The 72089-nt window shown below is 41.1% G+C and overlaps 1 protein-coding gene and 2 non-coding genes across 4 annotated transcripts; all 3 read left to right on the top strand.

The window, feature by feature from the left end:
- Nucleotides 1–9900: 9900 nt before the first annotated feature.
- On the top strand, nt 9901–10035 carry LOC136124029 (small nucleolar RNA SNORA70). The gene has a single exon (XR_010655970.1). It is a non-coding gene; the product is annotated as a small nucleolar RNA SNORA70 (small nucleolar RNA).
- Nucleotides 10036–35741: 25706 nt separating this feature from the next.
- Nucleotides 35742–35847, top strand: LOC136124005 (U6 spliceosomal RNA). The gene has a single exon (XR_010655954.1). It is a non-coding gene; the product is annotated as a U6 spliceosomal RNA (small nuclear RNA).
- A 6508-nt stretch (nt 35848–42355) lies between these two features.
- Nucleotides 42356–60511, top strand: ETNPPL (ethanolamine-phosphate phospho-lyase). 2 transcript variants are annotated; one of them, XM_065877571.1, is made up of 13 exons: nt 42356–42527; nt 45207–45325; nt 45592–45751; nt 46962–47036; nt 51056–51146; nt 52293–52409; nt 54007–54089; nt 54914–55139; nt 56045–56199; nt 56891–56980; nt 57190–57320; nt 58579–58646; nt 59957–60511. In XM_065877571.1, exons 1-13 carry the CDS (start codon nt 42472–42474, stop codon nt 60083–60085), a joined length of 1500 nt encoding a protein of 499 aa, XP_065733643.1. In that variant the 5' UTR covers nt 42356–42471; the 3' UTR covers nt 60086–60511. The 2 variants fall into 2 exon arrangements, with proteins under 2 accessions (XP_065733643.1, XP_065733644.1); XM_065877572.1 differs by having other exon boundaries at nt 42472–42527; nt 45610–45751; nt 59957–60085.
- The last annotated feature ends 11578 nt before the right edge of the window (nt 60512–72089 follow it).

The following is a 72089-nucleotide window of genomic DNA, read 5'->3' as shown; positions in this document are numbered from 1 at the left end:
ACATGGAGAGAGATGTGAAAGGCTTGCCTTATCCACCCTCTGACACTACTCAGCACTTGGGTTCACATCATTTTTGGTCACTTCTAAATCACTTCCTTTTTTGTGAAGGCATAAAAATAAGGGCAGCGAGCAAAGGATTCATCATCTTTTTGGTTCATAAAATGGCCAAACCTAGTAATATGAGCTAATATGAGTAGCTCAATCAGAAATTTCCCTTTTAAGTACTTATTTTTCCGCAGAATATACACTATGCTCTACATAAGATTAAGGCTGTCTTAAATCCAGCCTCTTTTTATATAAAGACTAATGCACAACGTTGTAAATCAACTATACTTCAATAAAATTTTTTTAAATGGTAAAGAAAAAGAATCATAACTCAATGATAAAGCTTCAGCATCGCTCACCACACTCCCCAACACAATCAAATGCAAACAGTAGTGATTATCCTCCCCCAACACCCCCTCCCCCCAAAAAAGAAGAAAGAAACAATTAGAAAAATGAAATGTTCTATTGAATATAATCTCTTACGTGGTCAACTCAGCTATCTCAAATACATTGTTGGTCAAATCAAATTAATTTTTAAAAGAAAGCCAGTAGATTACTCAGTCCTGTTTTAGTGGACCACTTTTTTAAACATTACGTTTAGTAGTGTCTAGAGCCCAGTGGTAAATGTTTAACTGAAAATTCAGATTATAGCCACAGTAGAAATCACTGTGAACAAGTCCTGTTAGTCATACTACTCTCAATAATAGTTTCTTCATGTAAAACTATTTGATCTTTGTTCAAATTACTTTTCTTTCTAGATATAGTTCAGTTTTCTAAATTTCGAAGAATAAAGATATACTAATTCACATCGTAATTTGTACAGTGAGTAAATGGCAGAATTTATGGTTAAGAAAATACTTACAAGCTATTAAAGTTATCATCTGTCCTGATCCAGAGATTAAAGACTATTTAATAGGAAAAATACATATGGCCTTCATATTTTTTAATGTTTCATGAAATTTCATTTTTCCAGATAGGGCTGACAGGTTTGCAACAGAATCTTCCTAAAGTACGGTGACAGGTTTTTTAAATTAAGTTTTAAAGTCTGGGGAAAAAAAGAATCTTTAAAATTCTGGAGATTATTTACAAAAATTGGTTTGTCAAAAAAATGCATCTGTTTGAAATTTGAGATAAGTGGGAATTTGGAGAAAGGAATATTTCCTGTAGACAACATTCTCTGGCCTTGGCATGACGTGTGTAACATTGAGTGAACTTCATTTCTAAAGATCAGAAAGTACCCAGCCTCTTAAGCACACTTAATATAGCATCTATTTCTACTGGAGAGAGAAAAGCAAATCTTTTTAGTTATTGAACTGAAATATGACTCTGAGGACGAGTCACCATTGTGGTGGGGAGATGAAGAGATCTTTATCATTCTCCTTCTCTGGACATTCTACTTTTCTCACTGATTTTTCTTTGAGTCAAAGTAAAGATTGTCACCAACATCTGCTCTATAAGTTATACCTCAAAGACCATTGTTCCTCTGTTCTCTCAGACTTAACTTCAGTTCTAGGAAGACCTTAGTAATTATGGCTGCTGAAAACAAGGAACCAGACATTTCCAGATCCTTAGATCACAACAGAACCTGTAACACAGCTTGAAGACCTGACAGCAGAGAGGTCTGCCCTGCACGCCCTTCACAGCAGGGCAGGACCAGATAAAGGAAAGGGGAAACCAGAACCCAAAGAGAGTAGAGTGTTATGGTTGGGCATTGATGAAGTGAACAATGCCACTGAGGTCAGAACCCTCAACATTTTCCACAGTTGTGTTTTAATGCTTGGAGACGATTATATAAGCCATATATGGGACATGTTTTTAATTAGGGCACATCTGTGATAAAATCTTAATTTTCTGCTTTCCCAGAATACTTACTGAGACAAACACTTCCCACAGACTTCTCAGTGGCAAAACAAAATGTGGGTTGAGCCTAGGATAAAAATTTTGATGACTTTTAGAAAAGTAATGTATAGGACATATCAATTGGCTCATTGATTAAAAAAAAAAAAAACGACCCTCTATTCAGGGTTCTACCAGTTTTCTTAAAATAAATGTTAATTTGGAATTTTTATCCTAAACTACTAATTCTATACATTTGTCTTTTTTGTTGTTTGTTTTTCTGCAGTGATGAATCTAACCATCCGAGCATGAAGTTGTGTATATAATGGTCCACTTTTTATATTTATAGTTGAAAATTGGATTGCAGATTTTACAAGTCTGAGATATGTTTACATATAGCTGCTTCTTCCTGTTTGCAGTAGTACACATATCCATTTTTTTCTTCCCTTACATCTGAAATTGGGCAATATGTGAAACCAGTGAGAAGCCTGCAAAAAATATAGATCAGTATCTCTTTATCTCATGTGAAGATATGTATTTATATGGACATAGTGATAGAGATTGATTGTTCTTGCTATTTTCTTACTCTGGGCTTGTTAACTGCATGGACAAAAAGTGCCACGAGATAGTTTACATGAAATTGTGACCAAATATGAACTCGAAGCTATGAAAATGTACTATACTGACTGATTTTAGAGTTTATCGTCACATCCCTACTCACCTTTGCTATTCATGGCCACACCACCCATTGAAACTGACTAAAAAAGCATGATGGTGTGCCAAGCCTGCTTGCTGTGCAAACTCAGATGCTAGCATGCTGCATTATGGGTCCTTTGAGCACATCTGAACTTTTATTTCTTTTGTCATCTCAAGGGGGTTACACCGTGGCTCATTGCCAAAAAGTGACAAGGTGGCGGAGAGCATACACACACAAATGGTCTTGTATTTTGAAAGGAGTTGCGGTCCCAACTGCAGATCTTCAGCTTCCACTATTGTGGGCTCACGTGGCCTCTTTGGTTGAAATGTCCAGGGGCTGAGCTGGTTGCTGACACTAGTTTTCCTTGGGCTGCCCTTGGCAGTGAAGACGAAGAGAAAGGATTGGTTCAGCCTCCTGTGCTGTGTCTCTCATGTGACCAAGTAAGAAAGAGGTTTACAAAGGCAGGCACCCAGAATAGAGGACTTTTTTTAAAAAAATAAACTGAATTCCAGCAAGTGTTAACATGGGTGCTTATGGAAAATGACAGAAGCATACTGCACTTCTTTTGGGCAGGAGATTCTTGGAATGACAGCCCCTGTTCCTGAGGGCAAAAGGTGTGTGCATCTCACCAAAACTCGGGTTGCTGAAGATACAACACGTCCCAAGAAGGGGTTGGCCGAAATAACCTTTCCTGAGGATGTAGGAGAGCTCATCCTACAATCTCTACTGAAGCTGATGAGAGCTTCCCTTCCTTCCAAGATCCAACCCATGTTAAACGTTTTCTACAAACTTCTAGAAACAGAAAGATATTTTCCATTCTTTTTAATATTTTTTCTTTTCTCTTTTAGTCCCAGGAATATTCAGGAAAGATTGTTTTCCAGCTTTTGTCACATTTATTTTGAACAATTTTATAAAGGAAAGTCTTCAAATCCTAGTAAGTTGGTACCAACAGTCAAGTTGACCATTTGCTAACTTCTCTCCTGTTCTGAATAATTGCAGAGAATATAACAGAAGCTCCATTTTCAGTTCAGTCATTGTAAAGCATCAAAGTTAAACAATTTTTCAGTACTTTTTGACTTTTTTTTGTATGATGAATATAACATATATAGTGATTATCAGTTAAGATAAAGTCAAGATTTGGTCACATTTGATCGTATTAACTCATTTCTATTTCTTGTAGTTCTATTTAGTTCTAAGTTGTGTCTATATTTAGATTTCTTTATCTTTTTTACATTTCTCAATGTTTGTCTTATGCACAGACCAAATCTGAGATCTCAGAAAGCTGTGAAATATAGTTGCCATAGAGTATTTTTCAACTACTTGCTCAAAAGTTACCTAACTGTATTAGACTGAGCATTTCTTTGCACAGTAAAGAGTTGATAGCATGTTTTGAAATGACTTGTTCTAAGTGGAAGGGTTACATTAGGAGAAACGTCATCAATGAGGAGTAGTCACTCTTTCAGCCCATTGGACAATATAATTTCTCATTTCATGCCATTTTGTGGGAAATTTTCTGGTTTCATATATAGGTTTTCACCAGCAGAGGGGAAATTATCTCATCATTGGCTTATGGTGACAACAGTTAACGTACGATTATAAGACAAGGATCCCAAGATCCTTATGATCTCTTTCATAATATATAACCAAATGCTCAGTTATACAAAATGCCTTCTTTTTGTTTCCATTACATTTTCAAGAATGGAAAGATGTTTGAACTAATCTATCAATCAAATTGGTAACATCTCTAGTAACATTCCACACTCTGAAACCAGTTTAGCATTTTTAAAACAACAGAGGGCATTTTCTACCCATCTCTTGTATGATCTGGTTAGGATAAGGTATTTTATTCAGTGTCTGAAACAATTTGTCTTAAATGCTTTGGAAAAACGAACTAAAGCGAGTAAAACCACAGTCTCTTCAGGAAAACAAACAGTAGTGTCTTGAGAAAAATCTGGTGGCTATATTTCTTCCTATCTATCTTTCTTTCTACTCCTCTAGTAGAAAGAGGAATTAAGATGGATCACTATTTAAAAGTTGCACAGCTTCAAAAGAGAATACCTTAACATCAAAAGAGAAACATTTCACGTACAAAAAATATATGTATTTTTTAAACACAACCCTTTAAGAATACTGTTCTGTCCTATGTGTATATTGAGGTTTTACTCTATAACTGATTTGACAATATTGCCTTTTATTCCATGATTAAAGGAAGCTGTAAACTTTCAATACATTTCCTTGGGGAAAACAAAAGGACCATGGTCCTCCTCTTTGTTCCATGGAACTGCTAGGTCTTAGCCAACATGCATAATCTTCAACTTTTGTTACTAAAATATTTTAAATCATCCATTTTTTTTACCAATATAGAGAATCCTCAAATAATTGCCTAATGAACTAATGAATGTGTCTGCCGATATATGTGTTGGCAGCTACATATTTTTCTTTAAGTTTGCTTTCTTTTAATTTCTATTATTGGATAGAAGATTAAGAAAAAATACATGAAAGACATTTGAAATAAGTCAAGATCAGGTTCCATTTCTGATAAGCATCTTTTAAGGATGCCAAACTGGTATGTGTTTTAGCTTTAAAATTGTTTTCCGTTTATGTTGGTGCTAATGTATTTCTTTTCTTTTTCTTTATGGACAATGCAACTCTACTATGGATAATTTCATTTCTCTGTTTAATAGCATTCCTAAACTGTTAGTGTGTGATTTTATTTTTCAAGTTTATGGATTTACTATAATCATGGTTCAATGACCAGTCTTTCTTAATGTAAAAGAAAACAAAGCAGTGTACCTATAGATGATATGTGTGTACTTGGATTGTGGATCCTTTTATTTCATGTTCATTTCATATACCATATGCCTTTATCAACTTTTACTCTCATCTTTTAGCTTATAGAATTTGATTAAGCATGACAAAACCGACATTAGACAAGTCTGCACACATTCACAGAGTACCTGACCCATAAATATGCCAAAATTTTTCTTCTAGTTTTCATTTTCATTATGAAAAGCAGTCTTGAAAGGTTTTTCTTTCTTATTTGATTTCATAGGAAACATGAGAATATCTTGAATTTCTACCAAAAACAAAAGTCTGTTCTTGAATCCTGTGCGTGGTGTTCTGATGGAATAGTAAGAACTCTTATGCATCCAGTAGTTCATTCTATATGTCCTTTGTCTAATATATATTATATAAATACACCTCTCTACTAGTTTAGAAATGGTCAAATCAGCATGTCAGTATCTGTGGAAAAATCAACTGGTATTATATTTTTATCACTTAGAAAACATGCTTAATTTTCCAAAGTTTTATTTTTAACGTTACTATTATAGCATAAAAAGTTAACACCACTTTTCATCTTTTTTTTTTTTTTTTTTTTGGCCACTATATATAATCTTGCCCAGAAATAAGCTATGCTTCTTAAGGTGGGTGATGTTTTCATATCTTCTAATAAATGATCTTAGGAACCTGCAGATATTGATATTTGAAATCTTGTTTTTCTCTATTTCTTGATAATCAAGTAATATTAATAATTAACATTACCAAAAATGAACTTTTCTAATTTCTGCCAAAACAAAAACCTTGCTATCTCTAGAAAGTCAAGTCCATAACAGCGTAATCTTATATTCTCAAAAATAATGATTTAGAACAGTCACATGTGATTCTGGCTGTTAAAACAATTCATTCCTAGTGGAATTAACATACTTGACCAATTATGATTCTGCTAAGTTATTTTAGAGTATAAAGACCTTCAGTCCCTACTTTTCCCCATTTTTGTTGAAATAGCTTCATATCAGCTGGATTTACTATATACCATAGCAGAGATACCCTTCCAAATTAAATTTTTAGTGGATTTTGTTTTTGCTAATTCAATACTGAAACATTTTAATGGCATTTCTGATTTTTTTAATGTATTTAAATGCATAAGTTTCCCTATGCTGCTTATTGACAGAACTGTCGCTCTGGGAATAAGACTTTTTCAACCTGACCTATTACGTTTGATTTATTGATAACAAAGTACCAACATTTCTCAAAATGCAGTGGATATTCTCACATATCTCAGAAATATTAATAAATTGGATTCACAAAAGAATGTCTTACATATTATTGACATTTATGTGAATATTCTTTATACTGTTGTAAATGTTTCATGCAATTTAATAACATTTTTAAAAGATGTATGTATCTGATTTTCCTTTAGAAAATATTATATTTTTATTTGTATTTTTTACATTTTAACGTTCATCTCTATGTGCAGCTATTTTTATATTGCCAAAAAATCACATGAATACAAAGTAAGAGAAAAATGCAAAAAAAAATATTTTGGCAAGCATTACACTGCATATTTTTCTTAATGTTTTGTGGGCCAGTCTCATGTAATTGATTATTCTAAGAATGTGTTGTGTCTTATTGCTGTAAATATGGCACAAACCTGTTTTTCTCAATAGTGTAAATAATTGAAAGATTGAATTCTCCCTGTTTGATTTCTTATTTCACTTCATTGTAATTTCTCCAGCTGAGATTACTGAATCAAAAGACGCATGTGGTTTTTTGATATGCAGCCTGGAGATAATTGTGTTCAGTTTCTAATTTGTTTTTATTTGCTTTTTTAACTTGTTTTCAGGGTTCCTAGTTTGTGAGAAGTTGATCTTCAGAATTATTTTTACACTATTTATGACTTATTTTCATAATGTAAAAATTGTGTAATTATTACAATATTAATCCAAACAATGGTAATGAATTGTATTGTTATAAAGCTTTATTGATGTTCATGAACACCTTGGTCTATTTTCTCTGATTTAAACACAGTCCGTAAAGAATTTTAGTCTACTTTTCCTCAATATTGCAACACTGCCGTTCAACTTAGTGCCTAGCTCTAGTGATTTTCTAAAAAAGACTAGTTCTTTCTGTTTATTAGATAGTAAGAACTATAGTGAACCTCTCCTCCAAATTCACTTTTCTTCCAGAATTCCCTATCTTGGTGAATTAAAATTCCTTGTGCTCAGTTGACTCTTATCTGCACCACATCAAATCAGTCATCATCATGTGATTAGAATGTACTACATAGTAATCATGTCAATGTATTGACTAATGAATGACAAAATGCCCCACTGAGGTCATCAATTATTTTTAGGTCCTAACCAAAAGAGCACACTTTTCAGCCCTCATCGTTTTTGCCTTTACCAATAACATTAGATGCGTGCAACCCTCTTAAACACTCCTTTAGCTCCCATGTCCCTTCACTCTTGTTTTCTCCTACTTTTCTTTTCTTTTTTTTTTTACTTTTATTGAAGTATAGTTGATTTACAACGTTGTGTTAACTTCTGCTGTACAGCAAGGTGATTCAGTTATACACGTATATATTTTTCATAGTCTTTTCCATTACGGTTTATCACAGGATATTGAGTATCCTGTGCTATACAGCAGGACCTTGTTGTTTATCTATTCTCTATATAATAGTTTGCATCTGCTCATCCCAAACTCCGAGTCCTTCCCCTCCCCACCCACCTCCCTCTTGGCAATCACAAGTCTGTTCTCTATGTCTGTGAGTCTGTTTCTGTTTCATAGATATATGTTCATTTGTGTCATATTTTAGATTCTACATATAAGTGATATCATATGGTATTTGTCTTTTTCTGACTTACTTCACTTAGTATGATCATCTCTAGGTCCGTCCATGTTGCTGCAAATGGCATCATTTCATTCTTTTTTATGGCTGAGTGGTATTCTATTGTATATATGTACCACATCTTCTTTATCCATTCATCTGTGGATAGACTTTTAGGTTGTTTTCATGTCTTGGCTATTGTGAATAGTGCTGCTATGAATATAGGGATGCATGTATCTTTTCGAATTATAGTTTTGTCTGGATATATGCCCAGGAGTGGGATTGCTGGATCATATGGCAACTCTATTTTTAGTTTTTTGAAGAACCTCCATATTGTTTTCCATGATGGTTGCACCAATTTACATTCCCACCAACAGTGTATCTTCTACTTTTCTTTCTCATTTTCCTTTGCCAGCTCTTTCTCCTCTACCTGACCATTAAATGGTAATCCTCAGGACTCTGACCTACATGTTTCTTTTGCTTTTGCTCTTCTCCATCACACTTTTTCTCCAGGAAAACTCATTCACTCCCACAAAGACCAAGTTGCTATCTGCATTGCAGATTTTCTTCTACCTTCCAGACCAACTGTTACAGGCACATCTATCTATATGTCCACAGGTAGCTCATCATCTTTACACCTGGTTCTCTTACAAACTTCCATATGACAGTGAACATACCATCCCCCACCTTGCATTCAAGCAAACATGATAGAAAAGTCAGAATCATTCAGGACACCACCTGCCTCTCATCACCCACCCATTCCTTCATACGTACGGCATCTAATTACCAAATCCCTTCAATTCTACCTCCTAAATATCTCGGAGATCCACCTCCCTTCTCCTCATCCATTGCCACTGCCTCAGCCTAGGCACCCCCCCGGCTCTCTCTCAGACTTTTAGAAGAGCCTCTGAGCTGGCCTCCCTGCCTCTAATAACCACCTCGCCTCCACCTTGTACCCGATACGACTCTGATGAGTCAGAGAAAGCAAATATGGCCGTGTCTTATTTATTTATGAATGTATCCTCCCATTTCATTTCATTTCATATAGCATTTGAGGCACATTAAACAAGCACTTATAAAGAAATTAAATACATTTAAAAATAACCAAGAAAGCCATATTTAAACAAATTTCAAGGTCACAAAGAAAGCTGTATTGAAAAGATGTAAGACTTAAAATTGTATGGCTCTCAGCTTTTCGGTGTCCATAACAAAAAAAGAAATAAGTTTACATGTTTATGTCATCCATAAAGTGAAACATACTACTTCCTCAAAAGAATCAAAGCTGATTGATAAGAAGTGTTATGTGAGATTTCTTAGAGTGGGCACTGCCCACTGCTAGTGCCCGTTTAGGGCACTCCTACAATGAACATTACAGCAGCTTTTCATAATGTTCCTCATTATAAGCCAAGTGCATGGGCCAAAACCAACTTGACTGAAAACAGTTCTTCAGGGACATTAACCACGCCATTCCCCTGCTTACAGTCCTCCGCAGTCCCCCATTATCATGCAGATACTTATTTGGGTATAAAGTACAAAGGCCTTTGTGATCCCACTCTGTCTAGCTTTGTAGCATCATTGCTTGCTGGTCAGCAACCCTCACCCAAAGGTTTTCCCATGTTAAACTATTTGAGGATCACTTTGGCTGTTTCCTAGGCCTGAAACAGTCTCTATCCCCATCCCCACCATTCATCTAAAGAATTCTTGCTCTCTTTTTTTGCAGCCAGTTAAGCGGAAGGTGCTCTTTTCCTCGTGGGGGCCTGGTGTGCAATGGCTGTGAACAGCAGCCTCCTCAGTACTGCGTGCAGCTTGTTGCCTGTGCGGGTTGCCCTGAGGGACCTTGGAGAGAGTCCTTTCCAGTGGGCCTTCACGATTGTCATGCTGTCCCCAGTCTAGGCTCCAGACAGGTATGTGCGGTGCCTTTGGAAAGCCCCAGGGCACAGTGGCCAGGGTCCACACAGGCCAAGTCATAACGTTCATCCGTACCAAACTTTGAATAAAGGAGCATGTGATTGAGGCCCTCGGCAGGGCCAAGTTCAAGTTCCCTGGCCGTCAGAAGATCGGCATCTCCAAGAAGTGGGGATTTACTAAGTTTAATGCGGATGAATTTGAAAACATGGTGGCAGAAAAGCGGTTCATCCCGGATGGCTGTGGGATCAAATACGTCCCTAGTCGTGGCCCCTGGACCAATGGCGGGCCCTGCACTCGCGAGAGCCTTGGCGCTGTCCCCTCCTTACTCACACCCACCCATAAATCCTACTTTTCTGTCCAAAAAAAAAAGCATTCTTGCTCTTTCAAGACCTAACCCATGTGTCAACTTCCTAAACACTATTTCCTGCCAAGTTTAGATTCTCTGTCTTCTATGCTCCAATAATTGCTTTTACGTGTCACTGCTAAACCACTTATCCAGTTGTTGATAATTGTATGTTTATCTACCTCCTCTACCAGATGGTGAACCAAGGATGAACTCAATTCACAGGTTCCCAGTAAATATTTTTAAATGAATAAATGAGTGACAAAAGTTACAACAACAGCAAAACCCACTTGGAGTACCAATTTTGTTAATCTACATAATGGATAAAGCAACCCACACAGCTAGTTCCTAACATTCTAGGTAATTCTTAAAGGAAAATGTGTTACGACCTCTTTCAAATCTAAATTAAGAATATGTTTTATATGAAATAGGGTGGCCAGAGAGGATTAAAAGTTTATAGAAAGTAGAGAGAATTTGAGCTACCCCTATGGAGAATAGGGTCAAACAGCAAAAAACACATCGTGATGGGAGGTTCAGGCCAAAGACAACTGAAAAGCATGATTTTGTTTGGGACTTTCTGCACCTTTGCTCACTCTGCATGGTGCTGTCATCCATTTAAACATCAAATATTTACCTACTGAAAATCTTTCTCTCAATGTATGTTTCCTAGCTTTTCATTGTCCCTTTATATTAGGAAGCTAGATAAAGTCCAGGAATTCTCAAACTCCTTCGTTCATCAGAATCAACTGGAGTTTCTGAAAAAAAACACATTGCCGGGCCCCATCCCCTGAGTTTCTGGTCCAGTAGGTCTGGGGTAGGACTTGAGAATTTATATTTCTAACAACCTCCTCATTGGTGATAATGCATTTGGTCCAGGGTCCACTCTTGGAGAACCACTGCTGATCTAGTCTATCTTAATGGAATGTTTGTGGCATTCATATACTGATGGCAACCTTCCTTTTTATTGTGAATCTCTCTGGGGAATTTTCTTTCATCATCACTGTTAATTAAAACTCTGAGCTCACCCTTGGACAACTCTCTCAAGTGGAAACTGCTAATTCTCCAACAGCCCTCACGTACCTTAAGGATGGGGAGAAAGTTGAGCATGCATATTGCCCCTCCATTGCTGGTTCCAGACGATTAATTCTCCACCCGTATTCTACAAAGCCCTACTTCTTTGAGGCTCATATTATTTGGTTATTACCACACTTTTCCCTTCCTCAGCAATCATCTCCTGGCCTCCCAGTCATTCTCCTTCATTCACTGAAGACTTTGGCCTTTGGCTTATGGCGATTTTCTTCACCCTAAGTGCTGCCATCACAGGTGACTTAAACATCAACATGGGCAATGCAAACAACACCTTAGTACGTTACCTTCTCAGACCTCGTTTCTAGTGACTTTTTGCGCCCTCCAATTCTACCACCCACTCCCCTCACACACTGATTTTGTCAACCCCTGGAACTGCTCCAACTCTGGAATAATACATTGAAACATCTCATTCTGAGCCCTCTCCTTATTTTGCCAGAACTTCACACCCAATAACTCCCACTATACTTGTTCTTGAACCTTATAATGGTTTCCATTCCCTTTGCTCTCTTAGCCTCTTTCCTATCAGGTCCCACACAACTCCACTTCCTCCCCTCTCCAACTTAGGTTACACGGTTCAAATTCTCATCTACACCAATGCCAATAAGTCTGTTATCCCATTGTTCTTCCATTTGTCCATTTGGAAAAAGCCAAATACTATAATAGTCCATCTGTCCACCTTCTCTGCATCTTTACCTCGTCTAGTCCACCCAGCATCACAGGAGAAACTCGCATAATGGTACAGATTGGTCCCGCCATAAATTCAGAGTCTTCAGATTCGCCTGTGCATTTATCAACTCCCAACAACCAAAAATCTTTCTGTGTTTCCTTAACTAAGATGTCAAACTTTTTCCACTCTCCTTTCCTCTTCACCTCTCTCACTCTCAGTAGCTGATCTTGCATTCAGAGAAGGAAAGAAATCCACAGAACAGATTCCCTCGAATCCCTCCAACCAAGACTGAAAATGGGCCCGCATCTACATCCTTGATTTCTTCTTTCCCTTCTAGTACAATAGAAAATGATGTCGCTCTTCCCCCTTAAGTCTAACCTCTGCCCAAATGCCCTACTTTCACCCCAGGCTTCTGGGGATCTTGTTCTGTTATGTCAACTTCTTTTCTTCAGACTATGCCCTAAAGGAATTTTAAAATATTTGCATACCTTTCGTTTTCATGCAAGATTTTCCTCAATGCTGGGTACCCCTTCAGCTACTGCCTCCTCTCTTTCCTACCTTGCCTTCAAAGACGAGCTTCCAGGAAACTAGTTATATACTGACCACACCCACTTCTTCACCTCCCATGCATTCCTCAGTCCGCCATTAAGCTCTGCCCCTACCACACAACCAAATTAGATGGTCTCCACAGTGACCGCCTAGAATCCTATGAATTAAGTTGCCACCAATATTTCCAGATCTCCAAACTTCAGTTTTTGTTGCAACTACATAATTTTGGGTGTACAGCAGGAACCTCCAGCTCAGCGTGTGCGGAACTAAACTTGCCCTCTGTCCCCCAACCCTGTTCTCCCTCCCGTGCCCTATATCTCAGAGAATCGTATCACCACTCACGCAGCTGGCAAAGACAAAACTTCCCCATGATACTCAACCCTCTACCTCGTCATCCTCAATCACTGTCTATGACCAGCTAATTCTACTGGCTCAATATAGATTAGACTTACCATCCTCATGGCATTTCCATGGTGACAATCTGAGGCCAGGTAACTTGTATCTCTTGACTGCATCACTATAGTAACAGCTCTCACAAAGTTGGTTTTGCCCTCCATTGTAGCCAGAATGATCTTTCCCTTCTTAAAACTTTTTACACTGAAGCTCTTCAGTTCTCTCAGGATAAATTTCAAATTTCTCATTTTGGTTTACAAGCTCCTTCTTACTCAGTCCATAGCTAGTTCTCTGGCCCAGCCTCTCATCAGTCTGTCCCCTGCACTTTATCTAGACAACCTGCCCTTGTTTTTCAGTTCTTTAACAGGGTCTTCTCTGTCATGGGCAGAGCCCCAGTCTGTCACTTTCTCACCCCTTCTTCACCTAAAACCCCACTTTACCTCCCTAACTCCTACCTATCCCTCATGTCTCAATTTAGACATTGCTACCTCTGTGCTCCCTTTACATCTCGGATATCATTTCCCACAGCACTTTTTCACGGGACTGCTCCACAGAGAGGGATGTCTGTGTTGTTTGCTCTTAAGTCCTGAATGTCCAGCACAATGCCTGGCAAAGGGTTGGCACTCATTAAATATTCGTTGAATAAATAAGTGAGTGAAAGCAATAACCCAAAGGGATACAGAACAAACCATCCAAGGATAATATGAGCAACCGTGCATGAAAATATGCAAGAGTGAGCTTATAATTCTTGTTAAAAATCGCATGACTGTTTCATTGACTCAGACATGGTAACATAATTTTATAGGCACGTTCTTTTCTGCCTCTTGCAACATCAATATCAAATCAATATCAACATCAAATAGCAAAAGGAAAAACGACTTGGGGGAGCTATTCCTCATTTCTTTTGGACCAAGTAGTGTTCTCTAGAAAACAATGTCCTATGAAATAATAATGGGTATTCCACAAATAAAATCACTAAATATAAGAACATGGGCTTCCCTGGTGGCACAGTGGTTAAGAATCCGTCTGCCACTGCAGGGGACACAGGTTCTATCCCTGGTCCGGGAAGATCCCACATGCGGAGCAACTAAGCCCGTGCGCCACAACTACTGAGCCCGTGCACCACAACTACTGAAGCCCGCGTGCCTAGAGCCCGTGCTCCACAAGAGAAGCCACCGCAACGAGAAGCCCGCACACGGCAACAAAGAGCAGCCCCTGCTCTCCGCAACTACAGAAAGCACACACACAGCAATGAAGACCCAATGCAGCCAAAAATAAATAAATAAAAATTTTAAAAAAAAGAATATGTACTGGAATGTCCATGAAAAAGATAAAGGATACAGTCTCCAGAGAACACAGCTTGGAAAATGCTGCACTAGAGCATTATTTGATCTAAATCAACACTGCCAGAGCCCAGGCATGCAGGCAGTCCGTGTGCCTTGTGTCTTATTGTTCAGTCAACATTCCTACCACAGGAGCTGCTCCAAGGAGTGACTGTATTCAAAGATGTCCTCGTCGGTAACACCTCACTCTTTGGCACGCCTTTCCATTCCTCTTTTTCATCTTCATTGCTGTCCTCAATCCCCTCTCACATCTCCGCTCTAAAATGTACTAGGATTCACTTCTTTGCTTGAATAGGAACTTGATTTGAGTGTCGACTCAAATCCATCATTCAAGGCAATGGCAAAATCCAAGAGTAATAACGTCCCATGTGGGAAATGTGTTTCAGCAGAGCACATAATAGGCAGTCAACCAGAAACAGTTTTTCTGGTTAAATTATGAGTTTGTACTTGCAAATGGAAGGGGAGGTTGGAATATGAGAATAAGAAAAGCAGGTGAGCTACGTTTATATTGAGCCTGTATATCAAGTCGCAGATTGAGCCAATAGGCACACTGACATAGACTGTGGAAGAAAGAGTTGTTTACTCCACCTGTGGCTGAAATGATGGGTATATGAACAAAATATCAAATATCCTAGCCATATGGTGTTGAATAACTGTGGAGTTTCCTAGACTATTCTATCTCCCTTTCTCTTTTACAAATAAAAAAGCTGAGACTCAGAGAACTTGGATCACTGGTTATCCAGAAATAAGTGACGACGCGAGGATCTTAATGCAGGACAGTTACCGCGTTACAGCTCCACCCCTCTGCCCTCTGGGAGGTACTTGGTGCCTCTACCATTTCTTCCCTCTCTGAGATGCCATGATTCCACATGTGACTAGTGACAGTAAACAGCAATAATATCACTTTATATTTACATAGAATTTAGTATATTTAAACCATTTTTTAATTAACTTATTTATTTGGTTGCTCTGGGTCTTAGTTGCGGCAGGCGGGCTCCTTAGTTATAGTATGTGAACTCTTAGTTGCGGCATGCATGTGGGATCTAGTTCCCTGACCAGGGATCGAACCTGGGCCCCCTGCATTGGGAGCAGGAAGTCTTTTTTATTCATTTAAATTTATTTATTTTTGGCTGTGTTGGGTCTTCATTGCTGCACACGGGCTTTTTCTAGTTGCAGTGAGCGGGGGCTACTCTTTGTTGCGGTGCGCGGGCTTCTCATTGTGGTGACTTCTCTTGTTGCACAGCATGGGCTCTAGGCACAAGGGCTTCAGTAGTTGCAGCGTGTGGACTCTAGGTTGTGTGGACTTCAGTAGTTGTGGCATGCAGGCTCAGTAGTTGTGGCTCGCGGGCTCTAGAGCACAGGCTCAGTAGTTGTGGAGCACGGGCTTAGATGCTCCACGGCATGTGGGATCTTCCCGGACTAGGGCTTGAACCCGTGTCCCCTGCACTGGCAGGTGGATTGTTAACCACTGTGCTGCCAGGGAAGCCCGGGAGCACGGAGTCTTAATCACTGCACCCTGAGGGAAGTCCCTAAATCATTTCCATATCAATTATATCTGACTCTCCAAATAACTATACAAGATGAGTAACAGTATTAACATTTCTTTTGAGAAAAGATTCAAAGAGGAAGGCTGGCCCAGACGACACAGCTTTTACTAGTGGAGCCGAGTACCAGAGTCTCCTAACTCTTAGGACATTGTCCTACACCAAGAAATAAAGCGTGAAAACCCCCAAAACACACAATGTTCCAAAGGCCTTTTTAGCATGTACTTCCATGAGATGTTTTGCACAGGAAATAATCTATTCTGAAGTCTCATCATTTTCTTCTGAGTTTCTTGGAAGAGAATAATAGTTTATTTACTGAGTACTTCACTTTGGGCAGGCTCTGGCATAAGCAAGTGTTTTCTTAACTCACTGAAATGATATGTATTTGAACTCACCACCTTGAGGGAGTGAAATCATTCCCATTTTACAAACTAGGACACTGAGGCCCACTGAGATTTATCTCATCTCAGTGGGCCTCAGTGTCCTAGTTTGTAAAATGGGAATGATTTCACTCCCTCAAGGTGGTGAGTTAATACATATATTTAGTGAGTTAATACATACACATGCTTAGGTCAGAGCCTGGCCCAGAGTTAGTACTCAGTAAATAAGAGCTATTATTCTCTTCAGAACAGAAGCCCTGCATATCTACTATCTTAGTGGAAAGACTGCAGTGATTAGAAGGTTCCATTCTATATGAATAAAGTGAGATATCGGTCCTTAAAAGCTAAATGCTTTCTCTTGCATTTCAGTGATGGCTTTACTGTCACAAAAGCATCTGTATACACCTAAGCACCAATTCTGATGGGAGAGCTAATGAGAATGATAAGTAGCTTTCTTCTCCCCCCAACCCAGCTTTATTGAGATATAACTGACAATAAAAATTGTATATATTTAAAGTATACCATATGATGTTTTGATATATGTATATATTGTGAAATAATTGCCACAATCAAGCTAATTATCATATTCGTCACCCTATAGGGTTACCATTTGTGTGCGTGGTGAGACTATAGTGTTATCAACTATAGTCATTAGACTATACGTTAGACTGTACACTAGACGTCCAGAACTTATGCACCTTACATAACTGAAACTTTGGACCCTTTACACCCATTTCCCCCACTCCCTAGGCCCCGGAAACCACCACTCTACTCTCTGTTTTTATAAGCTCAACCTTTTTAGAGTCCACGTATAAGTGAGATCACGCAGTATTTTGTCTTTCTTATATATATATCACATCTTCTTTATCAATTCATCTGTTGATGGACACTTAGGATGTTTCCATATCTTGACTATTGTAAATAACACTGCAGGTAGTTTTTCTCTAATAACTTGAGTTCAAAAATAATGAATATCACCATCTCTGAAGACACTTAGCAAGTTTCCTGTGTAAAGATAGTTAACTATCTTTGTTGACAGGAGAAAGATATGGAACTCTCAGGAATGAACAATTAGAGGAAAGGCCATCAAAGGCAGCTGCATTAAGAACCACTGAAGTAGAGGCATTTTGCTACGTTTTCACCCATGTTGCTTGTACAGTCTAGTCAAAGCACTGGACAAGCTAGAACTTCATGTATCTTTCTTGAGCAGTTCCACATGCCAGAACATTTATATAACCCTGAACTTTTGTGTTCCAACCCTGGCACTGCACAAAGAGATTATTAACACCTAGCTTAGGGTACTAGGTTTTCATGAACTAGTCTCTTCCTGGTTTTTTTTGTTTTTGTTTTTGTTTTTCAGTACACAGGCCTCTCACTGCTGTGGCCTCTCCCGTTCCAGAGCACAGGTTCTGGACGCGCAGGCCCAGCGGCCATGGCTCACGGGCCCAGCCGCTCCACGGCACGTGGGATCTTCCCGGACCGGGGCACGAACCCGTGTCCCCTGCATCTGCAGGCGGACTCTCAACCACTGCGCCACCAGGGAAGCCCTAGTCTCTTCCTGTTTAAGTTAATAGTACAGAATTTTATTGACACTCAGTAAACGTTAACGCATAAAACTCTTCTGTCATATAGAAATTCAGTGCATAGTTCTGTTCTCTTAAAGACATTTGCATTTTGACTAAAATCCAGCCAGCACTGAAGCTCAGCAAGAAGTCAGTAACTAATGATGCTTCCTCTGCAGAGGCGATGCCTCTCATTCACATGCACTTGACTGTTTTCTAATACCAGCAAGACGTTTGCAACAAACCAAGAAAATACTCTTGTTCAAGGTCCTTTGAGACCAGCAGCATGAATCTAAATGATCCACCAACCCGTCCAAACTTAACTGGGTCCATAGCTCTATATCACGTGGGCACTGTGACCAAACTCTTCTCCATCAGTTCAGCTCAACAAGTAGTCACAGAGGGCTGCTGCCAAGGCCTGTGAAAATAAGACAAAAAGGAATTCTATGGGTAAAGCATAAATAGTAATAGATGTCATTTAATGAGTGTGTACCTCATCCCATCATGCTAAGGCATCACATACATTATCCCATTTATTCCTTATAATCACCCTGTGAGTTACTTCTCAGTTGCACATTACAAAACGGAAACCCTGGGCTTCCCTGGGGGCGCAGTGGTTAAGAATCCGCCTGCTAGTGCAGGGGACACGGGTTCGAGCCCTGCTCTGGGAAGATCCCCCGTGTCAGGGGGATCTAAGCCTGTGCACCACAACTACTGAGCCTGCGCTCTACAGCCCACAAGCCACAACTACTGAGCTCGCAAGCCGCAACTACTGAAGCCCGTGTGCCTAGTGCCGGTGTTCCGCAGCAAGAGAAGCCACCATAATGAGAAGCCCCTGCATCGCAACGAAGAGTAGACCCTGCTCGCCGCAACTAGAGAAAGCCCACGCACAGCAAAGAAGACCAATGCAGCCAAAAATAAATAAATTAAAAAAAAATTTTTTTAAGTTAAAGAAAAAAAAAAAAACAGGGATTGGTTCAAGATGGCGGAGTAGAAGGACGTGCGCTTACTCCCTCATGCGAGAGCACTGGAATCACAACTAACTGCTGAGCAATCATCGACAGGAAGACACTGGAACTCAGCAAAAAATATACCCCAAATACAAAGACAAAGGAGAATCTGCAATGAGACGGTGGGAGGGGTGCAGTCACAATCAAATCAAATCCCATAACTGCTGGGTGGGTGACTCACAGACTGGAGAACGTGTATACCACAGAAGTCCACCCACTGGAGTGAAGATTCTGAGCCCCACGTCAGGCTTCCCAACCTGGGGGTCTGGCAACTGGAGGAGGAATTCCTAGAGAATCAGACTTTGAAGGCTAGCGGGATTTGATTGTGGGACTTCGACAGGACTGGGGGAACAGAGACTCCACCCTTGGAGGGCACACATAACGTAGTGTGCACATCGGGACCCAGGGGAAGGAGCAGTGACCCCATAGGAGACTGAACCAGACCTACCTGCTAGTGGGTATGGTTCAGCCTCCTATGGGGTATCTGAACCATAGATATTGCAACAAACCAAGAAAATACTCTTGTTCAAGGTCCTTTGAGACCAGCAGCATGAATCTAAGTGATCCACCAACCCGTCCAAACCTAACTGGGTCCTTAGCTCTATATCACGTGGGCACTGTGAGCAAACTCTTCTCCATCAGTTCAGCTCAACAAGTAGTCACAGAGGGCTGCTGCCAAGGTCTGTGAAAATAAGACAAAAAGGAATTCTTTGGGTAAATTAGAGGGTATCCTGCAGAGGCGGGGGGTGGCTGTGGCTCACGCTGGGCACAAGGACACTGGCAGCAGAAGTTCTGGGAAGTACTCCTTGGCATGAGCCCTCCCAGCGTCTGCCATTAGCCCCACCAAAGAGCCAGGTAGGCTCCAGTGCTGGGCTACCTCAAGCCAAACAATCTACAGAGTGGGAACCCAGCCCCACCCATCAGCAGACAAGCAGATTAAAATTGTACTGAGCTCTGCCCACCAGAGCAACAGCCAGCTCTACCCACCACCAGCCGCTCCCATCAGGAAGCTTGCACAAGCCTCTTAGATAGCCTCATCCACCAGAGGGCAGACAGCAGAAGCAAGAAGAACTACAATTCTGCAGCCTAGGGAAGGAAAACCACATTCACAGAAAGATAGACAAAATGAAAAGGCAGAGACTTTGTACCAGATGAAGGAACAAGATAAAACCCCAGGAAAACAAATGAAGTGGAGATAGGCAACCTTTCAGAAAAGGAATTCAGAATAATGTTAGTGAAGATGATCCAGGACCTCAGAAAAAGAATGGAGGCAAAGATCGAGAGGAAACAAGAAATGCTTAACAAAGACCTAAAGAATTAAAGAACAAACACCTATAAGAATTAAAGAACAGGGCTTCCCTGGTGGCGCAGTGGTTGAGAGCCCGCCTGCCAATGCAGGGGATGTGGGATTGAGCCCTGGTCCGGGAAGATCCCACATGCTGCAAAGCAGCTGAGTCCATGCACCACAGCTGCTGAGCCTGTGCTCTGGAGCCCCTGAGCCGCAACTACTGAGCCCGCGTGCTACAATTACTGAAGCCCTTGTGCCTAGAGCCTGTGCTCTGCAACAAGAGAAGCCACCTCAATGAGAGGCCCGCCCACTGCAACAAAAAGTTGCCCCTGCTCACCGTAACTAGAGGGAGCCTGTGAACAGCAATGAAGACCCAATGCAGCCAAAAATAAATAGACAAATTAAAAAAAAGAATTAAAAAACAAACAGAGATGAACAATATAATAACTGAAATGAAAAATACACTAGAAGGAATCAATAGGAGAATAACTGAGGCATAAGAACGGATAAGTGACGTGGAACACAGAATGGTGGGATTCACTGCTGCAGAACAGAATAAAGAAAAAAGAATGAAAAGAAATGAAGACAGCCTCGGAGACCTCTGGGACAACATTAAACACAACAACATTCGCATTATAGGGGTCCCAGAAGGAGAAGAGACAGAGAAAGGACCCGAGAAAATATTAGAAGAGATTATAGTCCAAAACTTCCCTAAAATGGGAGAGGATACAGCCACCAAAGTCCAGGAAGCACAGAGAGTTCCAGTAGAAAACTACTAGAGCTAATCAATGAATTTGGTAAAGTTGCAGGGTACAGATTTAATGCACAGAAATCTCTTGCATATCTATACACTAACAACGAAAGATCAGAAAGAGAAATTAAGGAAACACTCCCATTCACCATTGCAACAAAAAGAATAAAATACCTAGGAATAAACCTACCTAAGGAGGTAAAAGGCCTGTACTCAGAAAACTATAAGCCACTGATGAAAGAAATCAAAGATGACACAAACAGATGGAGAGATATACCATGTTCTTGGGTTGGAAGAATAAATATTGTGAAAATGACTGTACTACCCAAAGCAATCCACAGATTCAATGCAATCCCTACCAAACTACGAATGGCATTTTTCACAGAACTAGAACAAAAAATTTCACAATTTGTATGGAAACACAAAAAACCCCGAATAGCCAAAGCAATCTTGAGGGAAAAAAACGGAGCTGGAAGAATCAGAGTCCCTGACTTCAGCCTATACTACAAAGCTACAGTAATCAAGACAATATGGTACTGGCACAAAAACAGAAATATAGATCAATGGAACAGGATAGAAAGCCCAGACATAAACCCATGCACCTATGGTCAACTAATCTATGACAAAGGAGGCAAAGATATACAGTGGAGAAAATACAGTCTCTTCAATAAGTGGTGCTGGGAAAACTGGACAGCTACGTGTAAACGAATTAAATTAGAACACTCCCTAACATCATACATAAAAAATAAACTCAAAATGGATTAGAGACCTAAATGTAAGACTGGACACTATAAAACTCTTAGGGGAAAACATAGGAAGAACACTCTTTGACATAAATCACAGCAAGATTCTTTTTGATCCACCTTCTAGAGTAATGGAAATAAAAACAAAAATAAATGGGACTTAATGAAACTTAAAACCTTTTGCAAAGCAAAGGAAACTACAAATAAGATGAAAAGACAACGCTCAGAATGGGAGAAAATATTTGCAAATGAATCAACAGATAAAGGATAAATCTCCAAAGTATGTAAACAGCTCATGCAGCTCAATATTAAAAAAACCAAAGAACCCAGTCCAAAAATGGTCAGAAGACCTAAATAGACCTTTCTCCAAAGAAGACATACGGATGACCAAGAAGCACATGAAAAGCTGCTCAACATCACTAATTATTAGAGAAATGTAAATCAAAACTACAATGAGGTATCACCTCACACCAGTTAGAATGGGCATCATCAGAAAATCTACAAACAATAAATACTGGAGAGGGTGTGGAGAAAACGGAACCCTCTTGCACTGTTGGCGAGAATGTAAATTGATACAGCCACTATGGAGAACAGTATGGAGGTTCCTTAAAAAACTAAAAAAAGAGCTACCATATGACCCACTACTGGGCATATACCCAGAAAAAACCATAATTCAAAAAGACACATGCACCCCAATGTTCATTGCAGCACTATTTACAATAGCCAGGTCATGCCCATCAACAGACGAATGTATAAAGAATATGTGGTACATATCTACAATGGAATATTACTCAGCCATAAAAAGGAACGAAATTGGGTCATTTGTAGACACGTGGATGGATCTAGAGACTGTCATACAGAGTGAAGTAAGTCAGAAAGAGGAAAACAAATATCGTATATTAATCCATATATGTGGAACCTAGAAAAATGGTACAGATGAACCAGTTTGCAAGGAAGAAATAGAGACACAGATGTAGAGAAGAAACGTATGGACACCAAGGGGGGAAAGCGGCGGGGGTGGGTGGTGCTGGTGGGATGAACTGGGAGATTAGGATTGACATATATACACTAATATGTATAAAATGGATAACTAATAAGAACGTGCCATATAGAAAATATAAAATTTTAAAAAATTTTTAAAAAGTGTCAATGCCAAGAAACATGAGAGAGGCCAAGGAACTGCTCCAGATCAAAGAGTAAATCAATAGCAAAATGCAATTCATGTTACCAGAATGAATCCCAGACTGGGGTGGGGTGAGGGGGATGCTATAAGGACATATTGGAGGAAGACATAAAGTTTGGATATGGACTGTGGATTAGATAATAGTATTATATCAATATTAAATTTTCTGATCCTGAAAATTAAAAAAATAATAAAATACAATTCAAAAATTTAAAAAAAAGAGTGTTGAAATGGGATGTGGCTGGATTCATGGGAGGAGGCTACAGATACCTGCTCCTAACAACTGGGAGCTGGAGGGGTAATCATCCCCCTCCTCTCTAAGACCAGAACCAAAATTAGGAATCACTCTACTTGCTAAAAAGGTTTTCTGTCCTTCCATCACACATAACAAATTCCAGAGTAAATTGGGTCACTATCTCTTGATGAGTTTCCCATTTGCAAAAGCTAGTCCAACATGCCTCTCCTTTTATATAATATAATCTATTTCTTTGCCAGAGTAAATCTGAGAGCAGGAAGAAGCCAATTATAGTGGCTAAACTGACACAAACTTCAAATGCAACTATGGACCCAGACATCAATGCACACATATATATAAGTATAAATGTAAATGTCGTATGTAAATATGTATGTGTGTGCTTTGGGGTCTCAGGACAGCAGAAATCACAAGAACCAATCCTGTGGTATAGAAGCAGCTGATTCATATCCCAAAATATACAAGGATAAAATTAAGACAGAAAAAAATGAGCAAACCTCATTACGTGTTTAAGGTTCTGTTTTTGTTATACTTACTATACTCTGAGAAAATGCAACTATTTTATACTAAAATCGTTAATGAGAGACATGAATCAGATAATGAAAAAACTGACAGAATAAATTTAGTTAATGCTTAACATATTCTGAATTAGAACACTTTTTAGTGGAATGACTCTAAGATTCTCCTCAATTCACCAGCCTTTTCCCAGTGAAGGAAGAGAGAGGAATCAAAGTATATATGTACTACCATGTATCATGTGAGGTTGGTAATTATAATAAAAGCTTCCATTTAACAATCCTCACTGTATAGTGTCTTCTAAGAATAATTACATTTGGATTTTATACAGTACATGTTATCTGAAGTGCTGAGGAAACCTTCACATATAAAATGTAAGCAAGCAGAACCTACCTGGGGAAAAGCAGTATAGTGTCAGTGAAATGTAAGGAAGAATGATTTTCAGTGTATTCCAGGACACTAATGAAGGTAACTTTCAGAAAACCAAAATCAAACTCATAAAAAAGTGGGGAAACAGGAGGTAAAGGATGTGAATGGATGCTGGGGTACATAGGGAACCAAAAAGTAAACATACAAAACAGAAAACTGGCATCTTTTTAAAAATTTTTTTAAATTTTATTTTATTTATTTTTTTATACAGCAGGTTCTTATTAGTTATCTACTTTATATATATTAGTGTATATATGTCAATCCCAGTCTCCCAATTCATCCCACCACCACCACCCACCCCTGCCGCTTTCCCCCCTTGGTGTCCATACGAGAAAACTGGCATCTTGATGGTTTCAAAGGGTTCCCAGTTTCTGGTATCCTTGGATGTTCCTTGGCTGGTAGGTGCCATTCTCCGTGTGTCTTCCCATGGTCTTCCCTCTCTAGGCATCTGTCTCTCTGTGTAAATTTCCCCTCTTTATAAGGACTCAATCATATTAGATTAGGATCCACCCTAAGGACCTCATCTTAACTTGATCATCTGCAAACACCCTATTTCCAAATAAGATCACACTCACAAGTACTGAGGGCTAGAATGCAATATCTTTAGGGGTACATAATTCTTCAACCCATCCATCCAAGAGGACAGAACAAAGAAGAAGAAGGAAGAGGAAGAGGAGAAGGGAAAGTTGAATACAGGGATAATAGGTATCACCCTGGGAGATTTGTTTTTCTCCCCCCAAAATCATGGTACCCAGAAACCGCTGTGAACTTAATTTTCTGGGAGTGGTGCTGATACTCTAAAACTAAAGGGGTTGGAATATAGCACATTTTTTCTGCTGGATTTTTTTTTAAAGAAAGAGCTTCATAATAAAGAAACTTTGGTTTGGGTATTCTTTGAAGTTGCTTATTAATTATTGACCAGGGGATTTTTGCAGAATCTAACACCTGTGGCCATAATACGTCTCTGGTTAAAAATGTGTTAATAACAGGTTTTTATGTAGCTAACACAGGAATTTACTTATACTTCAGACTGCACCAAAGTCTACAAGCTAAGCAACTAGGACAAAGGGGTAAATAACTCACAGCTTTGAATAGTAATTACCAAAGAGAGTTTTTCCATTATGAAAATGTCAATCTGTAAACCCAATTAAGTTCCAGAACCCACTCATGTAGCATTTAGTCCATAGGTGTAATATATTAAACTGTGTTTTCCTTCTCCAAGACTTCTCACGTATAGTAACTTTTTAATGCAAAAGATCACATAAGATATAAATACAAAATAGCAGAAAATCTTATTTTTGTGTGTAATGATCCATTAAACTTTAATATTTCAATGAAGTTATATTGTAACTTTGTGTCACAAAGTTAAACTTCGTTGTAACTTAGAAACCCTTAAATTGATGGTATTCTGCAATGAACTGAAAACTTTGTGTCTCAAAATATTTAGAGTCTCATTCATAACTAACAAGAGCACTGGGTTTACTATTAGGGAGTAACTGGTACATAAAAAGGATCAAGACATATTTATGTAAAATGAAATACTGTATTGGGTACATGGAAGAAAATGAAGTGGGCATTTCTCCTACTTCAGTAAAGGTGTCCAATTCTTCACGCAATTCAAGATTTCAAAGTAAATATTCTTCTATATGTGAAACTGAAAATTGTCCTTAACTTGTCTATTTTCTTTTGCATTCCCCCAATCCTTCTTGCTGCATTAACCACAAGTCCCAGACTAAGAAAAAATTTTAAATGTGTAAAGTGTTCTCTACTTTATTCATACCTGACTTCCCATAAACACTATGTCTAATTGATAAAACTTATTTCAACCTAGTGCAGAATTCTGAGGGATAAAGGCTTTTTTTAATAGCGCATCTCACCAATAGAGGGCAGACCCTGAATGCCCAGAAAACTTCTGTATCCTTAAATGCCCTTGGGCCCAGTTTTCTTAAAAGCTCACATGTGATAAAGAATTATAGCTGCCAGTCCTTCTGGTTATGTTAGTGACCCCAAATTTATTTCACTTATTTGAAATAATGTCTTCTTGCTTTTAAGAAAACAGTATCAAAAAGCAAACAAGTAAGCTAACTACATGTTTCTACAAGTCCCAAATCCAAATAACACAAGGATTAGGACAAAACTTATGTATACAACTAGCAGGTTTTTCCAGTAAACCCAAGGAAAGATGTATATTTGATAAAACCCAGAAATCTGAGGACTAATTAACATAAAGATTTATATTTCAGTTAAAATAAATACACTGTAACAAAATATATGCCCCAAAAAGGCTCAACTATTTGAAAACTGGCAGAAAGAACTTGCCTGAGTGCTAATAAATTCTTGATTTTTAAAAGTTAAATGAATTATGTAAGTACTTTTTAGAACAGTAACATTACTTTTATAAAGCTACCTTGATTGAATATACAGTGGAGAAAAGACAGCCTTTTCAATAAGTGGTGCTGGGAAAACTGGACAGGTACATGTAAAAGGATGAAATTAGAACACTCCCTAACACCATACACAAAAATAAACTCAAAATGGATTAGAGATCTAAATGTAAGGCCAGACACTCTAAAACTCTTAGAGGAAAACATAGGCAGAACACTCTATGACAATAAATCACAGCAAGATCCTTTTTGACCCACCTCCTAGAGAAATGGAAATAAAAACAAAAATAAACAAATGAGACCTAATGAAACTTCAAAGCTTTTGCACAGCAAAGGAAACCATAAACAAGACAAAAAGACAACCATCAGAAAATATTTGCAAACGAAGCAACTGACAAAGGATTAATCTCCAAAATATACAAGCAGCTCATGCAGCTCAATATTAAAAAAACAAACAACCCAATCCAAAAATGAGCAGAAGACCTAAACAGACATTTCTCCATAGAAGATACACAGATTGCCAACAAACACATGAAAGGATGCTCAACATCACTAATCATTAAAGAAATGCAAATCAAAACTACAATGAGGTATCACCTCGCACCAGCCAGAATGGCCATCATCAAAAGATCTACAAACAATACATGCTGGAGACGGTGTGGAGAAAAGGAAACCCTCTTGCACTGTTGGTGGGCATGTAAACTGATACAACCACTATGCAGAACAGTATGTAGGTTCCTGAAAAAACTAAAAATAGGGGCTTCCCTGGTGGTGCAGTGGTTGAGAGTCCGCCTGCCGATGCAGGGGACACGGGTTCGTGCCCCGGTCCGGGAAGATCCCACATGCCGCAGAGCGGCTGGGCCCGTGAGCCATGTGCGTCCAGAGCCTGTGCTCCACAACAGGAAAGGCTCACAAAAAAAAAAAAAAAAAAAAAAACAACTAAAAATAGAGCTACCATACGACCCAGCAATCCCCCTACTGGGCATACACGCTGAGAAAACCATAATTCAAAAAGAGTCATGTACCACAATGTTCGTTGCAGCACTATTTACAATAGCCAGGACATGGAAGTAACCTAAGTGTCCATCAACAGATGAATGGATAAAGATGTGGCACATATATACAATGGAATATTACTCAGCCATAAAAAGAAACGAAATTGAGTTATTTGTAGTGCAGTGGATGGACCTAGAGACTATCATACAGAGTGAAGTCAGAAAGAGGAAAACAAATACTGTATGTTAACACGTATATATGGGATCTAAAGAAAAAAAATAAGGTTCTGAAGAATCTAGGGGCAGGACAGGCATGAAGACGCAGACATAGAGAATGGACTTGAGGACACAGGGAGGGGGAAGGGTAAGCTGGGACGAACTGAGAGAGTGGCATGGACATATATACACTACCATATGTAAAATAGATAGCTAGTGGGAAGCAGCCGCATAGCACAGGGAGGTCAACTCGGTGCTTTGTGACCACCTAGAAGGGTGGGATAGGGAGGGTGGGAGGGAGGGAGATGCAAGAGGGAGGGGATATGGGGATATATGTATGCATATAGCTGATTCACTTTGCTATACAGCATAAACTAACACACCATTGTAAAGCAATTATACGCCAATAAAGATGTTTAAAAAAGAAAACTACCTTGACTGATGTGATAGCAAGTTCTAAAATTTTAATTAATATAAAATCATTCAATTTATGTTCAAAAAGTGAAAATTGTTTAATATTTTTCTCTTTCAATCTTTCTCAAGCTACCTTCCCCACCCCACACTTTACTCAAGTCAAAAACACTTTAGGGCTTCCCTGGTGGCACAGTGGTTGGGGGTCCGCCTGCCGATGCAGGGGACACGGGTTCGTGCCCCGGTCCGGGAGGATCCCACATGCCGCGGAGCGGCTGGGTCCGTGAGCCATGGCCGCTGAGCCTGCGCGTCCGGAGCCTGTGTTCCGCAACGGGAGAGGCCACAACAGTGAGAGGCCCGCGTACCGCAAAAAAAATAAATAAATAAAAATAAAACACTTTAGCACACAACAAAGACAAAGCCCCAGAATAAGACGAGCAAAAGAAGGCCGCTGCCCTCAAGGTATCTGCTATCTCTACAGACAAAATCAACCCACTGGAAGGCCCCGGGGAAACATATAGTAAATTCGATAATGGTAGCACAAAGAAAGTGTTGTAGGGGAAACCAAGAGAAATATTAAATAGATCTTGAACTCACAGTTCTTAGAAGAAAAGTGCTTTTATATATTGGTCATGGTTTTTAAGTCCTGATTCAGGTTTTTCTTAGCAAATGAGGACATTTTGACTGGAGTGGAACAGAGGTCCTGGTACACTTGCAAATGAGTTTGTGTCTGCGTATGGGCCTTTTATATAAAAATCTCTTCTGTAAGTAAGGGTAGAAGCACTCCCATTACTGCTGGACACTGTACAGGCAGAGCAGAATCCCGTCCGGGAGGGCACCAGAGTCCTGGGGGCTGGGGTGGCTTTGGGCTGTGGTGACCCTCAGAGTCAGAGGAATTGGAAATGGGGTTTCTCAGCAAATAGAGCAGCTGGTAGTCCTGCCCAAACTTATAAACATTTCAGTAAAGAGCGCAGTTAGACTAAGGTGGACAGTGTGTACTTTCTCCTTCAACCGCTACTAAAGACTAGGTGTATTTACTAAGGGACAAATGAGAAAGTAGATTGAGGATTCCAAAAAGAACAGCCATTTGGAAATAAAGGAAAGTGCATTTCCATTCATTTCTGAGCTTGAAATTGACAATCTATAACAAATGCCTCAAAATACACCCCTTCTACACCCTCCAAAGTTATCCAAATTTAAAGCACATGTGGATGGTTTAACTCCACTCAGTAATCCCCCCCAAAATCTCTGTCTTCCTCCTTCAAATCATATACTGTGGCTATTAGCAAAATTTGACTAACATGCATTTCACAACCTTTCTCGGATATAGAACCTTGCTCAACATTACCACCACTGCAAAAGGAGAGGAATCAGATGCCTAAGATCCCCAGCATTATGACTAAAAGAAGAAAAAACAAGCTTCAGAAAAGCCTGGGTATTTATTACAATAACCATTATTATCAACTTATTACAAAATAAAATATTTTTCTAACATTTCCCAATTTAAAAATCATTTCACACAGATTTTATCATCTGAATCTTACAGAATCTATAAAAGCCAGCTGGGGAAAGTGAAATGGCCTGGCTGTTAAGTCACCCAGAGAAGCTGAGGTGAGTGAATCCCGCCCCAGGCAGGACGGGGTGTGCTGGTCTAAGAAGATCTCTCGAGAGGGGAGGCTGCCACAGGTAATGAGAAGGCAGGGTGCTACCTCAGGAGACTCAGAACCATTACATTCAAGATTACGACAGTGTGCAGGGCTGGGCAATACGACCAACCACCAACACCAAACCCTTCCTGGCATTTCAGCACTGCTAATTTCATTACTTGCTGAGCAGGGATGGGAAAGAGTCTGGTCTGGGGCCTGAAATAATTTACTAAAGTATCCTAACCATTAACAGTAAGAACCAGCACTTGTGGAGCATTAACCATATCTCAGGACTATATAGATAATTTATTTCCTCTCCCTCCCTCCGGAGCCAGCTATCCTATTTTACCTGAGGAAACTAAAGAAGAGAAAATGTAAATGATTTGACCAAGATCACATACCTAAGCTCAGAGCCAGGCCCTGAACTCAGGCCCTCTATCCACCAAGCCATGCTTATCCCAGGAGGGACCACCACAACCAGAGCACTAAACAGTATTGTTCCACAGTGACAGGGCCTGGAAAGCTTCCCTTTCCAGAACTTGCTTTTGAAAACCCTTTATTTAGAATGGCTTTCACAACCTTGGCATGTAGATGCTGCAACTACAATGGAAAGTTGGTAACAATCAACCTAAAGCAATAACAGGAATTTAAATGTAAGAAAGTAGAAGAGCATCAAAGGCAGAGCAGACTCTCCACAGTGAGAGCATGAGGCCTGGTGATTCAAATTACAAGGAGATTGTTGAAGGGCAAAGAAAAACATAGGGTATATTTCTTAGAACTGACAGCATTTTTTTTCCAAATAAAAATATTTCTGCATCAACAACATTTTAAACCCCTTAGCCAGAGGTCTTTATAAAGGATAAAGTGAGGAGAGAAATGACTAAAGCTTCTATGTACCTTCATAACTGATGTATGTGATCAGTTGGTTCTCTTTTAGTTAATTCCTCTGGGAAAAAGAGCTGTCGGTAGCATGGGAGTTCTCAGATCTTGTATTCCTATAAAATTAAAGGGCAAAAGTCATTAATTAATGAACTATCAAGACCAGACATTTTACATATATAATAATAGTAACAACAATGATGGCTAACACTTATTAAACGCTAGCTGTAATGCCAGGCACTGTTCTAAGCGCTTTACTGTATTATCTCATTTGATCTTCCCAACAACCTAGTTTTTGCCTTATTTTTCATAAAAGGAAGTTGAATAGCTTGCTGAGAAATTAATACAGCCGGCAAACGGTGGATCCAGTATTTGAATTAAGCCGTCTGACTCCAAGACCTAAACTCTTAACCCATGTATGATATGTCATTTAATTTAAACCTCCTCATAATCCTGTCCTGTGAGATGCTTTTTTTTTTTTTGAAATCAGTAAAAAATTTATTATGTTAGAAGGTGATAAGTTCTACAGAGAAAAGTAAAGCAGGGAAGAGGCATAGGGAGTGCCTGTGGGGATAGTTGCAAAATTTTTTGAGTTGCTTTTTATAGCTAACAAAACTGTCGTTCAGCTGGGTTAAACAGTTGAAACAGAGCTCAGTTTCAAATTCAGGTCAGTCTGTCTCCAAAACTCCTGTTCCTTGTACCACGGTTTCCCTATAAAAGAAAAAGAGATGCCAAAGATGAAGTTGGGAGACAAGTCTGGGAAAGGAACTCTCTACAGATGCAAACCAGATGTCAGCTGGGGTCTCCCTGCCCCTGGAAATCTAGGAAACGGTGTCTGCAAACTCCTTTGTACATTTTGGGTGAAGTCCCAGGAGGGGTCAAGGTGCTGTTTGTTCTTGGCCAGCTCTGCCTCCAGGTTCCGCCTCTGCTGAATCATGGTTCCCACTCTGCACTGTGGACCCCTTTATGGAATTCAACCCGGTCCCTTGATTTCCACAGCAGGCCCCAAGGGTATGTACTGGACAACCCTGCTCTTTAAAACAAAGCTTCCTTGACCATTTCCTTCCACACACAAGCTCCAGCTTCCCCCTTATAACCCTCCTCTCTCTCTCTCCTTCCCCCTCCTCTCTTGAACCCACATCTCCCGAACAAGAATTCCTCCCACTTTCCCAGGCACAGCAGTTCAGGCTCATGACCCCTCTGCTACAAGACCCTCCCTGCTGCCTGCGATTTCCCATCCAGAAAGCTCCTCAAGGCATTTTACTTTCCGTGGTAGGTCTCGCTCCCAGAGGAGGCATGACTGACTTTTACAGGAGCAACTGGCCACCACAAAACCGACCACGGGTCTTTCTGTCAGGCAAACTGTGGGCTGGGGAGGAAATTCAAGGAACAAAAACTGAATGTTGGACTTCCCTGGTGTCGCAATGGTTAAGAATCTGCCTGGCGATGCAGGAGACACGGGCTGAGCCGTGGTCCGGGAAGATCCCACATGCTGTGGAGCAGCTAAGTCCGTGCACCACAACTACTGTGCCCGTGCGCCACAACTACTGACGCCTGTGCGCCTAGAGCCCGTGCTCCACAACAAGAGAAGCCACGGCAACGAGAAGCCCGCGCACCGCAACAAAGAGTAGCCCCCGCTCACCACAACTAGAGAAAGCCCGCGCGCAGCAACGAAGACCCAATGCAGCCAAAAATAAATAAATAAATTTTATTTAAAAAAAAAAACTGAATGCCATGAAAAAAAACCTCAGCATACTTATTTTTTAAAAAACTTTACAGTATCAAACTAGACAACACTTTACTTCCATTTTAAAAAATAGAACATACATGTTATATAACCTTGGCTGCCCCTGGCCTGCCTCTCTGCATCCTTCAGCCTCAGTGGCAAGCAGGAGAGAAAGGAATCTTGTTGACCAAGTCCCTTCGGCAGCCACGTGGCTCCTAAGACCTGCCAGTTCCCAGGAGGCTGCTTGCTGGCAGCCGGCCTGGGGGCCCTGGCGCTCCCATGTCCCCTGTGTATTCTTGCAGTGTCATCTGTTAGTTCTGTACCTAGTCACCTAAAGAGACTTACATTTCAGAACTTTTTCACTTTAAAGAACACTAAGGCACCTGCCTAATGCTGCTGCATTGATAGCTTTTTTTTTTTTTTCCATTTGACTGTAAGCCTCAAACAGACTTTCTCCTGGAACAGCAGCTATCAGTTTCAGCCAAACCTGCAAGAAGCTGTCTCTGTTAGCAGAGACTAGCTTGGCAGTGTCAAGAAGAGAATAAACAGGAAATTCCTAAGAGAGGAGTTTTAAGAAAGCAGGTAACTATAGTGTACCAGGAAGCACCTCAGCAGTCAGGCAGAATGGAAGGGGCATGGACTTTAGATATTGTCCGAGCTCGACCCCAGAGCAGCTCTGTGACCTGGAGGAAAGCATGCAGCCTTCTGAGTCTCAATTCCCTTCTCTGGAAATGGAGACAATAACATCCACATGCTGGTATGAAGACTGGAGAGATGGAAGTCAAAGCACCCAGCATATGCCAACCATGTGGGCGGAAGTAGCTATGACTGTTATTATACTGGTTACTAAATTTGATGTTTACTTTTTTTTTTTTTTTTTTTTTTGCGGTACGCGGGCCTCTCACTGTTGTGGCCTCTTCCGTTGCGGAGCACAGGCTCCGGACGCGCAGGCTCAGCGGCCATGGCTCACGGGCCCAGCCGCCCCGCGGCATGTGGGATCCTCCCGGACCGGGGCACGAACCTGCGTCCCCTGCATCGGCAGGCGGACTCTCAAACACTGCGCCACCAGGGAAGCCCCGATGTTTACTTTTAGAACATTTTTGAGTACCTACTATGTGCCGGGCCATGGACCAGACACTGGGGAAACAGTGGGAAAAGGTCAGACCCAATTTCTGGCCCAGGGAACTTTAATTCTTGAGAGGAAAAAATAGGCTTTAAACACAGCTAATTTATTGATTAATAACAGCGGTGCCAAGTGCTACCAGTGTGGGATGCTATGAAAATACTGAAAAAAGACAGGCTGGCTAGTGTTGGCTTCCTAAGTAGGGAGTGGGGAGGGTGATGGGGGTTGAAGCCACCAGGAGCAAGCATGGTGGATGCTGAGACCTGAGTCGACTGGGGAAAGGTGTGTGTAGGGTGAGTGCCAGGAGGTCAGCTCCGAGGAGGGCCAGTGCACCTGGTCATGAGCCTAAAAGAGGGAGAGAGCAAGAGGCAAGGCTGGGGGACACAGGGCTAGCAGGCCTTGCTCGGCATTGGGGACTGTATTCCGAAGTAGAGTGGGAAATCATGAAGAAATATTTGCAGGGACGTGGAATGACCCAGCTTTCGTGTTAAATGTGTCACTCTGGCTGCTCTGAGGACGAGGCACTGGAGCGGACCTACGATGAAACCTGGAGCTGTAATTAACAGGCTGTTGGTATAATCCAGGAAAGAGATAGTGAGATCTTAGACTGGGAATAACAGAGATGTGTCGAAATGGCTTCGTGGCTCTAGCCTCTCTCCTATTAAAATGTTTCTCAAACTTGCCTGATGATAAAAATCTATGACGTCTGGTAAAAGTACAGGTTCCCAGAGTCCCATGCTGGGATGCAGAGGGGGTCTGGGAATCTGTTCTTTAAACAAACTTCCTGGGCTTCCCTGATGGCACAGTGGTTAAGAATCCGCCTGCCAGTGCAGGAGACACGGGTTCGAGCCCTGGTCTGGAAAGATCCCACATGACGCGAAGCAACTAAGCCCGCAAACCACAACTACTGAGCCTGCGCTCTACAGCCCGTGAGCCACAACTACTGAGCCTGCGCTCTAGAGCCCGCAAGCCACAGCGCCGAAGCCCGTGCGCTCTGGAGCCCATGCTCCACAACAAGAGAAGCCACCGCAATGAGAAGCCCGCGTAACACAACGAAGAGTAGCCCCTTGCTCACCGCAACTAGAGAAAGCCCGTGCACAGCAACAAGGACCCAACGCAACCAAAAATTAATTAATTAAAAAAAAAAAAAACTTCCTGAGGGATTCCTTTCACTAGGCAAGTTTGTCCCGTGTTACCCCGCAGTGTACACTGAGAAACAGACCTTCCTTTCCCATGTAAAATAATTCAATCTTTCTAGAGATGGTGCTTTTCATGACCCCAACCAGCGGAGGATCCAGGTGTAAACTCACAGGTCACAGAATGCTTTCCCTACTTAGAACTAAAAGCACTTCAGCTGTAACAGCTCCAACGTTTAGGTTATCTACATCCATGTTTTTTAAGTGTGTTCCTTGATATATGAGGGTTTTTTTGTTTGTTTGTTTTGTTTGTTTGCAGTATTAATAGATGTACAGCTGTCAAGAGAGGCCAGAAGGAGGTACTCCAGCAAGATCTGCTGGGAACAACAGGAGTGCAGAGCAATGTATGGAGCAAGAGTCTAGCTCGATCTACATTCTATAAACGTCCTGCGGAGCTCAGCGCACCTCCCCAGCCCATCAGTTGCTGACCCGGGGACTTTATTACTTGCCCCCAACCTCTGCCAGCTCCTGCAGAGGAAAACATCAAGACCTTATATGGATTACATCCTTGGAAAATACATTTCAATAATTGGCCTAATTGTGTGTGATCCAGTTGGAGCAAGAAGGAAACTTTTTGCCCTCTATCCAGTTATCTTCTTTATCAATTCATCCACACAGAGAGCATGCACAATAGGTAGGAGAACAAGTCTAGGTATCAGTTTACCAACGTTCAAATCCTGGCTTTTTCATTTATTAATTGGAGAAGTTACTTAATATCTTTGCTCTTCAGTTTTCTCATCTGAAAAATACAATGATTATGGTGTACTAGTTTGCTAGGGCTGTCATAGCAAAGTACTACAGATTGAATTGAGACAGGAAGGAAGGGGGCATGGCACAACCTTTTTTTTTTTTTTTTTTGCCATGCTGGGTGGCATGTGGAATCTTAGCTCCCCAACCAGGGATGGAACCCTCGCCCCTGCATTGGCAGCTCAGAGTCTAAACCACTGGACCGCCAGGGAAGTCCCAAGGGCACAACCTTTAAAAGAATGACAGCCTTTGAGGATATGACAAAAACTGGTTACCACCATGTGCTTGCTTCGGCAGCACATATACGAAAATTGGAACGACAAGAGAAGATTAGCATGTTCCCTGCGCAAGGATGACACACAATTTTGTAAAGCGTTCCATATTTTTGTTTAAAAATAATTCTGGTTACAACCAATTAGGCCCAAGATGGAGGAAGATTCAATTTCCAGTAGACCTTGAGCCTCCCTATACACTCATTGTAATATATTAGCATATGCTAAATTACTCACCCACAGGTGCCATGACAGTTCCCAGGCTGACCATAAAAGGCCAAAAAGTGGGTGATGGCCCAGTTCCTGGAAATTCCTGCCCCTTCTTCAACATAGTTAGAATATTCTTCCCACTTGTTAGCATACGAAATTACCCAGCCAATAAAAACTAACCACCCCACAACCTCTCTCAGATTCTGAGACAGACTACATTCTGACATTCTGAGACAGACTCTCACATTCTGAGACAGACTACATTCTGACTATAGGATGTGTATCTCTTTAAATAAACTTGCTTTCCCTTTACTATGGCTCATGCTTGAATTCTTCCCTGGGCAAAGTCAAGGACCCTCACTTGGTGGCCTGTCCCAAGGACTTGGCTGAGACCTGAGATGTGACCATTTTCTTGTGCCCCATTCTCCTGCAATAGAATAGCTTAGACAACAGAAATTTATTGTCTCACAATTCTGGAGGCTAGGAGTCTGAGCTCAAGCTGTCAGCAGGGTTGGTTTGTTCTGAGGCCTCTCTCCTTGGCTTGCAGATGGCCATCTTCTCCTTATGTCTTCACATGGTCTTCCCTCTGTGTATGTCTATGCCCTCATCTTGAAACAAAGCACGACTCTGTGAGGGCCTCCCAGGTACAAATCGTTTCTCTGCATTGCTCCCTTCTCCCCCAATTTCTTGTTTGTAAGAAACAGAGTTCATTCAGCCTCCTTAACTTTCCCTGAATTCCAAAGGGCAGATTCAAACAGTTGCTAATCAGGGAAGAGAGGGAATGTAGAAATAGGGGAGGAGCAGTCAAGAAACCAGGTGGGGCAGGGTCCTGCTTCCTCCCCAGGGAATATCCATAACAATGTATCTTTGAGTTCTTCCTCAGGAACTAAGGCCCCGCCACCCAGGTGGAAGATGGAAACTTCAGGCTGAGCCTAAGATTCCTGGACCACTCCCCTGTTACCTCACCACCAACCAATCATTAGAAAGTCACACACACTGCAGCCCCCACCCCAAATTTTGCCTATAAAAACTCTTCCCTGAAAACCATCAGGGATTTAGGGTTTTCTGAGCACCAACCACCCGTTCTCCTTGCTTGGCCCTGCAATAAACCTTTCCCTGCTCCAGACTCTGACATTTCAATTTTCTTCGCCTCACTGTGTGTTGGGCACATAAACTTGGGTTTGGCAACAGCTGGAAAACCTCTGTTGCTGGGGACATGCGCTGCATTCGCCTTTGCATGTTTCTCACTGACTTAAAAATTAAAACCTGCCATTCAGACTCTTCTCACATCAGTCTATTGAGTGGAATTCTTTAAGTCCCAAACTCATGTGAGCTGTGCTTTCTCATTTCAGTCATGCACCAGTATGGTTTGTTTGACCAAGCCTAGATGGTTGAGAAATCTGTGACGTTCAGGTCAGAACCCACTCAACAGGGTGAGCCAATCAATAGGGTCAGGACCCAAACTGAGGAAACATCAACTTCGGGGAGGAAAGCCACTCCAGCACCCACTCCTACCAAATAGTCATAGGATGGAGAAGCACATGAGAAAATATATCAAGAATACCTTTGTTTTTTGACAAAGTATTCCATAGGGTGATCTGTTGACTTTATCCATCTTTATTTTGGTGCTGTTATGTGTCTGTCTTTTAGTTAAAGACCATTCGTGGTACTTAGTTAATATTATATATTCCACATTGTGAAATAAGTTAAACAATGGGAAAATGATCTTTTATGTAACAGTTAACTTGCTTTCCCATAAAAGATAATGAGTCTAAATATCTCTCACCTAAAGAAATAGTTAAAAATGTAAGTTGGCAGTCAACACACAAGGGCTAAATGTCTGTAAGAACTTTCATCTTCAAAACAAGGTACTGAGTCTTTAAATGGATTTTCCCTTTCAGTCAGTCCGTCAACAAATATTTATCAGTCTACCATATGCCAAGGGCTGTGCTAGTGCTGGGGTACAATGATGAACAAGATAGATAAAGACCAAAGAGGAAATTAAGACAGAGGAACAGGGGAGAGATTAGTTTTTTTAATTCATTAAGAACTATTTGAGACAGAATAGGCAAGAATGACCTCTCTGAGGCTGACTGTTTAAACTGATGTTTAAACTGAAACTGAAGCAAATGCAGTCTTTGAAGTGATGAAGGACAAGGGAGACGGGTGTGGTGTGTGTGTTCGGTGGTGGAGGGTGTCCAAAATGAGCCTGGAGAAGAACGCTGGAAGACATTGATGGGTTTTAAGGAGGAAAGGGACATGATTTCGCTGCATAGGATGGGAAGGGGAAGCAAGGAAATGAGTTAACAGAGCATATTTGCATAGTCCTGCAAGATGCAGAAGGCTTACACAGGGTGGTAGTTGATAGGGTGATAGCACATAGATTTACAATGTATTTTGAAGTGGAGGCAACAGGACTTAAAAATAATTTGACATGGGGATGGAGTTGAGAAAAAAATTATCCAGGACTCCCAGGCTTCTGGTTGAGGATCATTTCCCTCAGTTTATTTCCTTCAAGTCACTTACCACAATTAAAGCAACTTAAGCCATTATCTTGTTATTTTATTTGTTTAGTTGTTTACTCTGTCCATCAAGAATAATGCTGTCAAATTGAAAAGTAATGCATGATCCAGTAATCCGACTCCTGGGCATATATTCAAAGAAAACCATAATTCAAGAAGATACATGCACCCCAGTGTTTACAGCAACACTATTTACAATAGCCAAGACATGGAAGCAACCTAAATGTCCACTGACAGATGAAAGGATAAAGAAGATGTGGTACATATATACAATGGAATATAACTCAGCCTTAAAAAAAATGAAATAATGCCATTTGCAGCAAGAGGGATGGACCTAGAGATCATCATATTAAATGAAATAAGCTGGAAAGAAAAAGACAAATATCATATGATATCGCTTATATGTTAAAAAAAAAGATGCAAATGAAATTATACACAAAACAGAAATAAATAGACCCACAGACATAGAAAACAAACTTACGGTTACCAAAGGGGAAAGGGAGGGGAGGGATAAATTAGGAGTTTCAGATTAACATATACACACTACTATATATAAAAGAGATAACCAACAAGGACCAACTGCATAGCACAGGGAACTATACTCAATATTTTGTAATAACCTATAATGGAAAAGAATCTGAAAAAGAATATATAGATATATATATAAAGAATATATATATGTATAACTGAATCACTTTGCTGTACAACTGAAATTAACACAGAATTGTAAATCAACTCTACTTCCACTTAAAATTTTTTAAAAAGTAATGCAAAACACATAGGTAATTTAAAATTTGCTAGTAGTCACATTAAAAAAGATGTGAAATTAGTTTTCATGATATGTTTTACTTAAACCGATATATCCATAATATTATTTCAATAAGCAAATAAAATAAGAAATAATGGGAGGGGCTTCCCTGGTGGCACACTGGTTAAGAATCCGCCTGCCAATGCATGGGACATGGGTTTGAGTCCTGGTCCAGGAAGATCCCACATGCTGCAGAGCAAACTTAGTCCGTGTGCCACAACTACTGAGCCTGCGCTTTAGAGCCCGCGCTCTAGAGCCCACGAGCCACAACTACTGAAGCCCATGCGCCTACAGCCCATGATCTGCAATAAGAGAAGCCATCGCAATGAGAACCCCACACACTGCAATGAAGAGTAGCCCCCGCTCGCCGCAACTAGAGAAAGCCCGGGCGCAGCAACAAAGACACAGCACGGCCAAAAATAAATAAGTAAAGTAAATTTGTAAAAGAAAAAATAATGAGAGATCTTACTGTTCTTTTTGTACTGAGTCTTCAAAATACAGTGTGTATTTTACACTGACAGACAGTGCACCTCAGTTCCGACTAGTCACATTTCAAGTCCTTAATAATCGCCTGTGGCTAGTGGCTATGTACTGGACAGTGCAGATCTGGAGCAAGAGCCACTGAAGGCAGGCACATTCAGTCTAGTTCACTGTTTCTCTCCAGCAACTGAAACGTTCAGTGGCACACTGAGAATTTGATATGTTTTGAATGAATAAATAAATGCTTGGCGATGGGGGCGTTTATTGGAAGCTGTAGTTTTGGGAGTGGGTTCAAAGCTTCCATTTTGGACTCGTTAGGTGTGAGGTGTCTACAAAACCTCACAGCGGAGATGTCAAGAAAGGAAGTGGAGATGAGAATCTGGGACTGAGAAGAGAAATCTAGGTAGAGGTATAATTTTGGCATCTTGATGGGTTCTGAATCCAAGGGAATTATTTCTGGGTTGCCTTGGGAAAGAGTGCAAGAGAAAAGGAAAAGCCTAGGATCCTACTTGCAGAGATACCAAGTTAAATGTTGAGAATGTTGAGTGAGAGAAAAAGAAAATCAAGAAAGTGTGGTCATGTCAAGAAATCAAAAGGGGAAGCGTTTCAAGGAGAAAGGAGTAGTCAACCCTACTGAAAGGTCCGGTTAAAAAATAATAAAAGAACAAAGAAGACAAGAGCAATGAGATCTTAATAATCCTGACACTCATTCCACAGTCATGGTCTCTTTTTAGCCTTCCTTATAATGTTGTTAGTCAGAGAATGATTGGCATTTCTTTTTAACACAAAATTTGAACATTTTAAAGAAGTTTGGCCTCCAAAAGATCAAGAAACCCAGCTAGTTTATGGAAGAACCAGCTCAAGAATCCAAGACCCTTAGTCCAGCATTATTTAAAGAACATACTTCAAAGCACTTGGAAATAACAAGGGACCATGGAGTTTACGGAGGGAGCATGACTGTCTGTGACTTCACCAGGTCTAGGTGGTTTGAGAGCAGGTGTACACTTCTTTCAAGTATGGAACTAGACCAAGGTTACGTGATTGGGATTTGTTGCAAGTTTCCTAAGTGCCTTCTGCCCTTCACTGGTAACGGTAAGAATTCTTAACACACTGTTCGTCATAGAACTCCATTTCTCAACCTGTCTTAGGCAATGTTATTCTACTACTCCTGCAGGGCATTAATATTAATTAAAAACAACTTTATTCAAGAAAAAGGTCAGTTACAAACATTTAGCAAGTGTGTTCTTATGGGTAAATCAGGCTTTCTCTGCTGTCTTTCAAAACACAAGGAATGAAATGATCTCATCTAAACTCTATGGCTAAGTAGTTGCGTGACCCTGAGCGAGATTTTACCTTTCCTGTACCTAGCTGTTCTTATCTACAAAACAGAGGGGTTAAACCAGATGATCTCTACTTCGTCAAATAATTTATGATTTAACGTTATAGTTAATTAGGTTTCCTTCTGTCCACATGTTTAACTTCAAATTTGATCAGTGTGAGAAGATCATCCTAAAGGAGTCAAGAAACCTAGGAATGAATTCCAAGTTCACCATCAGGTAGATCTGCAATCACTGTCCCCGTGTGTTAAAGGGGATGGTAACTCTCAGGCTCATCTCCCACACGGCTGTTTTGAGGACTGAACCAGATAAGTCAAGTGAATGTTTTGTAATCTGTATAGTTTCAGAGAAATTAGAAGTGCAATTATTGTTAAAGCAGGTGTCTGAAACACGGTATATATTATCCCTCCCAACAAATAACAGGCTGAGTCCCTGTTACTTATCCTTAGGGCATAAGACTTGTTACTTTTGTTGAGTAGATTATGGTATTGGAATATGCTCAAAACGAGAATGGAGATGAACCTCCTGATGTCTCCAGAGAGCGCCTCTCTTTGAATGTTTACAAGAAAATAATGGGAGAAAGAAAGAGGGAAGGAAGGAAGGAAGGAAGGAAGGAAGGAAGGAAGGGAGGGAGGGAAGGAGGGAGGAAGGAAAGAAGAAAGAAAGAAAGAAGAAAGGGAGAGAGAAAGGAAGGAAGGAAGGAAGGAAGAGAGAAAGAAGAAAGAAAGGGAGAGAAAGAAAGGAAGGAAGGAATGAAGGAAGGAAGGGAGAGAGAAAGAAAGAAAGGAACGGAAGGAAGAAAGAAAGAAAGGGAGAGAAAGGAAGGAAGGAATGAAGGAAGGAAGGAAGGGCGAGAAAGGAAAGGAAGGAAGGAAGGAAGAAAGAAAGAAAAAGAAAGAAGAGAGAGAAAGAAAGAAAAAGAAAGGGAGAGAGAGAAAGTGGGAAGGAGGAATTCACAGGCAGAGGAGGAAGAAAGGCCATAGCAAGGCAAATTTAAGGAAATAAAAGGCGAGTTAGGAGAAGTAACAGGGGTGGGGAGGCGAAGTGGGCAGCAGGGCAGGAACAGGAGCCAGTTAGCCCGGGGGCGGGGGACTGGAGTGGGTGGCGACTCAGTGGCTAGTCCAGCCACTTGCCAGGCGGGCACCAGGCGGAGGAGGAGGGTGAGGGTGGGGCTTGGCGAAGGGCAAAGGCTGGGCAAGACTTAAAAGGGAGATGACCCTGGCTAGTTGGTGCCGCCTTTGACCTCCGACGCCCGGGGCAAGGGGACCCAACGCGGGAAAACGAGAGAAAAGGGCCACCGCTGAGACAGTCCCGCGGGCTCGCGAGGGAGGCGAACGGACCGGAGAGGGGGGACCCCTGGGAGCGCCCGGCACCCCGCCAGCATGTGCGAGCTATACAGCAAGCAAGACACCCTGGCGCTGAGGAGGAAGCACATCGCGTGAGCGCTCCCCAGCCCCGAGGAAAGGCGCAGAGAGGGGGAGTCACCGGCGCGGGGGCGGAGAGCCGCAGCCGGGCAGGGAGCGGGCCAGCGGGCTGCTGCCGGCGGGGTGCGGGACCGCCACCCGCCCGCCGCACCTGCGCACGCGCGCCGCCGCCCGCCCGGAGCGCCCCGCCTCGCCTCCGCCCGAGGGGGCTGCCGACCAGCCGGCTCCAGAGCGGTCCCCGCGCTCTGCAGCCCGCCGAGGGGGTGAGGGCTGCCGGCCGGCCGGCTGGGGGAATTGACCGTGAAGGTTGAGAGCCATTGAAGTAGAACACCGTTCCAGCGATGGGCTCTGGGAGGGAGACGGGTAGCTCTCCGCCGCTCCCACCAACTCGAAAGTTTTAGAAAACTGAACTCCGAAATATTTTTGACGATGGCAATGAAAACTCATTATTACAACTTTTGTTTAAAGTGAACTTTTTCTTCTTGCACGCTTGGTTAAGAAGTAAAAGGTTAATCCAGCCAGTAAAAAAACTTGGAAACCACTTTCTTAAGAGTAAGATACCACTTACTCACCTTGGTCTCCCCAGCTGTGCCCTCATTACAATTTAAAGATGCAGTGTTTTCTCCGGTCTACTTTTGTTTTACTCGTGTTCTAGACGACTTGGTGAGCGTACAGGACCGAACCTTAGGTCAGAACTGGACTCTGGTCCTAGTAGTGTCAAGTTACCTTGTGATCTGATTTGAGATTTGATCTGATCTCAACCCAGGAGGTTTCTAGGTGGTTTAGGAGACTAGTTAAATCTCTCTCAACCCCCGCAATAGGGTCAAAATAGATACCTCATTACCGGATCACCTCCTTCCCTTTTTCTAATCAGCACTCCTTTCTGTTAGTTTTCAATCCTATATAGTTAGATTCCAATGAAAACCTAATGATTTCTGACGTGAGCAGAACAAAGTCTGTGAAAGGAGGAATGGTAGCCATGGAATGACTGAGAAAGAATTTCACCTGAAGTCTGAGTGAGAAGATGGGAAGTACATTAACAAGGAGGCAAGGTGAAGTCCGAAGTTTTCAGCCCACATTCATAACGAAGGGTTTTTCTGAATTTTAACTTGTAGGTATAAACTAACAGCTGAATTTGAACCAAGAAGAAATTCTCATTAAATATTAGTTTCATCTTAGTTGATGATGCTTAATCTTAGGCAATTTTAAAAGTTAATTACCTATTCACAATAATCACAATACTTTCTAAACAGTTGTATATCCATTTAATATGTATCTAATTGCCCTCTAAACTACCTCCAACGCATGTGGTATTTTTTTGTGCGTGCAAAATCACCAAAATAAAAATAATATTTTGTTTTAGTTTCTAAATGTCCATAGAACCAAGTTCAGAAATCTTTGGGATGTTTCTATGTTGCTAAAATCTGTACTCCAGCCAGCCATCCAAATAACCAAAAATATGGATGACTTTTTCTTATGCTGAAAAGAGTGGGTTAAAGGGTTAGAATAATAATTGGATTTTATTATTTAAGAAAGGGAAATCCATTTGATGCAGGACAGATACCAATCAAAAGACATGAAAATGATCTGTAAAATCTCCTGCATAGTATTTAACACTAAATTGTTTGTATTTAGCTTTTAGTGCTATTCATTTCTCTACAAATTAGATTAGAGGGAGAGATTAGATTAGCAAGCAAGCCCTGTTTTGGGCTATGGCATAAGACAGTCTACCTTTTTTTTTTTCTTCCAATTTTATTGATATATAATTGACATACAGCACTGTATAAGTTTGAGTTGCACAACATAATGATTTGACTTACATTATGAAATCATTATCCCAATAAGTTTAGTGAATATCCATTTCATATTGATACAAAATTAAAGAAATCGAAAAAAAAATTTTTTACCTTGTGATGAGAACTCTTAGGATTTGCTTTCTTAACAACTTTCGTGTATAACATAGAGCTGTGTTAATTATCTTTATCATGTTGTACATATAAATTATATCCCTAGTATGAGTTTTTCTATGAGTTTATTTTTGAAGTATAATTGACCTACAACACTATGTTTGTAACTGTTACACAACGTAGTGATTCAATATTTCTGTACATTTCAAAATGTTCACCATGATAAATCTAGTTACGATCAAGACAGTCTACTTTCAAATTCTGGTTTTCTCACTGGCTGTGTAACCTTGAACCAAGCTTCTTAATTTTTCGGTGTCTGTTTCCTCAACTATAAAAATGAGAATGATAATAACTCATATTATTGTTGGGAGGATTAAATGAGATAATATTTGTAACAGCTGTCAGTTCCTGACCCATAGGAAGGCTCAAAAAAAAAAAAAGTTTGTTTTTTTTTCCTGGTTGAACAAAGTTTCTCAAAGGAAAATTAGTTATTGGTTTGTGTAATTAGAGCTGTCAGAGGTGATCCTTGTGCTTCTAAATAGAGTTGTCAGATCATGGCAAATTTAATATAACAAGCATAAGAAATGTGAGCAGTATCACGGATGGGGGATTAAGGTAAAAGGTCCCAGGCTAAAATGAAAAAAAAAAAAAAAAAGTATGTCACCCAGGTTGTGTTTTCCCTTTCTTTTACGTAATTGTAATTTTCCACTGATCATGACCTTCATTGAGAAGGAAAAACACTGAGCAGTCCTACCAGACCAAAGTGTTTCCTTTCATTATTTCTAGGCCCTCCTGCAAAGTTTTCTTTGCTGCGGATCCCATCAAAATAGTGCGAGCCCAGGGGCAGTACATGTTTGACGAGAAAGGTGAACAGTACTTGGATTGCATCAACAACGTAGCCCATGGTAATGTGCTGTCTTTGTCGTGCCTTGAAGGATACGTTTCTGGAGTAAGGCAGACTTGGCACCGTTGATATTTGTCCCAAGAATTGCAGTGGCTGCAGTTCCTCGGCCGAACAGGGCCAGTAGTCCTAGGTGGGGAAAAGCTAGAATAAAATGTGGGAGAGGAACAGAATCAACCTTTTTTTTTTTGCTTGTTTCAGAATGCCCCTCACTTCCCAGGCATTTAGATTTGTAACTCATTTTTGGGACTTTTGTCTTCTAAATTTTAGTGGGACACTGCCACCCAGAAGTGGTCAAAGCTGCCCAGAAACAGATGGAACTACTAAATACAAATTCTCGATTCCTCCACGACAACATTGTTGAGTATGCCAAGCGCCTGTCAGCAACCCTGCCGGACAGACTCTCTGTGTGCTATTTTACAAATTCAGGGTATGTTCTGAGGTTTTCTACCCATCCCCATTCCCACCAATCTCTTTGTTTCCTCTCTTTTCTGTTTGATTGCTGGTGGAGTACAAATATCTAAAAAGGTTTCCTGAGATTCTTGCCGTTTACTAATGACCCCACATGGGGGACCTGACCATTCTGGTTCTTTTGCTTTGACCCACCAGCCCTTTGTAGGTAAGATACCTGACAGCATGTTCCAGGACTCCTGACACAGCCTATAACAACAGTCCCGTGATTAACAAGTTCATGCCACTCAGCTTTTTATTACCACAGCTTCCTTGGTGAAAGATGGGGAAAGCATACCCTTAAGTATCCCTAAAGGATGGATACTTGGGTTGTAACAAAATATTGGCAAAAATATCCAAGTCTGGTGTTCATGTGAGAAAACCTAACTAGTCAAATGGCACCCACTTCTTTGGGCAATAGAGTAAGTAGCTAAAGAATCTAGATGAACCTAGATAGTTCTTTCAAAGCATGAATAAGGAATTTTGGCAAAAAAAGAACTCTACTAAACAAGTTATTTAAGTATTATAAGATTTTTGATTGATTTGTTTCCTTAGGCAGTAAGCATTTCCCCAACACAAACACAAAGGAGGAATGAGTCAATTCAAGTGAATAGATATGTCCATTCTATGGAATATTATACAGACATTAAAAAGTATGTTTTTGAAAATACATGTTTAATGACAGGAGAAAAGCTCACCTGTACAATGTTATAGTGGGAGGAAATCCATCTATACAGCATAAGTTTAAAATGATATATATGAGTTAAAACTATTAGAAATCCTGTGAATGTTCTATTATGATTCTGTGATTCGTTTTCTGTTTTCAGTGAGATACCTTAAAATCAAATAACCAGAAGATTGGTTTATAACCAGAAGATTTTTCTTTTTTCTTTGTAAAGAAGTAGGACATTTTCGGATCTAATTTGTTGTTCTAAGGCATTCTTGCCTTCAATAAATTAAATATAATATTTGACTTTCACTTATGAAGAATCCTATACTGTCAAAGAGTGATTAGCCTTAGAGAGACAGCAGTGTCACCAAAGACTGGAGGTGACAGAACCTGGAGTAGTACAAAGAATAATCTCGAAGTTAAACAGACTTTGGAATCCTCAACTTTCTAAATAATGGTTCAAAAGATTTTTAAAAGGGCTTATGTCACATTGTCCCTTCTCTCTCTGCTCTCTTAATAGATCTGAAGCCAATGACTTAGCCTTACGCCTGGCTCGGCAGTTCAGAGGCCACCAAGACGTGATCACTCTTGACCAGTAAGTCTTGAACACAAGACTTCTAAGCAGGAAATGCCTTCAGAGACAAAATTATATTGATCCTCCCCATACTAATACCATAAGCATGTATGGAGGAGGCTGGATATATGGCACAAGGATTTTCTTTCTTTTTTTTTTTTTTTTTTGCGGTACGCGGGCCTCTCACTGTTGTGGCCTCTCCCATTGCGGAGCAACAGGCTCGGGATGTGCAGGCTCAGCGGCCATGGCTCACGGGCCCAGCCTATCCGCGGCATGTGGGATCCTCCCGGACCGGGGCACGAACCCGTGTCCCCTGCATCGGCAAGCAGACTCTCAACCACTGCGCCACCAGGGAAGCCCGGATTTTCTTTTTTGTTATGTATAGGTTTCAAGGCCAGCTCAGGCCTGAAGGACACTTAATTCCTTCCAAGTACTTGGAGGCTCTTTTGGGTGCTGTGGTCATGGTCTCATGGGCTTTGCATGAATCAGGGTTTACTTTTCACGCATTTAACTGTTAATTGAGCCACTGTGATGTGTGTGTAACTCCATCTTTTTCAGAATAAAAATATAATTTCTTAAAAATCCAAGCATTCATGTCACAATTGTGATTATTCACCTAATTAATTTAAAAGATAACAATTTAGAGCATATATTTTTTTCTTTTTTTGACCACACCATGCAGCTCATGGGATCTTAGTTCCTCGACCAGGGATTGAACCCGGGCCCTTGGCAGTGAGAGTGTGGAGTCCTAACCACTGGACCGCCAGGGAATTCCCTAGAGCAAATTTTAAAGACAACAGATAGCCAAGTAAAAATAGTTCTTTCTCATTAATTTGTGATTTTTAATAGTCACTATTTAGTTTTACTTCTCAAAAATGAATTCATTATATTTTAAACAAGAAATTTGATAGCTTCCATCTTCAGTGAGATTTAAAATTTTTTTCTACCTCTCCACCCCACTAATCTCAGACACAAAGGGTTGAATTGAACATGCACCTCATTTCTTACCCTTCTATAGGCTTCTCTTGTTTTATGTGTTGGTTGGTGTATTCATTTTCTATTGTTGCTATAGCACATTATCATAAACATAGTGGTTTAAGCAGCATAAATATATTCTCTTATAGTTCTAGAGGTCATATGTCCAAAATGGGTCTCACTGGGCTAAAATCAAGGTTCAACAGGGCTGCACTCCTTCTGAAGACACTAGGGAAGAATCTGTTTCCTTGCCTCCACCTTCTAGAGGCTGCCTGCATTCCTTGGCTTGCGGTCCCCTCCTTCATCTTCAGAGCCAGACATTATATCACTCCAGCCTCTGCTTCCATCCTCACATCACCTCATCTATCTCTGACTGCCATCCTCCTGCTGCCTGCTTTCACTTATAAAAGTTCTTGTGATAACATTTGACACTCCAGGATTATCGCTCCATTTCATGATCCTTAATTTAATCACATCTGCAAGGTCCCCTTTACCATGTAACATTCTTAGGTTCTGGGGCTTAGGACATGGGCATCTTTAGGGAGGGGAGGTGTGATTCTGCCTGCCTGCCACAGAATAGATACTGTGACTGCCCTTTACTCCCAGCTACCACAAACAACACTGCAATGACTGCCCTTGTACATGTGCCTTTATGGACCTTTCTGAGAATTTCTTGGGGATAAAGCACCCAGAAAAAAGATTGCTAGGCCATAGGGGTACAGGGTACGGTAAACATTGTTGATGTGACCAAATCCTGCCAGATCAGTCTCCAAAGTGGTTGCACGCTCTACCCAGTGCGTGAAATGTCCAATTTTCACGTATCCTCACCAAAAACTAAGAATATCCTACCTTGTTATTTTTTTCTTAATTTTTGCCGTCTAATAGGTATAAAATGATACCAGGGTTGTTGGGGTTTTTTTTTAAATTTCCAGGATTTTTTTTCCCTTTTCATAAATTTACTTATTTGTTTGTTTGTTTATTCTTGGCTGCGCTGGGTCCTCGGTGCTGCGCCCAGGCCCTCTCCAGTTGCAGCAAGTGGGGGCGACTCCCCACTGCAGTGCAAGGGCTTCTCATCGCGGTGGCTTCTCTTTGTTGCAGAGCACAGGCTTTAGGCACGCAGGCTTCAGTAGTTGTGGCTTGGGCTCTGGAGCACAGGCTCAGTAGTTGTGGCACACGGGCCTAGTTGCTCTGCGGCATGTGGGATCCTCCCAGACCAGGGATTGATCCCGTGTTCCCCGCACTGGCAGGCAGACCCTCAACCGCTGTGCCACCAGGAAAGTCCCTATCAGTGTTGTTTTTATTTGCAATTTCTAATTATGAGTTTGAGTATCTATTCATATGCTTATTATGCATTTGTGACTTCCTTTCTGAGAATTACCTGTTTATATTCTTTGCCCATTTTTCTGTTGGGATTTCCATCCTTGCTTTTGCATGCATAGTTTAGATGAGAGGATCTCAGCCTTGACTGTGTTTTAGAATTACCTGGGGAAATTTTCTTTTCTTAATGCCAGCGCCCAGGTCCCACTCCAGACCAATTAAAGTGAATCTCTAGGGACTTCTCTGGCAATCCAGTGGTTAAGACTCTGAGTTCTCAACGCAGGGGTTGCTGGTTTGATTCCTGGTCGGGGAACTAAGATCCTGCATGCAGTACGGTTCAGCCAAAAAAATTTAAAAATTAAAAAAAGAGAGAGGGCTTCCCTGGTGGCGCAGTGGTTGAGAGTCCGCCTGCCGATGCAGGGGACGCGGATTCGTGCCCCGGTCCGGGAAGATCCCACATGCCGCAGAGTGGCTGGGCCCGTGAGCCATGGCCGCTGAGCCTGCGCCTCCGGAGCCTGTGCTCCGCAATGGGAGAGACCACAGCAGTGAGAGGCCCGCGTACTGCAAAAAAAAAGGAGAAGAAAAAAAAAGAGAGTGAGGGAGAATCTCTAGAGGTGGATTCCAGGAAACGGTATAGATTTTAAAGTTTCCCAAGTGATGCTAATATGCAGATAGACTTAAGAACCACCATTTGAACATTAATCTCTTTTAGTTTGAGACATTTCAAATGTTTTTTCCCAATCTATCATCTGTCTTTTAACTATCGTCCAACCTCCAAAAATTTGATTAAATCAAATAGTTGACATTTTCATCCTATGGTTTGGTTTTCTAAGTTTTCTTAATATCTCTCCCCCCACACACACCCATCCCCACCCCTCAGATCACAAAGATGCTCTTCTTTATTTTCTTCTACTACCTCTATAACTGCTCTTCATATTGACTCCACCAAGAGGCCGCTGTGTTACCATTTATGTATGGCTGTGTCTCTGAGCTCACTTCTGTCCCAGTCATGACTTTGTTCTTATTCCAATACCATACTAATTGCATTACTATGGCTTTGTAGCATGTTTTAATCTACGGTAGGGGAAGTCCTCCCTCTTTGCTTTATCTATTCATGGGCCTTTTATAATTTCTTTTCCAGGCCTCCCAATTATATAGCTCTGGGCAAGAAACATAAAAGGGAATATCATAGCCATCTGTATTTTAAGTGAAAGAAAGGAATTTCACAGCCACTTGATTACCTCTTAATCTTAGTTCTCTTAGAAAAGACCTCCTGTTCCTTACCAACTTTCATTTGAGCAATTGGATATCCCTTTGAAACCATCCCAGACAGAAACACAGCCCATTCTGTGATATAAAGTTGTTTTTAAAATTTACTAGAATGTAACTATCAAATACATTTAAAGAATACATACATCTGAAATTTCTCATGAAGCTATAGAAATTAATGTTTTACATTTAGATAATCTAATTTAGCAGAGCTAATGCAATCCAAAGAAATTAAGTTTTTTCCTGCTAAAAATAACTGTCTATGAAGTTACATACTTGGCTTTATATGTGTTTTATTACCTGGATCAGGAGAGTGGGACAAATTAATGGCCAGTCCTACCGTGAAAAATTAGATTCCATATAGTTAAATCTGGCACCAATGTTGAGATTCTCCCTGGAAGATGTGCAGTACTATTTTTCATATACTAGAAAAGCGTCCTTCTTTGAGTGATTTTGGTTACCGTCCTTTTTCTTTTCAGTGCTTACCATGGTCACCTATCATCTTTAATTGAGATCAGTCCATATAAATTTCAAAAGGGCAAAGATGTCAAGAAAGAATTTGTGCATGTGGTAAGTATCTTGGAATCCAAGAATCAGAATGTTACTAATGGAAGAGTGCCCAGTGATAACCCAGTCCAATCCTTGCATTGAAATGAAAACGTGAAAAAGGAAACTAAGATCTATAGCAGTTACAGAGCTTTAGCAAAGATCTGTTTGCTAAAGTCAAAGAGCTAGTTAATGACAAGATGTGGTTTAAAATCCATTGATGAGTACTGGGGCTTCCCTGGTGGCGCAGTGGTTGAGAGTCCACCTGCCGATGCAGGGGACACTGGTTTGTGCCCCGGTCTGGGAAGATCCCACATGCCGCGGAGTGGCTGGGCCCGTGAGCCATGGCTGCTGGGCCTGCGCATCCGGAGCCTGTGCTCCGCAACGGGAGAGGCCACAACGTGAGAGGCCCGCGTACCGCAAAGGAAAAAAAAAAAAATTCATTGATGAGTACCATACAAATTAGTATAGAGGTAGTGATAGCTCTTATTCCCAGCTCTCATTTTATTTTTCTTGCTCCTTGATGTTTAAATTACTTTCTCTATCGCTGAAGCCTATTTGAAACTCAGAGTTGCATGAAGTGTGTATGACTGTCTTAAAATTACTCTATGCTAAATTATTATGTAAATTTATTAAGTAAAATAAATATCATTTAATAAAGAAAATAAAGAAACCAAGCTGTTGAAACAGTAAAACTCATTTGGCTTAATTAAGGATCAGTAGACTTTTTTAAGAGAATCATTAATACATTCTTTCAAAATTTTAAGATCTGAAATTAGCGCTCAGGCACTCTAGCTTTCTGAATGATTACAGTTTGCTATATCGTTGGTAAGCTGGTTTATTTTCAATATAGAATTGTTAATACAGTTTCCATTCATTGAAACTTTCAAATCACACTTGTTGTTTGAATTTGTCCCTTATGTGACTAGGGATGCAATCTTGACTTCTAAGGGTCTAAGAGCAAATCCAAGTTCCTGTTCACAATGCAAAGATTTCAAGTCTCACAGAATTCAGAAATGTTAAGGAAAAAGAGCAAAAGAACCTAGAGTCACTTAAGTCCACGAGTCACCTTTCTACAATATTATGCTCCTGGAGGGAAAGGCCCTTTCTTAAAAGCTCATTTGTCCAGGAGACAAATCATGAGAAACTGTTATCTTTTGATGTTTTCAGGCACCAGCTCCAGATACTTACAGAGGAAAATACAGAGAAGACCATACAGACCCGGCCAGTGCTTATGCCGACGAAGTGAAGAAAATTATTGATGAAGCTCATAACAGTGGAAGGAAGGTTTGTATTTATAGCTTTGGAAACACTTTAATATCTTTTATAAAATAGATTGAAATCATTGTGATACATTGGAGAGGTGGGAAAGGATTAGATCTCAAATCGCTTTCTGTTCTTCTCTAGTTACGTTTTTACTTAGTTCATATTTCAAAAAGTACATTATTATAGTCATGCCTCTAAGACTATTTTTATTTATCCTGGAAATGTAATTACTATACCTGTTTCAGAACTGGTGGGCTAATTCTGACTTTCCCACTGGGATGCAGACTCTGGTCCAAAGTGATAGGAGGAGAAAATTAAGAAAGGTGATAGCTCACGGACAGAATATTCCAACTGAGAGTAGCACGAGGGGCTAATATAAGGTGAAGGGAGGGAAGAGGCAGGGTGGCCCTGGGGCCTTGGGGCCACTGCAGACTCCTGGACCCGTGGAGCCTTGGCTCTTCCCTAGAACTGGGTCAACTTTCCTGAAACCAAAGAGCCTGCCTAAGACAAGGCAGGAACATGTTCTTCCAATTTGGGTCTGAACTTCTAAAACAAACCAGAATCCTCCCAACTAGGAAACTAGAAAAAAAGAGTTTCCATGTTCTCAGTCTTCACCCTACTAGGAAAAAAAGAGTTTCCATGTTCTCAGTCTTCACCCTACTGTCTTTAGCTTAACGGTAATTCTCAGCCCCTTCAGGGGTTACTTACATGGAGTTACTTACATGATTTGACACATGCTTTGCCTTTCAATTGGCTTATGGCATCAACATGGCAATAAAAAAAGCGTTTTAACTGAGATAAAAATGAAGCCTGTGTGTTTTCCAGTTCAAGTATTTTTATCTTAATGACTGGAAAGTCATTTGCCTTTCTTAACTATTTCTTCTTTTCTTCCCATTCGTTTTTCATATCTTAAAAGACGTAGTCTGGACTAGAACGTTAGTTCCCCCCCTTTTTTTTCTTAATTGAAGTATAGTCGGTTGCTTGACTTCTTATCTCATACTATTTCTACGCTTTCTCTTAATTTAGTGTTACCTGTTTTTACTTCTCTTTTCTTAGCCTCTAGAACACATCCTCTTCAGTTTCTTTGTGAACTGCCTAATTTTGTTAAGTTGTAAGCCTGGTTCAGGGCAAGAACCAGAAATATAGCACAATAACTAAGGTTCGTGGCCACCAGTCACCCTCTCATCTCCTTAGTGCAAATTCCAGGTTCGGGCAGTCCTAATTTACCAAGCTGAGCAAACAGGCACCCCAGTGATGTGTTTGGAACCTGGGTAAATTTTTAGAGGTTCATATTAAAGACTAATCAAAACATCAGTCTTATTCAGTTGTTCCCAATGAAAACACTGCATTTAAATTAATCATGGAGAAATGGAAGGCACCCTCTCCACCATTTTCTCGTGATGGTTTCATTGGTACCCTAAAATTTCAGAAACTAATGCTTCAGAATTCTTGCATTTCCAGCGTGGACATCTTTTTAATCAAATGGCCAATTTGTCTCTTGCCGTGGGTCCATTCCCAACCATTTTTTAAGTCACCTTCTCCATAAGAAGTCCTCTTTTTTTTAGGGGGTAACGGGAGGAGGACCTAATGGACTTTGACCCCATCTTCTCTTGTATAGATTGCTGCCTTTATTGCTGAATCCATGCAGAGTTGTGGCGGACAAATAATTCCTCCAGCAGGCTACTTCCAGAAAGTGGCAGAGTATGTACTTGGGCATCCTTGGTCAAACTGAAGGCACTGTGACAATTCTGTAGGGCCATCCTGGTTGTTAAGATATTGAAATACTTCCAGACTAGCTGGTAAATAGCCACTTGGGAGTACCTGCCACCCAGGACTCCTGGAACTCCTCCACCTTCCCAAGATCCAGCAAATAAAGGGTTTACACAAGGTCCAGCAGGGCAGCCTCCAGAGCTGTGCTCCCACTACCCACCTGGCATCTTCTCTGATTAGTTGGTGTCCAAGCTTTACTAATTAGTAAAAATTTGACGATTAAACCTGCTGAACACTACTTCTTGTTCACTTCTTTTTCTTCCCTATTAAAATACTGCAGTAGGGCTTCCCTGGTGGCACAGTGGTTGAGAGTCCGCCTGCCGATGCAGGGGACGTGGGTTCGTGCCCCGGTCCGGGAAGATCCCACATGCCGCAGAGCGGCTAGGCCTGTGAGCCATGGCCGCTGAGCCTGCGCGTCCAGAGCCTGTGCTCCGCAATGGGAGAGGCCACAGCAGTGAGAGGCCCGCGTACCGCAAAAAAAACAAAACAAAAAAAAAACTGCAGTAGAGCTTACTTTAAGTAGCACAAACCCAAACAATATAGAATATATCTAATCTGGAAATTATGTGATTATGTTTCAAAGTCAATGATATCACATAGATGTCATTGGGGATTTGAACACTGAAATGTTTTTAACAAAGATTATAGACTTCAGGTTAACAACATTTTTAAAGTTTTCAATAGTCTGTATCTTATGGGAGGGTTTGGGGACTCTCAGTGACCTGAAGGCATCAGGCTGCCCTTTTGCTTTTCAGATATGTACACGGAGCAGGAGGTGTGTTTATAGCTGATGAAGTTCAAGTAGGCTTTGGCCGAGTTGGGACACATTTCTGGAGCTTCCAAATGTTTGGTGAAGATTTCGTTCCAGACATCGTCACAATGGGAAAACCAATGGGCAATGGCCACCCAGTGGCATGCGTGGTAACAACCAAAGAAATTGCAGAAGCCTTCAGCAGCTCTGGGATGGAATATTTCAATACGGTAAAATTTGACCTCCCCACTTTGATGCTAAGAGGGAAAAATAATGCATGTTCTTCTGTTTCTTTCCAATGTAATAAAGAATAAATCTCACTGTTGCCAGCTAACCACGCCAGGACCCTAGCCAAATTTTGATCTAACCATATTTCATTCTATCTGACACAATCCTCCTTGTACTTTTTTCTTGTGTATCTTTCCCCTTCCTAAAATGTTTCTATTAATTGTTCCAATGACAGATGGCTGCCCTGCTAAACTCTAGAGGTTATGATATTTCATTAACAGATAATATGATCTTTTTTGTTTTGTATCACATTTAAATTCCCAAAACACTTAACTTAGATGATTCACTACTATAAATGTTACAGGGCTGTCATAGGAGATACTAACTAAAATTCTATCTTTGGGAAATTTTATTTCCTTGATTTTACCCCTAAAAGTTATAAGCTTTAAGTTTGGAAAGGTTATTCTAGTTTGTGCCGTATGTATAATAGGACTTGTCACAGCTAAAAGTTAGAGTCAAATCTAAGAACATAAATTATTTGGAGAAAATGTCATTGCTTAGCTTTTTTCACACAGATATTCAAGCACTGAAACCCACATCCCCCTAACTAAACCACACTCTAAAATCCTTAATTCCCAACACAATGTCTGTTTTTCATTTGGACGAACTTATAAATTCCCCAATAATCCTTCATACCAGTTTTGCAGCTATATATAATTTAGAATTTTATTCTCAATCTTAGATGAATAGAATCATGTTATATTCTAAATCTAAGAAGCTAATATCACAGGGGAAATTTTTATTGAAATTATATCTTTACTTGCTTATGTATGAGCCAGATTTCTCATAGATGAAGCAATACCACAAATTCAACTATTCTATTTTCTCATTTATCGTTTTTCCACAGTATGGAGGAAATCCAGTGTCCTCTGCTGTTGGTTTGGCCATCCTGGATGTAATTGAAAATGAAGACCTTCAGGGAAATGCCACAAGAGTAGGGAATTATCTTACCAAGTTACTGAACAAGCAGAAGGCTAAACATACTTTGATAGGAGATATCAGGTATATTTATCATAAAGTTGTGGTGCAGTTACTCATTTGTCCAAATGAAAATTTGTTATATTTTATCTTATAAATCTAAAACAAGTTAACACAAAAGCAGATCTAGAAACACTGAAAAAACAAAAAACAAAACTCGTTTTTCCATCCAGAACCCAGATATCATCACTGTTAACTTTTGGGTATATATCTTTCCTGATTTTTATACTTTTTTGAAAAAAATTAAGCCAGGATCATTTCAGCAGGCAAAAGATGAACAGAAGGAACTTAAGGTTAACTCTAAATGATCTATTAGAAATATTAAAAATGACATCCAAGAAAACTCACTATTTTTCATATATATATGAAAACATGTTCATATATATGTGTAAAGATTAAAGATTTGTCATAGTTGATGTCTTGAGAAGTTAAATAGCACGACAAGGTTGTTTTTAAGCCTTATTATTATTATTTTCTTTTACAATTAAGAGAAGAAAGAAAAACTGATTGACAAAAACTAACTTGATTCAAAAACTAGGAAGTCCTGTGGACACTAGATTGGTATCTTGGATTAATTAGAACTAATAACAACTACCCTTTAAAGAGAATCACATTCAGCTTCAAATCAAACTGAAGTTTGAGGACAGTGTTAATTTTTTGTGACCGTGCAGTGCTTAATAAAGTGTGTCAAGTTCCCTTTCTTTACCCCCCTCAGGGGCGTTGGCCTTTTTATTGGAATTGACTTAGTGAAGGACCATCAGGAAAGGACCCCCGCCACAGCTGAAGCTCAGCACATCATCTACAAGTAAACACACCACTCACCGTTTGGTATCTTGGCTTGAATGCTTTTTTTTACTTCCTCTCATCTCCCCAAATGAGACAAGTTTAAGACTCGTGCAATTACAAATGTGGGCTTCTTGTATGCGAATATGAAAGCGCTCTCTGATCACATCATTCTGAAATAATCTTAGTTATCACTTGTATGCACTCACATGTATTTCCTGCACTCGTTAGGATGAAAGAAAAGCGAGTGCTTCTCAGTGCCGATGGACCTTACAGGAATGTGCTTAAAATAAAACCACCTATGTGCTTCACTGAAGAAGATGCCCAGTTTATGGTGGACCAGCTGGATGAGATTCTAACAGGTCTGTCCACAGATCTTTAAATAAGATGCCCTCACCCACACTCTGGTCAGACATGACAGTGCAACTTGCACTGGCAGAAGTGAAGGAGGATGGAAATGATTGTATACACTTATATTATCATTTATTTTCACTTTTTAAAAATAATTGCATGTCTTCATTGTACCATGCACCACAGATGCTGCAGTGTAAGAGTCTTTGAGCTTTGTACTATGAAAATATGGGAAATGCTGTTAATAAAAATTGTAAGCTAGGGACCTCCCTGGCAGTCTAGTGGTTAAGACTTCACCTTCCAATGCAGGTGGTACAGGTTCGATCCCTGGTCAGGGAGCTAAGATCCCATATGGCTCAGGGCCAAAAAACCAAAACATAAAACAGAAGGAATATTGTAACAAATTCAATAAAGACTTTAAAAATGGTCCATATCAAAAAATCTTTAAAAAAAAATATATATATATAAAGGTTATAGGTTAATATAGTTATATAGTTATCATTTGACTTTGTATTTCACTTATTACAATTTAATTTTTGAAGACTTATGTTTGTCATTCAGAATTATAGCCTGTCATAGGAATTCATCTTTTGTTTACCTCTGTTAAATAATTAGATTAATTTATTTTTCTGTTATGAGCATAAATTGAGATTAACAAGTAAGGTAACAATGTAAAACCATATTGAAAAACATAAAGCACTGTCAAATGTTAGAGCTTTTAGTTATATTTTTAAGATTCTATTTCTCTGCTCCCTCTCAGCCTCTTGGGGTTGGGATAAGGCAAAGCCAGGAATCAGTACAGCATACAAAATAGATCATTATTATTTGGAAAGTTGAGAGTCAACCCCAAGTTATTCGTAATACGGTCACTGTCTTTGGACCAAAAGACACCCAAACTTGGCCAACAGTCCAGATGCCTCTGGTGCCTTGAAGGGACAGGTGGAAGAGACTATAGGTTGGGGCAAATCCGTCACTATTACTTAAAATTCAGCTCAGAGCTTGAGCATTTTTAGTGGTGTGGCTAAAGAATTCTTTTTTAACAAAGTGAACGAGGCAGAGCTAACATAGGCTCAGCGTCACTTGTAATGACGAATTGCTACAATAAAAGTTTAAAAGCAGGTATTGTAACAGTGACACTTTTTAAAAACATGTACCTCTCTAGTTTTCTTTCAGGGTGTCCCTCTAGTTACCAAAGTAGGGTAGGGTGGTTTTTTTTTTTAAGGACTTTTACGTTCTTCTGTCTTGTCCGTTGTATCTTCCTTGACATAGGTTTAGAAGAAGCTGTCGGAGCCAAAACTGAGAGTGTGATCTCTGAGAATACTCCATGCAGAACCAAGGTAAGAGTCAGTTACTTAATATTTAGGGCAAAAGTTTAAAATTGGGGGAATTTAAGAAAAAGGAGTGCAAATTTTAAAAAATTGTACAATGACCTCTAGAATAAAAACCCACCTTTGCTAGAGCTGGCTTACTGTTACAATTTTGAGTGCACAGTTAAGGCAAGTGCCTTACCACTTGACAAGAATAAAGCCAAAGAACCATTCTTACAGGATCATTCCTATACTCCGCCCCCCACCAGAAAAGATCCAAAAACCCCCTCAGGCTTGCAAAGAGGGCCTTCAAAATATATAGAGAGATAACAGGTGTCCTAAGCTCCTTCCTGTTTGTCTGAGGGATGTCTGACACTGACTCAAAGTCCCACACACCACTCTTTAGTCAGCAAAAGCATCAGCAGTGTGACTCCAGAATGTCAGAGTTTGGTCCTCAAGTGAACTAAAGAAGAAACTTCGACTGGCGGCGGGGCATGGAGTGGCCTAGTTTCTGCATTTGATGTGCTTCCAGCAGAGGGCTTCCCCATTCTCTCCCTGAGCTGCCCAGGGTGTGAGAAAGCGCTCCCTTGGTCGGGAAACAGAAAGGCAAAAACTTGAGAGGCTTTGTTGCATAATTAATTATTTGTTTATGACATCGATGCATAAAGGAACACTCAAGCCCGCCTGCACATCCAGTGTAGTCAGCAAAGTCCTTTTCCTGAGTGAAAAACATGAGGCCCTTTGAATGAGAGAGCAAGTGATTTGCTAACAGAACGCTTCTGTCTCTTGGTGCAAACGCAAACCAATGCTAGAAATCACTGCCTCTCTGCTGTCTGAGAGTGGCTTATAGAGTCTGGGACAGAATCACAACTGTCAGGACCAGGCAAGCATTGAAAAGGAGCTTACAGGGACTTGGTCAGGGAACTAGATCCCACATGCCGCAGCTAAGAGTTTGCATGCTGCAACAAAGATCCCACATGCCGGCGCAGCCAAATAAATAAATATATAAAAAAAAGAAGAAAAGAAGAAGAAGAAAGAAAGAAAAGGAGCTTACAAAAAAAGAAGTTCCCACCAGAAATCCCACTTTGAAGTTAGCACGCGTTTCTGAAATTTTGGCTTGCAGTCCCAGATTTTAGGTTGACATCACATTTCAGATGTCTATGGAAAATAGTAGTAATCAGAGTTAGGGAGGAACAAGGGGCATTGCTGTGTTGTGTTGCGTCGTGTTGTGTCCCACGTGCCGTGTTGCCTGTTGGCCTGTGGAGTCAGCCCTGTGGAGCCTGGAGGCTGGGCAGGTTAGAGGCAGGCTGCCTGCTGGAGTTTCCACGTCTGTCTTGCAGATGCCTGAGGAAGCCCACTCGGAATTGCTCAGTGACGGCAGCCCGGACCCCAAAGAAAATCCCAGCCGAAAAAGAAATGGATTGTGCACAGATAAACATTCACTGCTCAGTAAGAGGCTCAAGACATGAGAGACGAGCATTTTACAGCAAGATAAATGTCCGGAGTTACACAGAATGAATGGAAGTGTCCCTTCTGTTAAAGCTCTATTATACCCGCCAAAGGAAGACTCTGCCTTCCATTCAGAGGTATAAATAAAGTAAATGAGTAATAAGAATAACCCAAGTGATAATCAAACCCTGTCAAGATTTAGCCTCTAGCCTGTTAATTCCTTACTTGAGATTTCTGAAAGTACTTCATTTATTCTACTCAATTTCAGCTTCAAATGGAATATTTATTAAGTTGGAAGTTTTGCGTCTCCTGTTTTAATATTTGACACGACAGAGCAAAGTACAGTAGTAGGTTCCTGAACTTTGGAGACTATGAATTCTTTAATGATTTAATTTGTATATATTTATGGACTATAATAAAATAAAAGATGATGTAAACCAAAAAAAGTTTGACCAGAAAAATGTATACCGTTCCTTCGCGGAGAACACTGGGGCAGTAAAATCAACACCACTTGGAAAAAAATCACATACAGCAAATGTGAAGAAGTCAATGAATAATTTGGACTTTTGTTGGGGAACTAGGTTAATCGTGGTCCTGTGGGGACAAGGGTGGAGGTGAAGAGGCCAAACAAGGAGTACATCTAGAAACACTCCTAAACATGCTGTTGGGAGACCTCAGCTCTGACTACTCAGACTGTCACCTTGGCAAGTCACTTACCTGTTAGGTGAAAAATTTTTCCACCAATCATCTTCATAGAGATACACACATTTCTAACCAGAGATTGGCAAAGGGAAGTGAGGAAACCCAGAACCTCAAGAATCTCTTCCTTAAAAGTCCTGGTGCTGGGCTTCCCTGGTGGCGCAGTGGTTGGGGGTCCGCTTGCCGATGCAGGGGACGAGGGGTTCGTGCCCCGGTCCGGGAGGATCCCGCGTGCCGCGGAGCGGCTGGGCCCGTGAGCCATGGCCGCTGGGCCTGCGCGTCCGGAGCCTGTGCTCCGCAGAGGGAGAGGCCACAGCAGTGAGAGGTCCGCGTACCTCAAAAAAAAAAAGCTTGTGCCATGAGACATCAACTTGGAGGCTCACGTACTGACCTGGAAGAAATGTGACTTTTAGCCTTGACTTCCCGGTATCTTATTGCCCTCCTAACAGTTATTAAGTTTTGTGTGTTGGTTTCTGTTCTGTAGAGAAGAGATCGTAATTTTGCTAGGGCTGTTGCATGAGAGCTGAGAAATAAATTAAATGTAAAAAAGCTTCCTTTCTGAGTTCATCATAAGTTAAAATGCTGTCAAAATGCAAAGTCTCATTATTAAATAGTTTTTCCTCCTAAACATATAACTGACTGCGGATCCAAGCTGGATAGCACTGAGATGGATTCCCAGGAGCTGGCGGAGAGGAGAGAATATAGAGGTCTCTGTGGTTTGCCTCTAGGAAACGAGATTAATTCCAGGACAATCAGACTTTTCACAGCGCAGATCAGCACTCCTGTGGGCACTCGTGTACTCAGAAAGTGCTTGTCTCCTTAAAAGGAGCTGCCGCCACCTCGGCCACTGTGGCCATTCTGCTCATGTGCCGTTATGCCTTTTGTGAGCTGGCTAATGTCAAAGGCTGGGCTGATGTCAACCGGCCAAGTTATTTTGCCCTCTTGGTTGTTCAGTGCCTCTTCTGGGGTGGATGCTTTTTGGTGGACATTAACATGTGATAGAGAAAATCTTAACATGTGGTCTTTATTCCATATATTCATGCAAATGCCCCTGCCCAATATCTCCTTTTGCCACTGACCTTCTAATTCTTTCAGGCTCCTGACTAGCTATGCAGCCATTCACCATTCTAGTTATCATCCATTTTGTAGAAACCAAGTCGGCTAATTAAGAGAAGAGATGATAAGGAGGACAGCGACCCCTGCATGCTTTAGATTTTTAGGAGTGGCTAATCAAGGCCCAGAATGTTCTATTGTCTTTTATTTTAACATTTTTTATTTCTTTCATGTGTATCTATTTTATTTGTTTAATTTTGACTGCATTGGGTCTTCGTTGCTGCACATGGGCTTTCTCTAGTTGGGGCGAGCAGGGGCTACTCTTCGTTGTGGTGCGTGGGCTTCTCATTGCGATGGCTTCTCTTGTTGCGGAGCTCTAGGCACACTGGTGTCAGTAGTTGTGGCTCACGGACTCTGGAGCGCAGGCTCAATAGTTGTGGCGCACAGGCTTAGTTGCTCCACGGCATGTGAGATCTTCCCGGACCCGGGCTCGAACCCATGTCCCCTGCATTGGCAGGCAGACTCTTAACCACTGCGCCATCAGGGAAGCCCTGTTCTATTGTTTTTTACTTATCAACTTGGTCGGAGACAGTGGGGGCAGGTGTGGAAGGGAAGTTTCAGAGGTTTCCATGGGGCCATCTCCACTATAACAGTTTTACTCCACAGGCCAGGGACCCATTCTAGGGGTGACTCCAACTGCCAAGTATGTCCATCCCAATCATACTTTTGGGAACTGAAGAAACAGCCACAGGTGGCCTTTTTAAAAATATGTATTTATTTATTTGTTTTGAATTTATTATTATTATTATTTTGGCTGTATCGGGTCTTAGTTGTGGCACGCAGCATCTTTCATTGCGGCGTGCAGGCTTCGTTGTCCCACAGCATGTGGGATCTTAGTTCCCTGACCAGGGATTGAACCGGCATCCCCTTCATTGCAAGGCAGATTCTTAACCACTGGACCACCAGGGAAGTCCGAGTGGCCTTTTCTAGTGAAGCCTTGAAGAACACTGATTTTCTTGCCAACATCCTTCTGAGAAGGGTTGGCAAGAACACTGAGTTTCTTGCCAACATCCTTCTGAGAAGGGTTGGCACTCATCTGACTGAATGGGAAGACCTCCTTTGGGGCAGTACAGGTGAGCAGGTATAGAGGCTTTACCCTGGGCTCACTGTGAATAGAAGGTGGAGGGGTGCTCCTCAGGGAGAGCAAGGGGAAAGCTCTATTTCCAAGACAGAACAACAAGCTAAAGTAGAAAAGAAAATTCAAGGCTTTCTCCTCATTGTTCTGAAATAAGGCATCTATGCCTTGTTGAATTCCAAGCCTACATCTTGTTAGGTTTATTCAGAGGCATTTGATGTATTTTGGTGCCACTGTAAATTGCATCCTTTTAAATTTTTGTTTTCCAACTGTTCTTGGTGTTTAGAAGTTCAGTTGATTTTTGCATAATTGACTGATTTCAGTAAACTAGCTAAACCCACTTGCAAATTCCAAAAATTGTCCATTCTTCTGGATTTGTACATATATAATTACATTGTCTGAGAATAATGACAGTTTTATTTATTCTTTTGTCATCCCTATATCTTTTGTTTTTCTTTTGCTTTACTCCACTGGCTAGGACATCTAGTACGATCATCACCAAAATTGGTGATGGTAGACATCCTTGTCTAGTTGCATCTCAAAGAGAAAGTGTTCAACATTTTACCACTAAGCCTGGTGTTTCTCCCCCTTGGCTCTCCGTACAGTGGAAGCGTAGGGTCTTAACCACTGGACCACCAGGGAAGGCCCCACCCAGCGTTTTAAATCGTTCCCTTGTGCTGTCAGAAGAAAAGAAAAAAAAGTCTTTAAAAAATTCTAAAAAGAAAGTGATCATGGAATGGCAACCACAAGAAACCTGTCTACATAAGACACACATCTACTCTTAGGCAGGAAACGATGAAGTGCGCTCCGAGGTGTCAACTTGAAAACACCCACACGCTGAACAACTGTGGATTCCTTCCCCTCAGAGACTGTGGTTGAAGAAACTATGGTGAGAAAATGGAGGAAACAGACCTCCCTGGATGGGAGTGTTTTGAATTTGGTGTCTGACCGTGGGGCTAGGGTGGTCCAGGAAGGAGGCTGTCCAGCTCAGTGTGGAAAGGAGAAAATAGGGGGGGATATGGTCGGGCTCTGCCCTGGCTCCACCCTCGCCAGTGCCCTGGGACACCCAGTGCCTTTGGACCTCAGCTCCAGGTGTCCCCAACAGTCATAGCACAGTTTAAAAGGTCAGGATGAGAAAGGTAGGTGGGGACTAACTGACCTCAGGCAGTTACTTTCCCACCACTCCTCCATTTCCAAGTTCTTGGGGCTAGGAATGACATCCAAGCTCCCTCTTAAAGCTGCTTCTCCCTCAGGGGTAAAGCCTGGAGGAGTTATCCTGTGGAGGGTGAGTGCCTGACTGGGTTTCTGAAGGCAGCTGCTCTCCACCTCAGGGCTCTTCCACCACCAGCCCAGCCCAGCCCAGCCCCATTCCCTGAGCTTGAAGGTTCTGAACTTTTCCCAAAAACATTGCCCCACTGCTTTGGCTGTTCTTTTCTACATCTCTATTGCACTAGTTTCTGTGGAGTGTGTGCTTAGGACTGAATTTCTGAGTGCTTAGGGTATGTGCGTGTTCAACTTTAGTAGGCAATGCCAAACTATTAGCAAAGTCATTACCCCGATTTATATTCTTACCAGGAATTTATAATCTCTTATAAATCCCTTGTGATTTATAATCCCTGCAGATCCATGTCTTCTCCAGTATTTCATGTTGTCAGCAGTGCCGTTCATAATAGTAAAAACCTGGTAACACAAATGCCCCTCAGTGGTGAAGTAGATTAACAAACTGTGGAAGATCGACAACACACCATTAAAAAATTATGAACTGCAATGCCACACAACAACATGGATAAATCTTATCAATATAATAATAAGTGAAAGATAAGTCCAAAAGGTTACATACAGCAGGATACCCCCTTTTATAAAGTTGAAAACTGTACATGTTACCTGAAAAACTGGGTTCACCTCTTGGTAGGTGTTGAGCCAAAAGGTACAACCAAGCCAAAGATTAGGGGAAGGAAAAGAAGCATATTTTCACTAACACTGGCTTAAAGGTTTGAAACAAGAGGGGTGCTCGTGTAGCTAAGGAAGTTGCCATTGAGGGGTCAGTGATGGAGCGATTAAGAGCCAATATTACTGTGGACAGATTAAACCTTATAAAGTATAAGTCAATTAGGGAAAGGATTTTCTTCCTTTTTATGTGTTTGGTACGTATTATTTCTGAGAATTTATATTGGTCCTTGGGAGATGCATATAGGTGTGTGTGTGTGTGTGTGTGTGCGTGCATGCATGTGTGTGTGTGCGTGTGTTTATTTTCCAACAGGTACCTCATGGACACTTAAAAGAATAACAAGTGTATCTGCATAAATCATCCTGGCAAGAAGTCCTTAAAAAAGACTGGACTCCAGTGGACCAATAACCACCCTTTGTGCATCTTCTGGAATTGACATGACAAAGCCCACCGCACACTATCCTGACGCCAACTAAACTACTCATGGTTGAATCTAAGTTTTTCCCTTTTTACAAAATATAATGGTGCAGAGTGACCCTTAAGGTGGAGGGGAAAACTGGCATTAAGATTTCCAACATTATGAAAGTACTCCCAAATTTATCTTCTCTAAGTTAAATAAACCCATTTATTTCAGACTTTCCTCATAGAAACCTGTTTCCCAAGCCCTGATTTATTTTTTTTTAATTCAAGTTTAATTACATATGAAGTATAATTTATACATAGTAAAATTTACTATTTTAGGGTATGTAGATGGATAACAGTATATTCATATTTGACAAACATATAAGAAGAGTGCAGAAGCAGACTAAACCCCTTCTTTCTGATCTATGGTCAATGTGTTTGATTCCAGGAGCCATGGTTGCACCCGTAGAGTAGCTCAGCTTCAGACCTAAAATGGATTTGAGAAGGTAGGGGTAGAGAATCTCCTGTTTCTACAGAAACACTCAGAGACACTCTTCACTTATAATCAAGTCTTTTTTTATTATGATTCAATTATTTATTTATTTATGGCTGTGTTGTGTCTTCCTTGCTGTGTGCGGGCTTTTCTCTAGTTGCGGCAAGCGGGGGCTACTCCTTGTTGCGGTGCGTAGACTTCTCACTGCGGTGGCTTCTCTTGCTGAGGAGCACGGGCTCTAGATGCACGGGCTCAGTAGCTGTGGCTCACGGGCTTAGTTGCTCCACGGCGTGTGGGATCTTACTGGACCAGGGATCAAACCCACGTCCCCTGCATTAGTAGGCGGATTCTTAACCACTGCGCCACCAGGGAAGTTCCTATATCAAGTCTTGATAAGGAAATGTGAGGGTCAATTGTTTCTGTGGACAACACATGAGCTGGGTGTTTTCTTAATACCATTCAGGTTCAAGAGTGCCAGGTTGAGACTCCACACTACACTTGAGTCAAGAGCCAAAGTTCAATTCTTCGGAAAATCTGGGCCTTCCTAGCTCTTGGAGTCCACAGTCAGATGCATGACAACTCAGGGTTAATTTAATCTTCTTTATTCTAACCATTGAGGTCCTGATGCATCTGCTTTAAAAGGAGCAAGGTGATGAATTTTCTCTGATATTCAAAATTATAAAAATAAGGACTTCCCTGATGGTCCAGTGGCTAAGACTCCATGCTCCCAATGCAGGGGGCCCAACTTTGATCCCTGATCAGGGAACTAGATCCCACATGCCGCAACTAAGAGTCTGCATGCCGCAACTAAAGATCCCACACTTGGCAATGAGGATCCCGCGTGCCGCAACAAAGACCCAGCGCAGCTAAATAAATAAATATATATTTTTTAAGTTATAAAAATAAAAATCTGAAAAGTCAAGATGGCTCTGATGCATTTGAATAAAAAATGAAACCTCTACAGTTGGTACTTTCCATGGAGCTGGCCTTTCCATGAAAATATGAAAAGTTATCATTGTTACCAGGAACTGCTTTGGGATCCTCAGACAATAGAATCAATTTATATATTCAATGGGAAAAATCTTCAGTGAATAATTCAAAATTATAACTGAACCCTCGAATTGAGTCACTTTATTTCTACATCATCGTCATCATCATAAACTATTAAATAAGAAATCTGTAGCTCTGAGAATAAAACTAGGAGTTTCTCTAAAATCCTGTAATGTGATGGGATCCAAATATAAAGATATTTTGAATAAATAAGCTTTGTTCCAAAAATGCATGAAATCTTTTCATTGTGATTGTTTCCATGTGTCTATTTGAAAGCTTCACAGGTCAAGTCCAAGAGTGATAGAAAACAGTCTTTATTTTTTTAATGGCATGTTTGCATTAGATAGTCCTACATTAGTGTTATATCTGATCTGGCTTGATTCTGGGTGTTATAACTTGGGAGTGCAGGCTGACATGGCCCCTCAAGAGGGAGTTGTTGCCAGTCGGGGGAAAGAGAAGCAGAGTATCCTCAAAGTTGCCAGATGATTAGAATAGGCAGTGAGACTTTAAAATGAAAGGGCAGGAAAATTTTCTTAGCTCCATCCCCATAAATTAAATCATAAAGTCTTGGCATTCACCAATGTGCAACCATGTGGTTTTAAACAATGCCTTAACTTGGGTTTTCCTAAAAATAGACCCTGAGATGAGAACCAGGGGCCAGATAGTTTGTTTGGGGGTAATCCCAGGAAGCAGACATGAGGAAGTGGGGAACGTGAGCCTGGGATGGGTGAGAAACAATAATCACCACCCTCATGTGTTTTTTTTTTTTTTCAGAGTGCTTTGAAATCATTAGTTAAAGGCTAAAGGTTGATTTTAACTTCCCATGATTTGGAATTCTTATCTATCTTTTCTTCTAAAAATATTCCCATGCTGGGCCTGCTCTTCCTGTGTTTGTGTCCATATGTATGAGGGTTGCGCTCAAACTAAAAACATCCATTGACCCGGCCTCCCACCCCAGCCTCTCCTGGAGCATTTCTCTGGCTTGAAAGCCTATGATTCAAGGGCTATGGAAAGCTGTGAAGATGTAGGTCTGTTTGGTAAATGTCAAGGAACTATTTAAAAACCCATCTGCATTATGCTCAAGGAGGAAAAGAGATATGGCGCTGCTCACTGGAGACCCAGAGGCAGGATGGGTGACACAGGCACGATCATTGATGCCTTTGGCAAGTATTTCTCAGGCTCTTCTGGTGTTCCTGCCTAGGATCAGTGCCTGCCAGGAGAAGCAGGTGTAAACAGCACAGTGACAACACAGGGTGGTATGTGCTATGTATCATCAAGGTGCATAGAAAGTGTGATGGGAATGTTGAAAAGAGAGCAATCAACTCTGTTTAGGGCAGTCCTAATGTCTTCGTAGTCTAGGAGATGTTGAAAGAAACAAATTTACCAGACTGAGACAGGTAGACACCCTCTTCCAGAAAGAGAAACAGCATTGCAAAAGCCCACGGTCTAGAGTGAGAACCAGTGGAAGCAAAGAGAAAGGGAAGACAAGAGGAGGGAGAGAAGGTAAGAGCAGTGAAGGGAGATGAAGGTAACTTGTAAAGGAATTTGGACATAATCTCCTAAACAATGAGGAGCCAGTGAAAAACTTTAAGCAAACAGGGTTGCATTATATAAGGTCACTCGAAGGTGACTGCAGGGTAGAGAGCAAAGGGGTGAGTTTGGATGCAGGGGAAGAGGTACTATGTTAGTTTCCTTTGCTGCTGTAACAAATTATCACAAACTTAGTGGCTTAAAACACAAATTTATTCTCTTAGAGTTCTGGAGGTCAGAAATCCAAAATGAATCCTAAGGGGTTAAAAAGCAAGGTATTGGCAGGGCTGGTTCCTTCTGCAGGCTCCAGGGGAGAATCTGTTTCCTTGTCTTCTCCAGCTTTTAGAGACCACCTGCCTTGCTTGGCTCCTGGCCCACTTCCTCCACCTTCAAAGTGCATCACTCCAGCTTCTATATCTGTCATTCCATCTCCTCCTTCTTTGACCTTCTTGCTTCCCTTTTATTAGGACCCTTGTGACTACATCAGACCCAGTTGGATCATCCAGGATAATCTCTCCGTCTCAAAATCCTTAATTTAGTCACATCTGCAAAGTCCCTTTGGATATAAGGTAACGTTCACAGTTCCAGGGATTTGGAGAGAACATCTCTTGGGGGCCATTATTCAGTCTACTACAGTGATAGTTTCCAAATGAGAGTCAAGTCACATGAACCCCTAAAATACATGGGAATATCCTAAAATAAGGGAGGTCTAGGAAGGAAGAATATGTTTCATTTTTTCTCCAATGCAGAATGAGAAACTTGTTACAAACAGAACAAATATACTCAAACAAAAGAAATTAGTATCTAGATGTTCTAGCTTTTTTCTCTTCTTTTCCAATGCTTTCTTTATATATATATATATATATTGTGTGTGTGTGTGTGTGTGTGTGTGTGTGTGTTTTCATTACGTAAGTGCTGTGGCCTGCCCATAAGTCATGCAAAACGTAACATTGTTCTCTCTCTTGGGACTTTGATAACAGCATCAAAGTTAGGTAATACTGTATTGAAAACACATTGATGTGTAGTTATTCAGGGAATATATCTTATCTCAACTATTTCCCTTTGAGGTCTTGGAGAGCACTAGTTGCTTTGATTCATATTTTTATCTCCCATGGAGTGGAACACACTTTCTACACTAGATGTTTGCTGTCTGCTGTCCCAGCATGGCTTCTTCCTTCCCTCATCTTTACAGTGCTAGATTTTCAAATCAATGTCCAACACACACACACACACACACACACACACACACACGCTTGTTGGTGTAGTCACCATTTTCCATTCCTTGGAGCACAGTCCATGGACCATTGGCCTAAGCTGTTCCCAGTGGAGTGAATGCTGGAATGGAAGAGCTCTCCTATTTGAGGATGTGAATCTAAAACTTCTATAGACACTTAGCCATCCTGAGGATAAAAGTAATACCTCTTTGGAGAGAAGCACACTGTTGAACCACTGAAAAAAATCAACCCTAAAGCCTGCTCTTCCTCTGGACATTCCAGTTAAATGAGCCAGTAAATCCTTTTGCTCATTAAGCTAATTTGAATTGGTTTTCTACTTTTGCAAGCTAACATTTCCTAACAGGAAGATATTTATTCCTTGGTGATTGAATGTGAATAAATAAATGAATAACAAGAAAAATACTTTCATTACAACATTCTTCTTAATGCTGCTCAGAACATTTTTAGTGTTGATCTCATCAAAATATCTGCTTTTCTTCCCTGGGCATTGGCATAATTAGGAAAATATGGTCACATAATTTTAGAATTATATATATCAAATAGAGATATAGAGACGTGGTTTTCTAGGTACAGGGTTTAAGGGGCAGCAATTCTAATGAGATTGCTGAGAATTAGGGTCCTGGTCTTGGAGAAGTTTTTGCAAGGTAAGCACTTTGTTTTCCTTAGCTTATTGGAGTTTGGGGTTGTCTTTGCGGGACTCATGGAGATTATGAGGCTGACAAAGCCACTCCTGTTGCCTTTACTGGCTTAAAGATTGCTCTTCAGGGCTTCCCTGCTGGCGCAGTGGTTAAGAATCTGCCTTTCAATGCAGGGGACACGGGTTCCAGCCCTGGTCTGGGAAGATCCCACATACGGCGGAACGACTAAGCCAGTGCACCACAACTACTGAGCCTGAGCTCTAGAGCCCGTGAGTCACAACTACTGAAGCCCGTGAGCCACAACTACTGAAGCCCGCGTGCCTAGAGCCCGTGCTGAGCAACAAGAGAAGCCAGGGCAATGAGAAGCCCGTGCACCGCAAGGAAGAGTAGCCCCAGCTCGCCGCAACTAGAGAAAGCTCGTGTGCAGCAACGAAGACCCCACGCAGCCAAAAATAATAAATAAATAAATTAAATAAATTTATTTTTTAAAAAAAGATTGCTCTTCACTCCTTTCCCAAAAATCATTTAGTGTAATTAAATATTAAATAAAGAAATGGTAAAATCAATTGTAGAACTGAAAAGCAATCCAGTCTCCAGGCTAATTATAATTATAATGTTTATAGGCAACTAAGGAAAAATATCTTAAATGAAGGAAAATGTAAGGGATAGAGTGTTTCACCCTCTTACATCACCAATTCAACTGAATTCTCTCCATTTCTATGAACACCCGTCTGGGGCAGAGAACTGAGGAGTTCTCTGCCTGGGGAGTCTTGAGGATCTCCCACCCCATCTGTAGCCCCAACCCAGCTGCCACCTCTAGCTACCTGCGAGTCCTCGGGCAGGGGTTCTTCACACATGAAAGCTCTCCTTCATTTGACAGGAAGAGTTTGAGAAAATTAGAAGACAAGGGGGGGCGTACTTCCCTGGTGGCGCAGTGGTTAAGAATCCGCCTGCCAATGCAGGGGACACGGGTTTGAGCCCTGGCCCAGGAAGATCCCACATGCCGCGTAGCAACTAAGCCCATGCACCACAACTACTGAGCCCACGTGCCACAACTACTGCAGGCCATGTGCCTAGAGCCTGTGCTCCGCAACAAAGAGTAGCCCCCGTTTGCCGCAACTAGAGAAAGCCCACGCACAGCAATGAAGACCCAATGCAACCAAAAAATAAATAAATTTATTTTTTAAAAAAAGAAGACAAGGGGGTGGAAAGAGGAAGTAGGTATGGCATTGTTATTATTATTATTAACAACAGTTGCAACGACATGGGGCTTGGAAATTGGATCTATGTTTACCCATTCATGCCAGGGTGGGTTCTCTGACAGTCCCAGAGCCCAGGAATCCTGGGGAAAATACTGGAATGCATCAATGGGTAGCTTTCTGATGTAGAAAGCCAGCAGTGGCTGCACTTGCCTATATTCCCTGAGGAGAAAGAAGCTGATGTTAGAGGTGGGAGGAGCCTGGGGTGGCACACGGATCCGGGGTGGGTGGAGCCATTAGAGGAAGTGGGAGGGGCTCCAGTGCCCCACCCTCTTCTCCAAGCATGACAGAGGGAGCTATTGTCTTGGAGCTGCACCAGGGTGCCAGCAGCCCCACGTGTGATGTGACTTGGACGTGACCAGTGTTCGAGAACAATCTGACGTACATTAGGGCGTATAAGTAGATAACTGACACGTCTGGGAGCAGAGAGAGAGGTCAACTGAGGAAAAGGTTATTTATTCACTTTCTACCTGCTGCTATTATCTAGGGTCAAGTTCAGAGTTAAAGCAGGTGAGCCATCTGGCAGGAAGAGATACGTTGCAGGGAAGGGACGAAGCTAACCAGTAAGTACCGTGCATCCAG

Source organism: Phocoena phocoena, chromosome 5, assembly GCF_963924675.1.
Source record: "Phocoena phocoena chromosome 5, mPhoPho1.1, whole genome shotgun sequence".
NCBI classification, from domain to species: domain Eukaryota; kingdom Metazoa; phylum Chordata; class Mammalia; order Artiodactyla; family Phocoenidae; genus Phocoena; species Phocoena phocoena.
This window is presented reverse-complemented; position numbering and strand designations above follow the sequence as displayed.

Excerpts from the sequence above, each read along its gene's own strand:
- ETNPPL (XM_065877571.1), top strand. The coding sequence starts at position 42,472 with ATGTGCGAGCTATACAGCAAGCAAGACACCCTGGCGCTGAGGAGGAAG. Across the intron at positions 42,528-45,206 it reads CTGAGGAGGAAGCACATCGC|GCCCTCCTGCAAAGTTTTCT; the intron begins GTGAGCGCTCCC and ends CATTATTTCTAG. Across the intron at positions 52,410-54,006 it reads CTCATAACAGTGGAAGGAAG|ATTGCTGCCTTTATTGCTGA; the intron begins GTTTGTATTTAT and ends TCTCTTGTATAG.